At 35.0% G+C, this 63,288-nt stretch overlaps 2 protein-coding genes across 2 annotated transcripts; one reads left to right on the forward strand and one right to left on the reverse strand.

Moving 5' to 3' along the window:
* Positions 1-1,654: 1,654 nt before the first annotated feature.
* On the forward strand, positions 1,655-27,365 carry LOC128552714 (uncharacterized; the record flags this gene model as incomplete). The annotated part of the gene is given in 7 exon segments (XM_053533761.1): positions 1,655-1,852; positions 2,046-2,144; positions 7,091-7,289; positions 9,426-9,515; positions 10,219-10,287; positions 24,468-24,575; positions 25,555-27,365. Coding segments are annotated over 7 exon segments (1,036 nt in total), but the record flags the coding sequence as incomplete, so codon positions are not given.
* A 20,623-nt stretch (positions 27,366-47,988) lies between these two features.
* Positions 47,989-51,419, reverse strand: LOC128552713 (uncharacterized; the record flags this gene model as incomplete). Its single annotated transcript, XM_053533760.1, has 1 exon — positions 47,989-51,419. A coding segment is annotated over one exon (2,471 nt), but the record flags the coding sequence as incomplete, so codon positions are not given.
* Between the last annotated feature and the right edge of the window lie 11,869 nt (positions 51,420-63,288).

Consider the following 63,288-nt stretch of genomic DNA (forward strand, 5'->3'; position numbering starts at 1 on the left):
GATCTTAAAGGCGTTTAACTGTCCGGAAGTGGGGCCCCTTCAGGCAGTCCTTTTCCAAAATTCAATGTTTATATCAGTACACTGACACTTGTTTCGTAGAGTAATATACATGTTTTACATGCTGTCCAATTTTCATCTGAAACAACTCTTTCTATTATTTGGTGTTGTTTGATTTTTTTCTCAAAACGTAAGGCAAAGCGTTAAGACCTGCAGGCGCACAACAGAGCGAACTTGTGAAAAGGGTAATAACATTGGCATACAGTACAGTATAATTAAATAATGTATGTGTTTGAAAATGCTGTTAGAAAATATGTAATATACAACAATGCATAACCTTAAACAATAATCATGAAATAGATAATTATGTGACTTGAATATTTACTGCTATGAAAATGTAACATTTTAGTTCGACATTTCAAAGAAAAAGTAGAGCTTTTGCACTCGCCCGGCGTCGGCGTTGGATAGATTTAATTAAGTCAAATATCTGTGTTACTTTCAAATCTGTTGACTTGAAACTTTAAATGTTTATTAACTATCAGAGTTTACACCAGGATAAGCAATCTCCATAATCTGATTTGAGTTTTGATAGAGTTATGCTCCTTTTTAACTTAGAACTTTTTGGTTAAAGTTTTATGTAACGTCCAATATATCTGTTACTTTTAAAGCTATTGACTATTAAGCCCCTTTTACTGGCAATGCTCTAATTCAGAGTCAAGTACAGAGAAAACTCGAGCGTGCTGTCTTACGGACAGCTCTTGTTCTTACTTTAATTTTTAATGGGTTAAATTTGTTGAAACAAAGTCTCAATTAAGGTCAGAAATGGAGAGTTATGTGCATTTACATTATTCTAATCTGGGATTGGAAAATTTGAAGATATAAATTGGTCTGAACACAACACATAATGTAAATTCTTTACCCCACCCACTTTCGTATACAAATGCTGATCATTCGGACAGGAAACACAGAAACAACAGAAAGTTACATGCATCAATACGTATTTAACCTTACCAAAATAATGGAGATTGATGTTATCAAATAAATTAGTATGTTTTTTTTATCCAATTTTCAATGAAATAAATCCGATTTTTGTAGCAACTCAGTTTGGTAAATCATCTGAAGAAAATGAAGTAACTGAATAAGGGGAAGTAATTTTAATGCAACTAAATATAATTATAATGATACATTGTACGCAGTAAAGTCCATTTTAGAAGAATCTGGGACTGGAATTATAACCATTTGTACACTGTTACGTCCGTAAAAAATAGAGCACTAACAAATTATGGCTTAATTTTTTTCAATGGGGCGAGCGCGAGCAAAACGATTAACGTGTTAATACATCTTTCCAAAAACAGTTATTATTTGTGACTGGCTGTGCTTCTAAAGACTCTACCCTTACCTTTGGTGTTAAACCAAAATATATTTTATCAGAAGCCAAATGGTCTACTGACCTACAAACCCTTTGTACAAACTCAGTGTGCGTGAATAAATGGATTGAAATGCTTACAATCTGTCGTCTCGTACTACGCTGATTTTTGATATATATTACAAAGCTATTTAATATGAAACGCGATTAAATGTGTTTAATGTTTTTCTCATGCATAGACATTATCATAACATTCTCCCAATTTAAAGCATTTTATTTTTTCATTTTCAGTTTTAAGAAGCGTTTCACAGAAACTGATTCAGTCTTACAGTGTCTGTCACAAATGTACACAGCTTTAACAAAGGAAGACTATGAAGATGACTGGAAAGAGACTAAAACTGTGTCTCAAAAAGACAAAGGAAAATCGCCAACGCCTATCTCACATGTTAAATTTGTGATTGAGGACGTGTGTAGAAAAATCAGCCGAAGGTATAAAACATTTTTAACTTCCTACTGCAACATAACGACGTATTTTTTCGTTTTAACTAAAATTGTAATATCTATTTGAATAACTGAGATTTCTTCCCATAACACATACTAACTGAAGCTTTGTCACGGAATAGCTTGTAATGTTTTTAAGAATACAAGTTTCAGCTATTTACGTAAATGATCTTATTTTAAGTTCAGCGGACGCTGTTGGGGAGCGGTGCCGAAAACATATTGATCAACTTAAAGAAACAAATAAACAGCTGGAAGAAGAGAAAATGACACTTCTGACAAGGTATTTCTTTTAAAGACTAACCAAGTTAGATTAATCGAGCTGAAACATTCTCTTTGACTCTATAGTGTTCTATTATTTTCGCCGCCCAGCGGATGGAGATATATTACTTCAGTTTTGTCCGCCTGTCTGAAGGGTGTTAAGTCTGTGTATCAAAACTTTTGTCTGCGCAAGGCGGATTTACACTAAACTTCATAAAGGTTATCATTGCTAGGTCCAGTTCTGCAACACCGGTGTGTTCTGGTTCATTTAGTTAGAGTTATGACCCTTATTTGGTCGAAATCTATGCCATTATGGCGACTTCGCTTCTATTACAGAAGCCTTTCAAAAGTTATCGGTGCAATACCTTGTTGTACATATTGTTGGCATTTTCTGGTTCAGTGATTTTCAATAATTTAACGCCCCTTGGGTAGTCGTGTTTAATCTCGCCCGCGCAACTGCTGTCTTACCACCAGGACGAATTACACCAAACTTCATAAATAACATCATTTGCATGTCATGGGCATATTCCGTTTCAGTGATTTTCAGCGGAGTTATGGACTTTTGTTTATTTTTATGATGTTTTGGCAACTTCTCTTGCACCATTCAACATATTTCCACCAAACGTTATAGTTGTAAGTGCTCCGCATAGTTGTGCATATCATTGACATGTTCCGGTTCAGAGATTTTCAGGGGTGTTATGGCTCTTGATTTGCCGAATTAAACAGTGCTTAAACAGCTTGTCTGTTACCATTAGGCTGCATTTGATCAAACTTCACAGGAGTGATAATTATCAAGCCGTTCGAATGTTATGGTTTTCAGTTTAACATATTCTTTTTATTGTTGTTTTACTACCGGCAAAGTTCCAGTTGATTGGGTTAATATATCATAAACCCGATCACTAAATCTCCTACAACTGACCCAAGATGCGCACTCTACGTAGGGCAAAACGACGTGACCGCACAATATAAATTACGTTAAAGTTGTATTGCATTTCAATTTATCGGATCAATAATTAGTTTGTTTTATAGTAAATATCCACCACAAGACAATGGAAAACATATGTAGATCTTTGCAAACCCACAGCTGATATACTTTAACAAAGGAAGTTTAAAATAAAATGTTCAATTAACAAAGTTCAGCCTTTGATTTTGTATCCAATTATACCCAAATGGGATTAATTCATTCCGTATTCAAAAAATAATAATCATCTTAAAATTGTTATTTTTTATTTCTATCGATTCTTTGAATTTGAAATTTGTTATTTGGCAATATCGGATGGTGAATGTAGCGGTCAGATTTAATAGAGAGGGGGGCGGGTAGTGGGGAAAGGTGTTCTACTTACATTCTTTATCTGTTGTTAAACGATGTTCCTATTCTTTGCGGAATTCAAGTTTATCATATTTTTGATTAATTTACGGGTAATGAATGCGCACGATACATTTTCGATATGAAAAAGATCCAGCATGTAAACATAAGAGATAAAAAAATAGAAATTCATATTAGGTATTTCCGTCAGTATGTAGTTACAGTCCTTGATATGATTCAGATCTTACGAATTTAGATTTTTTATAACTACACTTTCATCGTTATAAAAAGAAATGTCCATTAAAGTTCCAAAGTATATTCTTATAGATTTTAAAACACTAGATATCACGTGAAATGTTTATTTTTGATTCACAAAACAGCCCCGCCACGTGATATATTAATCCGAGTGCGTTCTTATTATGGCATTGATGACCGAAGGGGTTAAAGTATGTCACATCAGAGCCATCTTATATGCTTCAGTAACTTTTATGATCCACTCTGATTAGGGGACACCCTCGAAATAAAGTTAGGATCTTGATTACCTAGGTGACCTATGTTTTATCATGTCATTAGCATAATAGTTACGTAATATTTTCCGGTATATTACTTTAAAAAACAACTTCTGTGACATGGAGCGGCGACCCCTAAGTATATAGATGTCATTCAAGTCGGAGAAAAATATATACAACAACTATATTAAGTTGTGGAAAAAGTAGATAAAATGAAAAAAAAATATGACATTTTTAAATGTAATGAATAAGTTTTATACTTGTATGATGTGTGGAAATGTTTGTTCTTTTCTGACGAAAATAAGAATAAAGCAGGCTTTTCAGCTAAGATATAATTAATAACATACATGTCTTTAAAACAATTCGTAATATAATGATAATTTATGTAGGTTTTCTTTTGCCACACGTAAAGAGCGCATGCACGTTAAAATCATAACATCCGTGAAATAGCATAGCAACCAATAGTTTGTGTTAAAAGGTCTATACTGCTATTAGGGTTTTAATTGAAACGCTACAAGAATGATTGGTATGGAACCTTGTTGCAAACATGTTACGTGTTTTATATTGGAATAGGTTATTGTCCATAAAGTTTACAAAGAGTCCGTGTTGACATTCTTGTCTGTGCTATTTGTCATTAAGCTCTGACTAGAATTTATCAAAAGGTCACAGAAAGAAATGCTACTAGATCTAATACAAAATGCGCCCATTATCTATTACGGAGTTATGAACATTTGAGTTTAAGTGAGTGAGAGTTTTCTACTTGAAGTCTTAAGTAGAGTCATTTCCAGCATTCTTGTTCAGGCTATTTCTCAATAAGCACTGGCTGGAATTCATAGAAACTTCGCAAGTAATTTCACTACCAAAATGAGATGCGCATAATTTCGACATTTCCTAGTACAAATATTAATGGCATATTTATGACCCTTTAATGTTAACGTTTGAATGAGATATGTCATGTTTATTCCTATACTATAATGTGAGTTTTGATTGAAACAAAATTGTTTCGAATGAAATCTTGTTGCACATATATAACAGGTTTTACAATGAAATATTTTTTGCACTTTGATTTAAGACATAAAGTCAACATAATGATTTTGTTTTGATTTCATCTCAAAATCGCAAATCGGATTACAACTTTATTTCAGTATTCATTAAACGTACAAAATATATCAAAATGTATAATAAAAAAGATATTGTGGCCGCATTAAAATGTTCAGTTTCGAAAAATCACTTTTTGAGTTTGTTTGCATAATTGACAAATTAGAACGGGCTAAACCTGAAATTATTCCCAGCTGGATATACGTTTACGTTATTCCCAGTAAGTTCTCCGTACGTCTTTGAATTGGTGGTCTCAGGTTTATAATGTGGAATTTTAAGCAAAAAACATGTAGGTCAATGTCAAGGTTTCAGACCGCTTTAATTCAAATTCAAATTTATTGGCATAATCAGCAAACAAGTTGCCTTTGGCCATTTACAACACAAAAAAACTATGGCAAAGACAAAAATAAATACAAGTACAATGTAGTAATGAATATTAAATATATCTATATATACACACACATTATCGTACAACATACATTTAAGAAACAGTTAAAATTTCCAAGGCATTTTTCCTAATTGACATACATTCTTTAATATATTTAGATACTTTTACTTGCAAACGTTTACTTTTTGTCGACATAAACGTGAAAAATTTCTGTACACAAGGCCAAAAAATATTGTTAAAATATGTTCTTCTTACTGTTCTATATGTGTCACAACATAGCATAAAATGATATTCTAATTCAAATGTATCTTGACTACATAGCTTACACAGTCTGTTTTCTCTTTCAATACCTCTATATCTACCAAATTCAATCTCTAAGTTGTGAGAAGACAATCTTAAACTAGAAAAATGTTTTCTCAGATCATCGTTTGTGATATTAGAAAGATAATCTTCGAATACAAAATCTGTTTTATATTTACAATAGTAATCCAATTTTGGCATGGTGTTAATAGCTCCTCTCCATTCTTGAATGTACTGATCACGAATTCTACGTTGTATAATCGGGTAATAATTTACATTTACATCATAATCACGCCTTACATTACCAAAACCAAGATGATCAATGACTGAATTAATTCTAGTTGCCCAACAATTTGCTTGTACATTTTGACAGAGATCATTATACATTTTAAACATAGGTGAATCATTATTTTTATGCCCCCGAAGGAAGGCATATAGTTTTTGAACCGTCTGTCGGTCTGTCCGCAATTTTCGTGTCCGGTCCATATCTTTGTCATCCATGGATGGATTTTCAAATAAGTTGGCATGAATGTGTACCACAGTAAGACGACATGTCGCGCGCAAGACCCAGGTCCGTAGCTCAAAGGTCAAGGTCACACTTAGACGTTAAAGGTCATTTTTCATGATAGTGCATTGATGGGCGTGTCCGGTCCATATCTTTGTCATCCATGGATGGATTTTCAAGTAACTACGCATAAATGTGTGGCACAGTAAGACGACGTGTCGCGCGCAAGACCCAGGTCTGTAGCTCAAAGGTCAAGGTCACACTTAGACGTTAAAGATCATATTTCATGATAGTGCATTGATGGGCGTGTCCGGTCCATATATATGTCATTCATGCATGGATTTTAAAATTATTGGGCATGAATGAGTACCACAGTAAGACGACGTGTCGCGCGCAAGACCAAGGTCCGTAGCTCAAAAGTCGGCCATAACTATTCATTCAAAGTGCCATCGGGGGCATGTGTCATCCTATGGAGACAGCTCTTGTTCATAATTTTTAACCAACATTTTATTGATCTTTCTCTACAGATGATTGATAATGGGAATCTTCCCAGCTCTCCAAGTACTGCACTATTTGGAGTTTGATATTTGACTCCAAGGATATATTTGCAAAATCTTATATGTAGTTTATCAACATATTTGTAACTAGTATTATTATAGATTCCCCACACTTCAGCACCATACAGTTATATTGGTACCACCATTTTGTCAAACAATGAGGGTTTGGTTTTAATATCAAAATCTACTTTATCGAACAATGATAAAAGATTATGACAATTTCTAAGCGCTTGATCATGTAGAGATTTTACAGCTCCTGACATATTACAGGTGTATGTAAATTTTACATATTCGCATATTTTCAGACTGTCTAAATTTGCTGGAGCAAACCTTACAGACAACAATCCGAATATTGCAGACCTCAGTGATCCGAACAGGCCAACCAAATTGGCCGAGGAATACTCAGAGCTGTACGACAATGAATGGACAAATGCTTATGAATGTCTACAAAAGTCAAAAAAGTCTGAAGAAGACATACAAACTATTCTTACTAATATCATAAAGGTACTGCGTAAATTTTATAGAATATAGGGATGCACTGTATGATTAGAATATGAATTATTGCATAAAAACCGCATTAAACAAGGCAAAAATATGCATTAATGCTGTTCAATCACGATAAACAAAACAATAGATAGTGACAGGTCTGCGTTCTGGCCACAGAATGGAGAAAAACGTCAATGCGCCAAATATGCAGTGGTTACACATGTTAATCAAATTTCCTTGTGTACGGTACGATACCTATTTTGGCCAACAGGCCTAACGTTATCAAATGTTCCGAGGCGGGGAACCAGCTTCTGCTAGGCCATTGACGACTCCAGACGTTTCCAGAGACGATGGTAATGTGTAAATTAATAATATGATTTTATAAGTGTGCATTTGCATTGTAAAATTATGAACTCAAATTGCGTAAAGTTAATACAGCGCAAAAAGTTGAATAGCACAATGATTCCGGAATGTCGAACTCTGCGAATTAAATTTATTCATCAAGCATAAATCTATAATTGGTTAAACTAAAATGTTGATAAGAATACTTCAAGTTGCATTCAAAGCATTCCAAGACCTTAATGATTAATGAGTCTCAAACAACGATGAACCAGACCTTGATGAGACTCGACTGGACTCAACATAGTGAAAAATTGTGAAAAGCCACACAAAATCAAAGTACCGATGAAAGGTGGTTTATGTTAGCACGTATATAAAAAGAATCTATTCCTAAAATGGCACAAGCGCTAACAGCGCTTTGATAGTTAGAAAACCAATACATAGTAGGATGATACTGAGGTTTAGTGATATATACAGTTATGCATTCAAACACCCTGTAAAGTAATAGGCAATAGTATAGTATAGTTGAACTATTTTTTTGCTAGACATGTGCACTTGCAAGTTTGTGATTAAGTCCACGGCTACCTCAAAAGTGGTTATAGAATAGGCCAAATGTTACCGTCTGTAACATTAATGACAGGTGGTAAATTATTCAGCATTTAACTATATTGTACAGCGGATAGATACGAAATAGGTGTGAGACAGTCTGTTCTTGGTTAAATTCTGCGCGGTTACATGGAGAAGGTGATTTTGTTAAATCACCTAAAAATCAAGTGAAAACTGAGCAGTGAACAGATTTTGAGGCAGTTATGGTTTCTCAAACTTTGTGTAAAAAGTTATACAATATTAGTTTTTATACGCCCGATGGGACGTATTATGTTATGACGCCGGTGTCCGTCTGTCCGGCCGTCCGTTCGTGCGTCTGCTTGTCCGTCCGTTGGCAATTTCGTTGCCGCTCTGTAACTCTTGAACCCCTTGAAGGACTTCGAAGAAATTTGACACAAATGTTCACCACATCGAGACGATGTGCAAAGCGCACACACTGGATGGCTCACTTCAATATCAATGTCATACTTAGAGGTCAAAGGTCGTATGACTTTGTTTCGTGTCCGCTCTGTACCTCTTGAACTGCTTGAAGGATTTTAAAGAAAATTGGCAGAAAGTTGGGGAGTGTGGATGAATTTTGCAGTTGTATGGGTTCGAATATGAAACACCTCCCTTATATTCTGGGTTTAAGAATGTTTATTAGTAGTTCAGTAACAGTTTGGTAGTTTTCAAATTAAAACTTAAATAAACGAAAAGCATGGAGATATTTTTTGATCATTATTAACAACTTTTAGATTGATCGACTTAGCTATTTTTTTAGCTGTAAATACGAATTACCAGAATTGGCTCTTTAAATATTTTTATTTTTTCTATTTTTTTTTTTGCTACGTTTTCCACATCATCATGATCTTGCACACATGCTAAATAAATAATTAATTTCTTATTTAACTTTTCGAATAACAGCAAAAAAGAAAAAAAATACTTTTTTTTAAAACGTTACTATTATCTAAAATTCACAAGACATATGATCCTACCGCGTCAAACTCTCAGTAAAATCAAGCCTTTGCGATTGTACTTCCGAAACTGAATTTTATTGTAGGGTCTATGGTACTAACTAATGCGGTTGATTTATGTAAGATGTTAATATGATAGTACAGACACATTCCGGTACAAAAGTGACGCGTTCTAGCTTTTGTATTTCTTAAAAGTTTATTTTAGATGTATGGTTCATCATGTTATGTAACATCAGCGTATTTTTTCTTTTCACAGGAGGCATATTCTGTATGTGGGTATATTGGAAAAAGACAAGATACTGTTATTAGATCAGAACTTCTCTCTCCTGGCGACAGTTATAGCAATGTTAGTACCGTCCTTAACTAATACTTCTTACTTACTGGAATAAAGTTTCGCACTCATATGGAAGTATGAAATCTGTATAGAGAACCTGGTTAGAAAAGTACTTTGATCTTTGTTCTTTGACAGTTTTTGAATTAAACTTTGTTTTAAATATCGTATACACTTTGTGTAAACAGATATAAAGGAAATCAATTTATTTTGTCTCCCACCACACAGTGGTGAGACATATTGTTTTACTCCTATCTGTGTGTGTGTGTGTGTCTGTCACAAATACTGCCCGCACTCTAAGTCGAACATTCTCATCCGATCGTCACCAAACTTGAACAAAATGTGTTTGTCAATAAGTTCTCGGCCATGTTACATAACTAGCCAAATCGGCCCAGACTTCGGAATTATGGCCCTTGAAATTTGTTTTTGATAACGCTAGCACTGAAACTCTGATAAGCCAGTTGAGGTCTTGGTGCATGATTGACTCGTATGCTACTATTCAGATGATTAGGCAGTTGTGGGAGACATGCGCTTGAAACTATTGTTTGTTGTATATGTCACATTTGCATTTGAGTGAATAATTTATATTTAACATAAGACGATGCATGCCATCACTCGCTGTCAAAGTGATATTCGAGGTAAGAAGGAACTGTTTGCACCGCTTTGTGCCCATCTTCTTCATTGTTTTAATAACTTTGACATTTCTCTGTACTTTTAGGAAACACTTGATAAAGGATCACAGACGAGAAAAAAATCCGCCCGTCAATCCGCTCCTGAAAAGTCGAAGGTAATTATCAGAAACGACATCACCTTAATCGATTAGATTAAAATATATATGTTTATCGTTATTGTTCACATTGTTCACAGTTTTTGTAGCAATCCAATCGATGAACAAATCAGGTTTGCATAAAAATATTTGTTTTAAGATAACAAAATCCCCGTTTAGTCTTGAAAATATATTTTATTGCACATAAAACATTCTTATAATAAGATTTTTTGAATGCCGGATACTGTTCTGTATTGCAAACGAAACTAGACTCGTTCGTAATAGTCCCAAGATTTTGACGTTTTAGGATAGACTGATTATTGAATGACTTACATGTATAAAATGTATCCTATTTGTATGTTACCAAATTCAACATAATGTTACAAATGTAACGAAAATTATAGACTGTTTCTATCAATAAATGTTTTGAATGTTTAATATAAACGAAGGACATGTTATCATATGTCATAACCTAACTTCGATCAAACGTGTTTCGTTGATTCAATATTGTATTAATTGAGTCTTCGTGTCATCGTATGGTTACATCAATGTATATACGTGTATATTAACATTAGACAAAGACAGAATATTTTCATAAAAGATAAAAGACTATTTTATATGCAGTAAAAGGAAGTTTCAATTATTTATGGAGTCAAATATCTGTTACATTCATATTTGACTAAAATGTGTGCAAAATATCAGATTTTTTTGAAAGACATATTTTGTAGTTCTAAAGGGCATAAAAACTAAAAACTAAAAACATAAAAACCATGACGCATTATTGATATCTTATTTCAATAAATCATTTTAAACATCTTTTTGTCGAAATGGCGGTGAATATAGGAATTGGTTGCGTCCATCCATCTCTGTATTTGCCCTGACTATCTCATCTATAAAAGGATTTAAGTACATGGCACAACTATTCCCAGTTACGATGTGTCGCTTGCATTACCCCATTCTCATCCATCAGATGTTCGTCAAAATCCCGAGACGAACGTTCATCCGGAGAACCACGGTAGACCTCTGGTATGCGAGAATGGCATTACCCTTTCACAGCTGTTAAGCCAAATCTAATGATTCCTGTACAAACGAAAATATATCATTGATATGATACCTCGCATATGGCGAGGTATATTTTACTTTACCTACAGCTTCTGTGTATTACACATAATTTCAAACTAGACATTTTAGTCAATCACAGTGACAGTACATTCATTACATAACGGCCCACCGGCCCATAACCAGATTATTTTACAAGTATACAATAAACACATGGAATGATGTTTATGATGATGATGATGATGACAAAATATTAAATAAGGTGAGCCTATATATCAGCATTCTGCTAGGTCTCCAAAATTACCCTACGTTCTTGAAATGCATAGAAAGCATACATAGCTAAATTTGTTACGTCACGAGTTTCAGCACATTAACATATTAAAGTTATGTACATTTATAATTTCAAAATATTTTTCAGTAGGGACATATTTTTTATATATGGCAGCTTTGGGCAATTAAAATAAAGTTTCACTTCGTCTCTATACCAAAATTTCATAATTTAGAAGTTCTGTCTTCTTTCAGAGTATGTGGTATCTCTCTATTCCTAAGTTTAGCAAAATAATGTCTAAATTTTCTTATATTAACGTAATTCAATTGTGATTTATGAATGAAATAAAACTAATACTGACGATACGAATACAATTTTGAGTTGTCTGTAATTGCCCCTAACAATTCTTGAAAGTATGGAACCTTTAAACGTTGTGCGACTTTTATCATAAATACATTTTCTTATTTATACGTTATCAAACCAAAAATACCTGTAAATAACTTTGGTCAACTCCACTGGTTTTCAGGTGTAAGAAAATTATTATGCGATAATGTTTTTGGTATATTTAAAGCTTCTTTTGGTCGCGTTTATATAATGGGTATTAAAACAGCTGCATTAACAGCATTTTGACTTACACACTTAAAACGTTTACAAGCATAATAATGAATTAGTTCCGTTAAGTTTTAGCCATTGTATATCCCAAATTTTCGATCCGTACAGTAAAATAAATGAAATGAAATGAAAGTAAAATAAAAAGACATTTCTAGGTAATTGACCGCACTCGTATAATCTCGATAATAGCGACACAAGGACTCGTTTAGCCTTTAAAGCTTGATCACTTGCCATTCTAGCACGCGAGAGTTGTCGAGTAAACGTTACAACATTACAGAAACTGTTAACCGTTTCAACTTCCCCAGCATACATGTAATTCCAGTTTTCATATTTTGATAATATAGACACTAACATTTTCAAAGATAGAAATACATTAAATAAAGTATAGAAATTGATTTCCAAGTCCTTTAAATAACAAAAAAAAGCTGATTTAGCAAATTTATTATAGTTCTGTTTATATAAACTTTAAACTTTATTTTTCAACTTAGGTTTGCATCAAGTAAACAACATAAGCATCATTTCCATAGTTATACAGTGAATAATGGCGGCATATCAAATTAACATATTCACGGTGTATATGCATATCAGATCCCTCTCTGTGGAAAATGAGAAAACGGGACACTCTTTGTGGTAAACAATGAACTCCAACGTTAGTGAGCTCGGAAAATCGAAATTTTCGTCCTAAACACATTTTTGCGCATAAAAAACATATGAGCTACGGAATGATGTAGCTATATACCATTGTTTTTTATCGTTACATTTAATTTATCAGTTGACACAAGTCCAAACGAAGATAGAATGTAGCCGGAGGTACTGGCTTGGATAAACATCGTGCGATGTTTATGAAACTTAAATACGACTTTCCTTGAATATAGCAAGTAGCTAATACCTTAGATGTGAAGCCGTTGATCCCATCGTATTTGTAAATACACAATATGTGGTTATTTTCATCATATTTCCTTAAAAACGCCCTACTTCCGATTTCGTTAATGCACCGGATCCCTCTCAGTCGGCTCAATTTTGCCTCACAGGATCCTGTTTGCTAGAAAACAATTCTTCCAATTTGAAAAAGTTCGGATTAACAGTAATAGCATTTCAAATACTTTTTTCTTTCATTAACATTTTTTTGGCATATAAAAAGATAATGAAATTCATCTCCTACATCGTTATTACAAAAAGTACATTTTCTTTCATAAGATGGTAATCCCTGCCATCTTCCCATTTCCACGGGTAATCTGTGGTTTCTAGTAAAAAAAAACACGCATAATCGATAGGCTACGTCTAGATGACAAAAGATTGATGTAAGCACTTTTATGAAAATTAGTTTTAGCAGCTTTGTAAATATTAGTGCCTGATGTATTTTGTAAATTAGAATTCCATTTCTGTATAAAGTTGTCTCTAAATTTTTGACAAATTCACCCTATCAACCATCTGTCATTTAAAAACAACTCTGACTGTACCATACACCCGAAAATCCGGATGAACATAATAAATACTTAACATTGTCGATCCACTGGGACCTTACAGTACCTGAAATATTCATTTCATATATCATTCTGTAAACTTTACAAGACAAATTTTCAGTATTTTCATTAGAATATTTAATAAGTTTTATTCAAAACGAAATAACTCTTCTATAGATATCAATACATACTGGAAAGATACCAAGTTCACCACATATCACATATGACGGTGTTGACTTCTTAAGTTTAAAAATATATTTGTAAAATTTCAACTGAACTTTTTCAATACAATCAACATTTCCAAAACCCAAAATTTCACAACCATACAGTAATACTGGTTTACCATTTTATTAAAGAGATCTATTTGCAGTTCATATGACAAATTAAGGGGTTTAATTAAAAAAAAAACAAAAAAACAATGCTTTATTTCCTTGGTCCGCTATATATTTCTTTGTTGTAAAAAAGGACCCACCCTTGGTAAAACAAATGCCAAGGTAGTTGTAATCCATGACGATTTCTACCAGACTGTTTCCATTATAAAAATTCAACTTTCGTCTGGTTCTACCTTTACCAAAAATGAGTATTTTTGTTTTATCAACATAAATTTTCAATTTTCACTGGTCACAATATGATTTAAATACATTTAAGGCATTTTGTAAATCGTTTTCAGATTCCACAAATATCACAGTATCATCTGCAAATAAAAGAATCAATAATATCAAGTATATATATAAATTTTCGGCATTTAAATGTTTTGCTAAATCCCTTGACATTTCTGTCACATAGAAAATTTTCTAAGTCATTTAAGAATATACTAAATAAAAATGGCGATCAATTCTCGCCTTATCTCACACCAACATTACAATTGAAAAAGTTTGTACAGCCTTCACTAGTTACCACCATCGACTTAATACTACTATATAAGTTATATTTGACATTAAGACATTAATCTTCTCCCGTTGCAATTTATACCACAAGCCATTTCTCCAAACAGAGTCAAATGCCTGTTTGAAATCTACAGAACAACAATACAATTTCTTTTTACTAGACTGTACAATATCTTAAGTATAAATACTAGTAAATTATCACAAATTGAGTGAGATTTTCTAAAACTTGCCTGTGAAGATTTATTAGTCGTACATTTTCAGCATATAAATTTAATCTATTATTCAAGATGCATGTAAATAGTTTTTCAAAACAACTCAAAAGTGATATAGACCTATAATATTCAGGTAGGCAAGGGTCTACTTTATTTTTATATATTGGTTTAACTATACCAATAGTCCAAGATTCTGGAATTACTCCAGTATCATATACAACATTAAACAATTAACAATATAATGAAAGCATAATATTAGAAGATGCTTTGATCTGTTCATTTACAATATTGTCAATACCCGATGCTTTAAATGAGATGTGAAACCAAAATTTGTAGTCCTGTTTGGCGCCATATAACCTATACTGTGTTGGTGCGCCGTAAAACCCAAATAAACAAGTGAATGAAGTATTGCCATGCAATACAAAGTCCCCTACTGGAAGGCACCTAGTTTTCTCTAGTGCAGTATAACATAATGAACTGATATCTGTCAATGATGTATAAACAGTATTGTACTATATATACAATATGTTATAACAACACACTTGGATTAAAATGTGCATATATAAAAACCCACAGTTGTTTTCATATCGAATTTGTTTGGCAGATTATAAAAAAGTTATCATATATGTTATTTATAGTAACAACAAAGGGAAATTAATCCTAAAAAAATCTTTATAATATAAGTCCACAAGAAACTCTTTACCAGGTAGAGATAGGTCAAAATACACCTAAAAATTGGATGTAACATGCATGTTGTTCCACAGAAATGTTGTCTCCTTTTTTCTCTACGGCCAGTAATAAAAAAGTTACAATATAATCTATTTCTTGTAAAACAAAGGGACGTAATTCTAAAATCAAGGGTGTCTCATGGTAAACATTTGGTCCAAGTTACAACAAAATCCCTCCATGCATGAAGAAGAAATGCTCCGGACAAAGTCATTTTTGAATTTGACCTTTGACCTCTAAATATGACCTTGACCTTAGATCTAGGGACCTGGTTCTTGCGCATGACAATCCGTCTTATGTTGATGAACATTTGTGCCAAGTTACATCAAAATCCCTCCATGCATGAAGAAGAAATGCTCAAGACAAAGTCATTCTTTTGTTTGACATTTGGTCTCTAAGTGTGACCTTGACATAAGACCTTGGGCCCGGATTTTGCGCATGACATGTTGTCTCATCCAGGGGAATATTTGTGCCAACTGATATTTAAATCCTGTTTTGCATGACAAAGTGATACACCGGACAGGAAAAAAATCCTATTGACCTTTGATCTCCAAGTGTGACCTTGACCTCTGAACTAGGGTTCTGGGTGTTGCGCATGACACGTCGTCTCATCATGGGGAACATTTATGCCAAGTAACATTGTAATCCCTTGATGGATGACAGAGTTCTGGATCGGACAGGAAAAAAAACTTATTGACATTTGAGCTCCAATTGTGACCTTGACCTTTGAGCTACGGGTCCGGGTTTTGCGCTTGACACATTGTCTCATCATGAGGAACATTTGTGCCAAGTAATATTAAAATCCTTTCATAGATGGCAGAGTTATGGACCGGACAGGAAAAGAACTCTGTTGACCTTTGACCCCCAATTGTGACCTTGACCTTTGAGCTAGGGGTCCGGGATTTGCGCATGACATGTCGTCTCATCATGGGTAATACTTATGCCAAGTGATATTAAAATCCCCTAATGAATGGCAGAGTTATGGATCGGACACGAAACAGACCCTGTTCATGCTATGTTAACATTTGACTGCTAAGTGTGACCTTGACCTTTGAGCTAGGGGTCTGAAAGTTGTGCTTGACACATCGTCTTATTATGAGGTACATTGGTGCCAAGTAATATTAAAATCCCTTCATGGATGGGAGAGTTATGGACCGGATAGGAAAAAGCCCTGTTGACCTTTGACCTCCAATTGTGACCTTGATCTTTGAGCTACGGGTCCGGGTTTTGCGCAAGACACGTTATCTCATCATGGGGAACATTTGTGCCAAGTAATATTAAAATCCCTTCATGGATGACAGAGTTATGGACCGGACACGGAATTGCGGACGGAAGGACGGACTTCCGGACGGACGGAAAAGCGCATTCCTATAGTCCCCGAAACTGGTTTTCAACCAGTAGGGGACTAATAAATAAATAAATTGCTATATTTAAGAGATTTAATAACTTTTAATATTTCAGCTCCAGTAATTGCCGAATTAAGGTATTAGGCCCCTAATAGTAATGTTTAAAAAATGGCATTTGCTTGGTATTCTTACAGCTGACCGTGCTTCGCACTTTGTTGCAAATTTTCAAAAACTTTTACCGTGCTGTTTTTTTATAAATTTTGTGTTATTTATGGTATTTCCTCAAGCTCAAGAAGAGACAAATTTCAAAGTGGCGACCTTTATCCAAAACGTTTGCAGAAAATTCATTATACCATTATTTTTTATGAAAGAATCATCAAACTATTGATAAATAATTATAAAACTAAAAAATAAAAGTGTTAGTATCATTTTTTCTAGGGTGCCTCAAGTAAACGGATTTAATGAGACAAAATCTATCTCCAACATTGAAAAAATAAGGTCGAATCCTGCGGGTCTGTTTTGAATTTTGCTCACTTGATTCAAAAATAACTGTGGGGCAGAAGTAAAACCTATCTACATTTCTTCCACAATATGTAATCTAAAGAATGCAGGCAAAATAGAGAACTTTTCCCACACGTAACTCAGCATATTTAAAGATGTCTAACTCCCTTCTATTTCAGAGGTAGATTCACTTTGAACAGCAAGAAATCGCTTATCAAATGAATATTTTCCACTTCTGTACAATAAATCAATGACAAGTCTTGAAAGAAGTAAAAACTTACTAGAAAAAAAGAAAAATAAGGGGAAAAAATGTTGGTCCCAGTGGGGCTTGAACCTACGCCTCCCTGAAAATTGCGGTCAAAGTAGGTTTATGGTAGAAATTGAATACTCTTCAAAAAGGAGATACTCTATTATGGGCCTAATACCTTAATATCTTCTGTTAAAATGTCATTGTGTTCAGTAATAAACAGACCATCAGTTTCGTCTCCAGAGTCCTCTGTATTCAGATTACTATAAAACTCAAAAAAGTCATTAAGTCTTGCACTTGTTTCTGCTACCTGACCTTTAGGGTTTATAATTTTCCAATAAAGTTTCGAATTGCTAGATTTTAATGCCTTTAGATTTTCCATTCTTTCATGGGTATAACGATGTTGAGCGTAATGCATCGTGACAAGGTGAGCTGTTGTGATCGCGCAGCGTCCGTCGTCCGTGCGTCCGTAAACTTTTGCTTGTGACCACTCTAGAGGTCACATTTTTCATGGGATCTTTATGAAAGTTAATCAGAATGTTCATCTTGATGATATCTAGGTCAAGTTCGAAACTGGGTCACGTATGATCCAAAACTAGGTCAGTAGTTCTAAAAATAGAAAAACCTTGTGACCTCTCTACAGACCATACTTTTCAATGGATCTTCATGAAAATTAGTCAGAATGTTCACCTTGATGATATCTAGGTCAAATTCGAAACTGGGTTACGTGCCTTCAAAAACTAGGTCAGTAGGTCAAATAATAAAAAAAGCTTATGACGTCTCTAGAGGCCATATTTTTCATGGGATCTGTATGAAAGTTAGTCTGAATGTTCATCTTGATGATGTCCAGGTCAAGTTCGAAACCAGGTAAACTGCGGTCAAAAACTAGGTCAGTAGGTCTAAAACCTTGTGACCTCTCTATGGGATCTGTATGAAAGTAAGTCTGAACGCTCATCTTGATGATATCTAGGTCAGTTTCGAAACTGGGCCATGTGCCGTCAAAAACAAGGTCAGTAGGTCAAATAATTAAAAAAACCTTTTGACCTCTCTAGAGGCCATATTTTTCATGGGATATGTATGACAGTTGGTCTGAATATTCATCTGGATGATATCTAGGTCAAGTTTGAAACTGGGTCAACTGCGTTCAGAAATAGGTCAGTAGGTCTTAAAATAGAAAAACCTTTTGACCTCTCTAGAGGCCATATTTTTCAATGGATCTTCATGAAAATTGGTCAGAATGTTCACCTTGATGATATCTAGGTAAAATTTGAAACTGGGTCATGTGCGGTCAAAAACTAGGTCAGTAGGTATAAAAATAGAAAAACCTTGTGACCTCTCTAGAGGCCATACTTTTCATGAGATCTTCATGAAAATTGGTGAGAATGTTCATCTTGATGATATCTAGGTCAAGTTCAAAACTGGGTCACGTGCCTTTAAAAACTAGGTCATTAGGTCAAATAATAGAAAAACCTTGTGACCTCTCTAGAGGCCATATTTTTCAATGGATTTTTATGAAAATTGGTCAGAATTTTTATCTTGATGATATCTTGGTCAAGTTTAAAACTGGGTCACATGAGCTCAAAAACTAGGTCACTATGTCAAATAATAGAAAAAACTATGTCATACTCAGTTCAAAACTGGGTCATGTGGGGACAGGTGAGCGATTCAGGACCATCATGGTCCTCTTGTTTAGCTCAGCTGAACAATACTCAGGTGAGTTTTTCTGATCGCTAGATGTCCGGCGCCCGTCTGCTGTCTGTCGTCTGTCTGTCGTCCGTCAACATTTAGCTTGTGTATGCGATAGAGGCTGTATTTTTCAACTGATCTTCATGAAATTTGGTCAGAATGATTACCTTGAAGAAATCTAGGCCAAGTTCGAAAATAGGTTATCTGGGGTCAAAAACTAGGTCACTAGGTTAAATCAAGGAAAAACCTTGTGTATGCGATAGAGGCTGTATTTTCCAATTGATCTTCATGAATTTTTGTCAGAATGATAATCTTGATAAAATCTAGGCCGAATTTGAAAATTGGTCATCTGGGGTCAAAAACTAGATCACTATGTCAAATCAAGGAAAAACCTTGTGTATGCGATAGAGGCTGTATTTTTCAATTGATCTTCATGAATATTGGTCAGAATGATTGCCTTGATGAAGTCTAGGACGAGTTCGAAAATGGATCATCTGAGGTCAAAAATAGGTCACTAGGTCAAATTAAGGAAAAACCTTGTGTATGCGATAGAGGCTGTATTTTTCAATTGATCTTCATGAATATTGGTCAGAATGATAACGTTGATGAAATCTAGGCCGATTTCGAAAAAGGGTAATCTGGGTTCAAAAACTAGGTCACTAGGTCAAATCTAGGAACAACCTTGTGTATGCGATAGAAGCTGTATTTTTCAGTTGATCTTCATGAAATTTGGTCAGAATGATGGCCTTGGTAAAATCTAAGTCAGATTTGAATATGGGTTATCTGGCATCAAAAACTAGGTCACTAGGTCATATCAAATAAAATACTTGTTTAAAGTCAAGAGACCACATTTTTGGTCCAATTCTAATGAAAATTGCCCAGAATATTTGTTTCCATGAAATCCCTTGGTCAAACATGTTTAAACTGTTATGGTGTGTTTCACAGGTGAGCGACCTAGGGCCATGTTGGCCCTCTTGTTATATTTCTTACTGACTGTTTTAAGAAGCTTTCTATAAAATTCCGTTTTAAACATATCATACGCTTTTCTAGTTTTGTGTTAAACATTTCTAGCATTTCTACATGAAGCATCAAACCAAGGGTTAGTATCAATTATATTTTTTTATTTTATTTGGCTTTTTTTCCTGACATTCAATGTTCCAAATGACTGTCTAGAACTATTATCAAAGACTTTCCCTATTTCTGTAACAATATCATTTAAGTCATCTGTAGAAATAATACCATTATATGTCAAATTTTCTATTCGAGTTTCTATTTCAGCAATTTAAGATATCTAAATTTTCAATAAATATCTCAGATTTATCAAAGTCCCATAGTTTTGTAACAGGTTCCATACTTATATCTTTAGCATTTTTATCTATATTTGTAACATGACTATCTACGTCGTCTTTGCATTTTAATGATACTGCTACTGCGTAATGGACATCAGAAAATAAATCACAGAAATCAAAAACCTCCAATTCCTGAATATGCTTAAAGACATGAGAAGTTGATAAAAAAATAAGCAACGACACTCGCATTTCTACATGTAGTTTTGGGATTGGTGTAATCTGGCTCTGCTCTGCCGTTTAAAATAAATTTACAAAAATCTAACATTTGATACCTATACCCATTTAATGAGCTGACTTTCTATTTAAAGGGATATGAAATAATTCAATTTTTTTAAATAACTGTCTCTTCAAAGATTAGACAAAAAACTGTCAACTGTTACGAAATCTTGTCTATCGCTATATCTAGAGTTGTAATCTCCAAACAACAATATATTTTCATCATTTAAACAATATCTGAACAATTCATTTTGTATCTCAGTGTATGGATCTTCATTAGCATATCTTGATCCGTATGGCGGAATATATATAACTCCGCATTTGATGTTTGATTCACCAAAACATAGATGGGAAATTTTAAAGAACAATACCAGATTGCTAGATCTTACATGATCTACAACTACAAAAGGTGCATTTTTCACAAATAAGGCGATTCCGCCAGAGTTATACCTTGACAGCTTCTTTCTGCTGTGTAAAAACACAGAAAATCCGGGTACAGAAATATTGTCAGTATCGTCAATGTCTCGAAAATCTGGGCAACATAATTTTGTATTTAAACCACAAACATTCAGGGATAATACCTTTAGTAAAGTAGGTTTATTTTGTTATTAACGTCTATTGTGGATAACAAAAGCCGTTCCCCGCTCCGTCCTAACTATTGACATCGCTGGCATAAGAATCCCGTGCGCTGTCTGACATCTGATCGATTTCATTGTTAGTAGATAGCTGATTTATTGAATGACCTGACTCACTGCTGACGGAATAGAAACCGCGTCATTTTCTGGGTCGTTTTCTCGCTGCTTTTTAAACATCAATAACAGAAGTTTTAATATTTAAATCAAAGTTATAATCCACAAAGAACGACAACTCTTGACTTAGGCCTGTACTTACAAGCAGAGATTACTATTAGTTTCTTTCCCATGCAATTACGTAATTGAGTGGAAAATGAACACAATATCATACCTTTGTTTGCTTAACAAAAACATTTAGGATATATTGATATGTGTTTGATTTACTCTTTAAAACCTGCTTCATATGTTTTTGTCAGCTTACTAATGGTAAAAACTAACTTTTAACAAGCCGATAATAAATGAAATAACAGTAAGTATTTTATAACGAATATAATAGTTTTGCTTGCATCAAAATGTCACAGTAGAACAGGTTTTATAATACAGGACAGGTAGGATTATTAAAGATAGAATTTAAGGGGAGCGTTGGTCTAGTGGATATGGTGTCGGCCGCTCAATCCAGGGATCGTGGGTTCGAGCCCTACTGGGGTCACGACCATGACTTCTCATATGACACCAGTACTGGTTTTTTCCAGGAAGCGGACTCGAGAGTGGTTCAAATAAGCTTGAACCTTTCATCACAATCGAGCTAAAACAAATAAGTATAAACTAAAGATAGAATAAAATTGATCTCTATTTCCTATGTCTATATAATATCCCTCCTTCTTTAATAAAATCAGTAAAAAGATCCTTCGGAAGCAAAGAATGCAACCGAGCAGAAAAATTGCAAACTTGGTTTGATTGAGTCTGTTCATGAGAGATAATGAACTATGCAACACCTCTCACGACCCCTAGCACCGGCTTAAGCGGAACTCTTATTACATATCAATTGAATGGACTCCATGATCATAAAAGACCAGAAAATATAACAACACTGAATCCAAGTACGGGGAGATATTTTACAGCCGCCACGCCATTATTTTTAATTTTTGTTTGTTTATTTTAACACCCTTTTCGTAAGAAAATTTATGTAATACATTTAACAATCTTTGTAGGCATATGACTGTATCTGCCGTAATTGCAAGATCGTCTGCAAACAATAGCGATGATATTTCAGTTATATTGGGAAATATTTGAATGCCTTTTACACAGCTTTCTTCGTATTTGACTTGTTCATCAATAAATATTAGAAATAAAATTGGTGATGCCAAACAACCCTATTTTTAAGCCTTCCGGGCAGTTACCATTTTCAGTCAGACACTCATTCGTTCTAACACAAGCTTTCCTTTCGATAATTTTCTCAATTTGTTTCTTTTTATAACCTTGTAATAGGAACAGTTAGATTATTAAGCCTTTGTTAGTTGTTTTCACACCAATACGAATCATGTCTTATTTGTGTTACTATTAATATTATTATTTCCTTCAAATACTTTAACTATGTGATTATTATGTCATGTAATGCGACCCGTAATTGGTAATAAAACAATATTCTATTCTATTCTAGCTAAGCACTTCATAAAGTCTTTAGAACGAACTAACATAAACTTTGCCGCCTGTTTTTGATAGTTGATGTTAATTAATGATTGCTTCTAGAATAAGTGCATAATAAACAGTTGATTAATGATTGCTCCTAGAATAAGTACATAATAAATGGTTGAGTAGCCCTCGCAAAATCCCGTTTGCGCTTTATAAAAATCTTAAGAAATATTAACAAGGAATGTCAGCCTTCTTGGTAATATATCAGTCTCTATTTTACCACATATGTCTAGAAGTGATATACCTCTATAATTTTTAGGTAAACCGATATTACCATTTTCTTAAACAGGGCTTTACTCCACTCTACTGGGAACGTTCCAGTATCATACAGTCTATTGATAGTTTATTAATTAACGGAAATAAGATATCGATTCTATGTAACAAAAAACTGGATCAGTGTAATCTTCACCGCTGCTAGTACTAGTTATAAGACCGGTAGCTGCCCTAAGTCTTTCGTCGTCCATTATTTCAGAATGAATTAAAAATATATTCTTCGAATTCATTTTTCGAATTTCCGCATGTATAATTGGGTCATTTAAATCATCTTCAGCGTTCAAATTAAAAATGTTTTCAAAATATTCCTTTCGCTTATCCGGTGATATCGAATTCGAGTTCGGCATTGTTTTTGAACAGATGCATATAAGTTTTCTTCAAATTGATTAGAAACTTCTGGCAGTCAAATGGCTTATTAATTATTTAACTAAAACACTCTATGCGTTTGGAATCACAGTATTTTCTAAACTCGTTTCTGGCCGAAAAATAAGCGTTCAAATTTTACTCACTTTTGGAGCGCCTAAACTCGAAAAAATTTAAAGTTAAATATTATATATTTTCAATATCAAATAAGCATGTTAGACTTTACCGACGATAAGTTATGTTGATCTTGCTTCCTGTATACTTTCGTAACTTATTAACGCCCGTATTCATGATAGAAATATTTAACTTTACTTCCTTGATTTCTGACGATAAGCCGGTGCTGACTGCTGCCAGAACTCTATTTTCACTTTCCTATGTTACAGTACCTTTTTACAATATCACCCGGCAGTATGTAAAAGGACTTAAGAAAGAACCAAAGGTTACTATACCACTATTTAAGTTTTCAGATGAGGGGATTGACTCACAATATTATGTTCATTACAAAGAGAACAGATTTCTTCTGTATGTAGGATTGTCTTGTAGATGTAAAGTACTATATTGGTAATAGAAAGACAATACATAATAATAACACAGGAAGCAAACATTCTATAGTGAATATCATTTTCTCTGCTAGAAGTATAAGGAGTGTAACTTTCATTATTGTTGCTCATTTTTGCAGACCAAGGTTTCAAGTTCTGAACTCTTATCACATTTAAAACTCTTTTGCAGGATACAAAGGACAAAAGTAAAGGTGAAAGTCTGTCAGCAGTTCAGTCCAAAACAATATCGGAACTTAGGAAGCAAACCGTAACATCTTCGGCTTCCAATGTCATTTCGGTTAGTTGTGGAATAAATTATTTTACAAAATCTCAGTTAAAAGCGTCCATTTTGTCTGTCTACATGTAAGTACATATTTGTGTGCAAAGGTAGGTGGGAGTCTTGGTACGAGGACCTTTTCTGTCCACGGCATTACATAGGTTTAAGTGAGAAAGAAACTATCACAAGTCGCAGTGTATCAGAAAAAAAGATGTCTAGCCTCCATTTTTACCAAAACAATCTTGCTTACTGTCTGCTTATCAGTCTCCTTCGTCAGATCTTATAATCTTCCAGGGGAATTCTGAGACATAATGCAAACTGACAAGTCTGGTCGGAAATATGTGTCCTTTCTTTTTTATTACATAGCTATAAGCATCTGATTGACCAATCAAATTGTATTCAATTGATATTGTAAGCCACCTCAGCTACAGGGTACGTGTTTCAAGATGGTCGGGTATGACACCAAGCCAGATTAAGAAATAACAAAATAGTTATGTATATATGCCAGGATTAATAAAACTGTATTCGTGCATTTGTGCAAAATGTATTGTATGCAGTAGGTATGATTTCAGCATTTACCAGCTCAATACTCATATCAAAATGAACAATTGCGTGAATGATATCGTTGAGTCATTAAATAATGAAGCTGATTGATGAATCTGTCTTGTCTAATTCATGTTGAAATGGTGTTTATTCATATTTCTACGCAGAACAATTACTACACGGGGATAGCCCACGCCAATAGTGGTTCCTGCTTTGCCTTGTCAGCTGTTGACAGATATAAGGCGACGGCGTTCGAAGTTTTCCCTTTGGCACTTTCTAAATTGCTGACAGTCAATCAAGCAAAATACGCATACTTTAGAAATTTCCTACGCCTATGGTTTTGACATAAGAGAAATGTAAATAACAACAACACCAACACGCTGAACAGTGAAAATGCTTCATATTTGTAAACCTCTATTCATGTATAACTTTTACCTTTTTAACATTTTTATTTCAGTATTTTAAAACACATCCGCAGTTTAAAGAATGGTTTGCGACGTCATCACTTGATAGCTACTCTGTTCGCTGCATCAAAATCTGCTGGTTAATGAATATACAGAACCCACCAGTGTACATGGAAAAAGAGGTCAAACCTGGGAGTGAGTTTGATACGTCAAAGTACAAATCATATACAAAAGCTGGAAAGAAATTGGCTTTTGTTGTATGGCCGGCACTATTTCTCCATGAAGGAGGGGCAATACTGACAAAAGGGGTTGCCCAAGGAAAGTAAAGACATGATATAAGCTTACGAAGTCTCTCAAAGCTATCAGTATTGGCTGAAGTGAATTCCAAGTTTACGCTTCCCATAATCATTAATTTATATGATCATCGTCATTTCATGTTATGTTTAAGAAAGTCTTATTAGTCCTATATACTAGTATGTTCCCGTCTTCGCCTTTTTACATGTGACATGAATATGCATAGCAAAACTTGTTTGGTTAAAATACACTGTCAAGTTTCATTAACACGTTCGATATTTTACGAAAAGGTAGAGGTATTGGACTCGCACTTGCGTCGGCGTCCACGTCGCCGCCGATGTCCGATTTGATTAAGCTTTTGTTTGTATGCTCGAATCTCAGTAACCACTTGTAAACTGACTAATACTGCAAAGGTTCAATAACTCTATTTTGCTTTTAAGATCACCTGAGCACGAAGTGATCGGGGTGAGTTGTTGTAATCGCTCAACGTCCGGCGTTCGTACGTCCACACTTTCCTTTAAACATCATCTCCTCTAGACACCATTTGGTGGAAGTTGATAAAACTTGGCCTGGATGTTCCTTGGGTAGTCTTTTTCCAAAGTTTTTCAGATGGTTGCACATAGTGGTTGGTAGTGCTAAAATAGAAAAATCATTAAACGACATCTCCTCCTAAACAGCTGGTCCGATTTTGAAATAATTTCATACAGATGGTCCTTATGAAAAACTCTTCCAAGATTGTTCAAATTATTCTGATTCGTCAAAGAACAGGACTGCCTGAGGGCATGGTCACTTTTCCCTATATTTATGTAATGGAAGCTTTTAAAATATTTTTCCTTGCACAAATAATCTTCCAAAGCTGTTGAAGAAAGCGGTGTATTTCAGGTTAGCGACATAGGGCCATCATGGCCCTCCTGTTACAAAATTATGCCCCTATGTCAATTTACAATAAGCTTGCATCTCAGTACTCAATAATGGGAATGTATTGAAACTTCACAAACTTGTTCACTGTGATGATCTAACGTGTTATTCACAATTTTGATAACTCTGTTGTTTTACATTTACAAATTATGCCTCTATTTCGACTTCCATATTCATTCAGTTAACAAAGCTGTCGAATACTCGAGCATTGTTGTTATCCTCCGACAACTTGTTGATACTCTTTTTTGTATACTGTGGTCTCGTGTCTTTTATGTGGTTGAATACTTTATATTTAAAATGATGTTTAATTCAGTTTCATTTATAAACACTCATGCAGTTTCTTAAGACATGTCAGCGAGTCAGTTACAATAGTTTTGTTTTTCAACTGGCATTCAGACAGTTACTATTCATATATTAAGCATGTTGTCAGGCAGTAACAGGATCTACCTGCATGACAAATAATGGAATCTTTATTTTAATTTGTTTCAAATAAGTAATATTTATTATATAACATTTAATACTTTTGGTACAGATGTACAGATATACATCATATATATATATATGACTACAATAATCACGGTGGCGATACCCTGGGTATGCAGGGGTGCAAAATGGCGGCGGAATCTCTCGATTCAGGTAATATTTTTCATTGTTACTGTCTTAATACTTAATCAATTTTAACGAAATAAAGACGAGTGCCCGCTCATAAGAATACTACACCCTCGGCTATAAAGCTTGGGCTTCTGAGTTTCGTAGTTTTTGTGAAAAGTGCAACGGCGCATTCTGACGGGAAAAATGCAATTGCTATGTAGGGGGGCATTTTTATCAAAATGACTAAACCAACTATCCCCGTGTGTTTCGAAAAACGGCTTGTAGGGCGGAACCGGGCTTTACATGTTCCAAAGCTGTTGTAGAAATTCAGCAAGTGAAATCGCCAGTTTTCGGCATTTCCGGGCGATTGAAAGGAAATGCTATGTGGGGGAGGTGTTTTCATTATGTTATGTGGGGGTGCTTTTGACATGTGGGGGTGACTTAAGGAGATGTCACGGCTGAGATAGTTTAGCATTATTACAATACACAGTCGGTATTGAAATTGTGTTTCCAATACATGTGCTCATTAGATAAATCCTCAATATCTATGTGAAAACAAGGGATGTGTTTTGTATGATTGCAACACTGTGAGTTGCTCTAATTACTGACAAATGACTGAAACAATAGGAATTCGTACGAGAGACGGATAAACAAAACGACAGTGACGTAACAATATATTTTTTATGAGTTGTAAGCTACAATAAAGAATACCCATTTTATGAAAATCAAACTGGAAGTTAGAAATAACAGAAAAAAATTAATTAGGTCATGAGTCATCATATACCTGTCAAAATTTGTCATTAAATTTCACGAGCTGTTAAAATTACTTTTATCTCTCTATTCTGCAAATGCATTGTTTTTGATAGTATCTTGGACGGATATTGTAGTGTGTAACTTACTTTACATTCCACATTAATATTTGTGCTTGAAATTGCTTTGTTTAGCTCACCGACGTCACATATGAATGTCTATTGTTTTAGTTTACTGTCTGTTATAAAGGTATCAAATCTCAATATTAAGATATAAGAATTGTTCCTTTCTGGTAGACAATGGAAACTATTTGGTTGAATCATAATATAACAGTTTTTGGAAAGAACTGAATATTCTTTGGTTTTTTGTTATTAAACCGGAAATTCAAAAAGTGACATCACCTTAACTGGCTGCTAGGCTGCTAGAGGCACGCAGTGATATGATCATTTGATATATGAAGTATATATATAATATGGATAGAAATTATCCCAGTGGAAAAAATCTTTTCAAGAATTGTTCATTTTGAAGGTGGGTGTGAAGTAAACATATGAATGCCTTCTACGGACACATTTGGCTACATATCTCTGGAACATATTATCAACTCCGTCTTCTCAGATTCGTACTTGTATTTTGATAATATTCCCTGTGTTTTTATCCCCGTATCCGTTAAATCGGGGGCAATATCTTTGTTGGCCTCTCTCACACACACACAAAACGTAAACATATCATAGAAATATTTAATTTCCTAACTGATGCCTTTGAAACTCACATACTTTACTCTTTGTCATACTACCTTTACATTGATATATAGACGTGTTACCATGACCTTCATGATAACTTTTTCACGGTAAGACACTTGGCAATTTTCCTATTTATCAAATTAATGCTAATTAATGATAACTGCTTTACAACTTAGAACCACAGAATATTTTAAGTTTCAACTGTCATGACTACATTTCAGTACAATACAACTTCTAATGCCACCTTTAATAATTTTTTTTTTCCAATTTCTTTAAAAGAGTTTTTATGAATGTTACCATACGCCGCTTTTTTGTCGCATGGATTGTTCAGTTTACATTACAGCCAAGTTGACAAAGGCTATGGGGAATTTAATTATTTCTGATTTTTAAACGCAAAGATCAAAGTAAAATGAAGGACATTGTCATACTTAAATACGTCAAAGTGAACATCTTGTCACAAGAATTGGTATTTATGAATATGAGTCAAATGTGTGAAGTAATAAAAAATATTACAGCAAACTAACTGCTTTTAGCGTTTAAACAGTAGATGTCAAATATCAGATGGACATCAAAATGACTATGTTCCGACTTCTAAAAGTAAAGATGAAAAGTCAAATAAAGGTAAAGGTTATAACACACTAAATAGTTGTTGTTCTTTATCCTATATAAAATTGACCTATTTCCAATGACCGCAGCACACATCAGGACCCATTTTAAATGTCTGTAACTTACATTTTCTTGAAGAATATTATCAGTGCTAACTAAAAATCAAAAGAAAGAAAAGTGGGGGTCATGTTTGATGCAAGAAAAATAATTTCAGTCAAACACACAAACTGCAAAATCAGCTAAAAAATGAGACCCCAAATTATACTAATTGTGTATGATCTACGTTTCCATGAAAAATTTTGTCATGTTGTTATTTCATTATGAAAATGCTACCTACATGTCAAGCATAGATCTGTCATGTGATTTTAGCAAAAAAAATTGCAAAGAAAATAAGGAAAATAGCTCTACAGAGCAAAAACAAAAAAACAAAAAAAAAACTGAGGACTATTTGTATCCGCCATTATTACGCGCCATTTTTCTGTTTAGTGTCTGTATGCCTAAAGGTCAAACATAAAATAATATAATTGAACGTCTTGTCAACAAGGTTGTTATTTGTTTATTAGCCAAATCGATCAAGTACTAATTTAGAACAAGTTATGACCAAATTTAATTTAATAGATCTAGGCCCCATACGACACCTACAGCTTTATATCTAAGTGTCGTATGGAAATGCACTCTCCAAAGGCCATAGCAGTATCGTGATCAAGTTTCTAGTGACAACGATGTATGAGAAGGAACATGCAAGGACGAACGGACGGACATCATCACAATATATATTGACATATAATATGCCTTTAACAATTAAAAGTATTTTCGCTGGCTTTATTTGTCCGTGTTATTGCGTGTCTCTAGCAGCCAGTTAAATCACCCCCACATGTAAAAAGCACCCCCACATAACATAATGAAAACACCTCCCCCACATAGCATTTCCTTTCAATTGCCCGGAATCGCCGAAAACTAGCGATTTTACTTGTTGAAGTTCTACAACAGCTTTGGAACATGTCAAGCCCGGTTCCGCCCTACAAGCCGTTTTTCGAAACACACGGGGATAGTTGGTTTAGTCATTTTCATAAAAATGCCCCACTACATAGCAGTTGCATTTTTTCCCGTCAGAATGCGCCGTTGCACTTTTCACAAAAGCTACGAAACTCAGAAGCCCAAGCTTTATAGCCGAGGGTGTAGTATTCTTATGAGCGGGCACTCGTCTTTATTTCGTTAAAATTGATTAAGTATCAAGACAGTAATAATGAAAAATGTTACCTGAATCGAGATATTCCGCCGCCATTTTGCACCCCTGCATACCCAGGGTATCGCCACCGTGATAATGAAATAAGAAAAATAACTATTCCCCGCTTCCATAGCCAACACGGAAACTCAGAAAATGTTTGAAACTGCCAGCATTAAGAACATATTCAACTTCCTTTATAAAACGATATCTGTATTGAGATACTTCAAACAATTGTTTCATACAAAATAGAATGAAATATTGTGAATATAGAAAACGTCTCTATCATATATTTTGTGCTACCAAACGGAACCATCTCCTTTTTGTCAAGGAAAAACTGAAACAAAACAATCTATTTTCTATGGTAAACTATCTTATAAAAATATCAGAAACTGATATTTTTCAACCTAAGTGGCATATTTACATCTTCACAAAAACACATCCGTTACTTAAAAAATAACAAATATGTCCATATATTTTATCAGTTAATAAAATATGGACAAGAGTTCGGATGCGTAATAACGAGCGTGTAACATGAGTGATTTAATATTCGCATCCGAACGATGCATAGAATGGATTCTAAGTTAATAAAATATGGACAGGAGTTCGGATGCGTAATAATTAAATAACGAGTGTGTAGTATGGGTGATTTAATATTCGCTTCCGAACAACTGCCCATATTTTATTAATTGATAAATCTATTGAAACATATTTATTATTTCGATTCTAGCCACGCAAGTTCTTCGCATTTTACAGCTCTACATTTTAGCTCGATACGTCATCCGGCTGGTCGTATGCTGTTATAACCACCTCCCCACGATTGGAAAGCGTTGCAAAACGGAATTTTCCGATATTCAGTAAATCTTAATTAAACTGCTGTGAAAATGTTGTTTTAAATGATGTAAAAGAAAAGAAATTATGTAGGGTACCCTAGTCTATGCAGTTTCTAAAAATAGTATACGTCACCTATGATGACACTGCAGTATACACACCAGAACTTTGCGGCATATAAACTACGTAAACACTGGAGTCAGGAATATTGGAACACGGAGTATGCGTTATTTACTGTTATAGTAGAATTTAGTTGACATATGTGATGCCTGCAACACATAAACGGTAAAATACGTACACGAACAGATATATATGCACTGATGTTGAAACTTATCTGGCTGAAATATATTCTTACGGTAAAAAAAGATAAACAAATAAATTTATCAGTTATATAGAAAGTGTTTGTTTCAGAAAATTTGATGTACTTTTTATTACTACTACAAATATTGTTGTTGAATATGTATATTTGTACAAGTTTATGTATGTTTTATCTATTTCTATCTGAAAACACAGCATGTGCACTTCTAAATTAAATAACTATTCATAAAATTAAATTGTGGCTTTTCAACGTGCACCAGTGATATGTATACAAGATACATAACTTTATAGCACAATGTGTATTTGTTGTACTACACTATCATATATATGCTTCTCTCTTTAATTTAATATAAAAGTAGCATCTGCAGTACTGTAATCTGTTTTAAACCCAAATGTTATGTTTGAAGAATAGACAATTGATTTCCGCGCTACTCGACATAGTTTCAAGTTAGCCCGGCGAGCACGCTCTGAAAAAAATTAGTAGCCCGACAAAATTTTCTGGTAGCTACGAGCTCCGAAACCCTGGATCATGGCGCGTGAGGCACTATGGGCCATTATAGGACCGTCAAAGACGGTCGTAATTACCATTTTCAACGGCTTTTTGTTACTATTTATAGTATGATATATAACAATAAGAGAATCCTTCACAGCTTGGAAGTGCGAATGGAAATATTTGGCTCGAAGGTAACTGTCTAGGCGGTAACAGGGCTCTGACGTGCAACCGCGAAACAGTTACCCGAGAAACGTATTAGAAATGTTTATTTATTGTGACTTTAAGGTGTGCTAGTTTTTGTTGTTTTTTTTTTTTTTTTGTTTTTTTTTTGAATTTATAAGCTAAATGGGTGGAAACGAAAAGGACAATAAGAGAAAAAATAGTGACGAATCTATGAACGATGAGCAAAAATCAGGTCGGTATACACAAACACCCGAGAGAACAATCGTTGTTGGTAGCATTTTGAAAGAGACAAATGTTTTGTCACAATGTTTTAGGTGCAGTGGTAGTACTGTTCGTTTCAAATGACCATGTGGTACGTACTAGGCACAATTTACCATGTGTAGTTTATCTGAAATAGACAGTGGCAATAAATCCGTTTTTTAGTGACATACTAATGACATTTTCTTTGGGATGGAGGTTATACTTAAAGCATATAAATCCTTACTACTTGGAAGGCTTTTCAGTTTATACTATGCACGAAATTCATAATAATTATATGGATTGCTTCTCTGGTTCATTAAAAAACTGAATACTGGAATGAATTCTTAGTACATTCTATTTACAGTATTAAATTTAACGGTCAATTTATGTCTGGCCAATCTGTAACACGTGTTAGATGCAGTGGGATATAATGGCTTTTTGTTTAAATTAGTTTCACTTAGGCATTATTGAACATGCCAAGATTTGTTTTAGTTATTTATTATGGTTAAGGACTTTTATATGAAAATTGATGAAAGGAGATTTTCTTTAAACAAAACATTGATATTATTCTACATAATTAATTTTTTTGTGTATTGGAGAGACTATTTTAACATTGATTTCAAAATTGGGTATGATAGACTAAATTTTTATAGTTTGAATGCATCTGCCAATTTAATTTGGGATATTTTGTTATTTCATTTTAGTAAATGATATTTCTAGTTAGCATTTTCTTATGTATACATTTTATAGATACTTAGTTGACAAGCTATACATTTTGAAAAGAAATTCATTCAACTTGGATTTCTTGTATGATTTCTTAAATGTTTCTAGACTTCCTATACCTTTACTTACATTCTATGTTAGTGTCAAAATATATTCAACAAATTTTGTTTTAGGTTTTTTCCTAAAATAGGGTTCATCTTTATAATGGGAAGGGGAGTAATAAATATATATCGCATAACAACACCCTTTGTGAAACCCATATAAACAAGAGCTCGTAGAACGCGAAATGCCCCCCTCCCCCCAACACACACCTCCCCCCTTGATGCATTCAGTAACTGCACATAAAACAGAAATTATTTGGTCACTGTGTACTGGACGTTTGACGTACTGACCTCAGATCAATAATTACGGGTCATTAACCAGTAAGGAGTCACCTCAGTATCAAATGTGATCTTAGACCAGAGCATTCTCTAGTTATTTGGCGAAAACGTTCTACTGTTCTGTGTCAATGTGACCTTGATCTTTAACCTACTGACCTCAAAATCAGTAGGGGTCATCTGCTGGTCATGATCAACCTCGCTATTAAGTTCGTGATCCTACGCCCAAGTGTTCTCAAGTTATCGTCCGGAACTGTTTAACAGTTCCGGATCACTGTAACCTTGACCTCAAAATCAAAAGGAGTCATCTTCTGGTCATGATCAACCTCCCTATCAAGTTTTATGATCCTAGGCCCAAGAGTTTTCAGGTTGTCGTCCGGAAACGATTTAACTGATCTGGGTTACTGTGACCTTGACCTTTGACCTACTGAGTTAAAAATCATAAGGGGTCATGTTTCGTGATCCTACACCGAAGAGTTCTCAAGTTACCGTCCGAAAATTGTTGCACTATTCCAGATCACTCTGACCTTGACCTTTGACCTACTGATCGCAAAATCAACAGGGGACATCTGCAGGTCATGATCAACCTCCCTTTAAAGTGTTGTGATCCTAGGCCCAAGAGTTCTCAAGTTATCGTCCGAAAACCATTAAACAAATCCAGGTCACTGTGACCTTGGTCTTTGACCTACTGATCTCAAAATCAGTAAAATCATGACCAACCTCCCTATCAGTTTTCTTGATCCTAGACCTAAGGGTTTATTCAGTTATCTTCCGGAAACGGTTAAACTGTTCTTAGTCACTGTGACATTGAACTTTGACGTACTGACCGCAAAGTGAATAGGTTGCTGGTCATGTCCAACCTCCCTGTCATCTTTCTTGACCCTAGGCTCAAGTTTTCTTGTGTTATCATCCGGAAACCGTTTAGCTGTTCCGGGTCACTGTGACCTTGACCTTTGACCTACTGACCTTAAAATAAATAGGTGTCATCTGCTGGTCATGATCAACCATCCTATCAACTTTCATCATACTTTGTTTATCATCCGGAAACTGTTTAAATAATTCGAGTCACTGTGACCTTGACCTTTGATCTTCTGACCTCGACGTCAATAGGGGTCATTTGCTGGTCATGATTAGTGTTCTTCAATAAGCATCTGGAAACCGTTTAACTGTTCGGGGTCACTATGACCTTGACCTTTGACCTACTGACCTTAAAATCAGTTTGGGTCATCCACTGGTCATGATCAACCTCCCTATTAACTTTCATGATCCTAGGCTTAAGCATTATTGAGTTATTATCCGGAAACCGATTGGTCTACGGCCCAACCGACATATCGACGGACCGACGGATATCTGCAAATCAATATACCCCTCCTTCTTTGAAGGAGGGCATAACAAATATATAATGAAAAGATACACCTTTACCTCAAATCAAGTTATCATCTGTCAGTTTTTAATACCTTGGTCTTTATCCATTGTATTCAAAATAATTTACATAAATTTCTTCCAGTATCCATTCCTCTGAAATTAGCTTTCCATTGCTTCATGGAAACTTTTTCAGTCTATACCTGAATTCCATCGAAAGTGGGAATATAGTATACAAATTTTCCATACACATTTTGGAAAACTAAATAGTTGCATTCTTTAAACTCGAGTGTTCGCGTGGCAATGTGCATTTATGGTCTGAAGCCTTGTTGTTTTGTCCATTTTTCAGAGGGAAAAACATTTCTGTTGGGATTCACGCCATTCAACATTGTTATGTTGGATATAAGTAACCCTTAGGATTGATTGATTGATTCTAGAAGCTTCAGTTGCAGTAAGTTCCTAAATGACTGCTTGACTTGGCAACAAAATGGACATTTATATGATCAGGTAACTTTGGAACAGTTTCCCTAACTTTTAGGAAAAGATTCCAATGTACATGCACAGAAACAGCTTCCATACACTTTAGGAACAAGCCCAGAGGCAACTGGGAATATATTTCTTATCAACTTGGAACTGTTTTTTGACATGCCATTCAGGGTAATTCCATTATCCTGAATGAGATGAAGCAGAGTCATTCTATCTGGATCCAGGACATCTCCAATCATTTTGGAATAAGTCCTGATTGTGATCCAGCAGATTCCATCTGGTATCGAAGAGGATCACAAAAATACAAGCTCATTTTGGAATAAATCCTGCATGACATCCAATAGGCTCCATCTGATATGGAAGAAGATCTCAAAATAACAAGTGTCAGGACAAATCAAATCATTTTGGAATAAATCCAGAATAAGATCCAATAGATTCCACTATCAAGAAATTAGCATGACCAGAATTATCGAGTTTTCATGTTAAAATGATGATATTTCATAGTGACTTGTCCAAATTTCTGGGAGGTCTTTTTTGCAGTTCCATATGAATGGAAAACTGGACATCTCCAGTCACGGGAAAGTCTGAAAATAAAATGTCTTTATTGTCTTTTCTTTATGCAGAATGATTTATTTGCAATCACAAGTTTTAGTTTTCTTTATTATTGGCTGCTTACTGTATGATTTAAATATTTGATATTATATATATTTAACTTGTAAACTCCCAATGTTACAAGCAACTGACAACCAAGTACAGTTCTTACATCAGTTAATATTTTTAGGGAACAAAAGTACTACTGGTAATGCAATCTAAACCACACAAAATCCAGCTGTTATGCTGCTGTTCGTATTCCATTCATTATGGAAATGACAGTGGAATATATGATTAATACCCCTACCCTAGCTTCTTTTCCTTAATAAAATATTTTAGTGGGGAATGGAGCAGTAACATTAAGTAAGCTTTATATAGTGAACCCCTTATGAACTGAAGCGTGCAAGTAGGACCTTTTAATTAAGTCTGCTAAATTCTTTGGCCATCTGTCAAGACTGAAAATAATAGGTTGTACATATTTGGTGTAAATATACATAAAACATTCATTCATTCATTTATTCGTTAACCCCAAAGCTAAGATAAACATGTATAAAATAACTCCAGACGCACTGTATGCTTTATATTCAAGGGATATATTAAGATCATACATTATTATGCCCCCCCCTTCGAAGAAGGAGGGGTATATTGTTTTGCAGATGTCGGTCGGTCGGTCTGTCGGTCGGTCTGTCGGTCGGTCGGTCGGAAGGTAGACCAATCCGTTTCCGGATGATAACTCAAGAACGCTTGGGCCTAGGATCATGAAAGTTGATAAGGAGGTTGGTCATCACCAGCAGATGACCCCTATTGATTTTGAGGTCTGTATATCAAAGGTCAAGGTCACAGTGACCCTGAATAGTAAAACGGTTTCCGGATGATAACTCAAGAACATTTAGGCCTAGGATCATGAAAGTTGATAGGGAGGTTGGTCATGACCAGCAGATGACCCCTATTGATTTTGAGGTCAGTGTATTAAAGGTCAAGGTCACAGTGACCCTGAACAGTAAAACGGTTTCCGGATGATAACTCAAGAAGGCTTAGGCCTAGGGTCACGAAAGTTGATAGGGAGGTTGGTCATGACCAGCAAATGACCCCTATTGATTTTGAGGTCAGTATGTCAAAGGTCAAGGTCACAGTGACCAGGAACAGTAAAATGATTTCCAGGCAATAACTCTCGAACGCTTGGGCCTAGTGTCAGGAAAATTGATAGTTAGGTTGGCCATGACCAGCAGATGACCCCTATTGATTTTGAGATCATTAGGTCAAAGGTCAAGGTCACATTGGCCAAGAACAGTTAAAACGGTTTCCGATCTTCTTGTCCAATACCATAGGGCCTAGGGCTTTGATATTTGGTATGTAGCAAAATCTAGTGGTCCTCTACCAAGATTTTGAACCATGACATGAGTTGACCTTGATCTTGACCTAGTGACCTACTTTCACATTTCTGTAGCTACAGCCTTCAAATTTGGACCACATGCATAGGTTTGTGTACCGAAAAAAACTTTGACCTTGTTATTGACCTAGTGACCTACTTCCACATTTTTGAAGGTACAGGCTTCAAATTTGGACCACATGCATAGTTTTTTGTTCCAAAATAAAATTTGACCTTTATTTTGACCTAGTGACCTAAATGGGTCAGTGGATGGCGCAAAGATCACTCTGTAATCTCTTGTTAGGTTAATAGGTTAAAGGTCAAGATCAGATTAAACCAGAATGGAAGAACTTTTGTTTACAGTGAGCATATAATTTCTGTTCCTTGTGCAATTACTGAATGCATCAAGGGGGGCATTTCGTGTTCGACGAGCTCTTGTTTATTTATTGACACTTGTATCATTTTGTAAAGAGTCTTTTTCACATATACATGTACATCATTTTATCGTTTCATATGTTTAAAGTTATCTGTTGTTATTCTATATCTATTTTATCTATCGATTCACGAACGTTCATTTGCAACACGTGACCGTACAATATATTACGGTATTTGGACGCACGTGCGTACAAAAATCCGTATTTTCTGTATTTGGACGCACGTGCGTACAAAAAATCCTGTATTTTCTGTATTTGGACGGTTCAACAGTCCCATGTTAAACATACGATAAAGCCCGAAACGCGTGAAAATGTTCTGAATGTAAATCGGATGAAGTAGGCGCTCTATGTACAGAGTTTGATTATCATCTTGAAATCAGGATATTCCAAAATAGAAATTTTACAGATCTAGATCTATACAGATATGATTGGAAGAAAATCTTATTGATTGGAAAAATCTATTATTTTGTTACAGGTTGAGAAAATTTTGAATGGCAGTGGCTAGGGGTCTGGTAACCGGACCTCTAGACACCCCGTACAGGAAAACTGCAGATTTAGCCTTGTCCGCTCTCTAAATCCAACAGTTCTCATCCGATCTTCACAAAATTTGCTGGCAATATTTGTGGGCATAATATTTCGGCGTATTATATGACATTCGTTGCAGCGGGCGGGCGGTCGGCACCCAAAACATGCCCGCTCTCTAATTCAGTTTTCATCGGATCTTCATCAAACTTGCTGACAATGTTTGTGGGCATAATTATGATAATATCTCAGCAAGTATTATAACCACCTAAATAGTCAAATGGCTGTTGTAGGGATGTTGCACCATATGATTTATTTAAATTATTTAATATTGATACGCAGAAAAGCAACATTAAATGAATAACGTATATAACGTATGAAGTGAAATAAATATAGAATAAAAAGGTTATTTAGGGCCTAACATTGTTCTGTATAATATATATTTGCACTCATACCAAGCTGGGAAAATACAAAAAAAGCAGGAATACAATATTCAGTGAAACATTTTTAATTTAAACTAAGATAAAATAGATATAAAATAAAAAGGTTATTTAACATTGTACTGTACAATACGAGATATATTTCGACTCTAGCGGCTCGTCCAATTTGGTTTTCTCAGCTGGGTACTCGTCCAGATATATATCCGTATTGTATAGAACAATGTTAAATAAACTAATATTATACTTTACAACTTTAGTTGTTTCATATAAAATCATACTTCATACACTTTATTATAATCCTTAAAGTAGATATTGGCTTCCCTTGAAAAAAAGTGAACTAACTCTTAATCCATTAAACTTGTTATAGTAAAAATATTAAGTCTGATGAAGAATTTCATAGGAAATATGTAACTTAGCCATCTTGCAAAACTACTGTATTCACCACTCACCAGAATACATACAAGGGTAGACATATGAGAACTTTTAATTGTTAGCTATATTCCTCTGTCATACAAAACTGACAAAATAAAATTAAGCTTAAAGGGAAGGGCTATGCTATGTTTATGTTAATGTTGTCTGCAAGGATTTCTTAAATCTCAAAAATTAGTTATGAGCACTTAAATATTTGATCAAAATGATGGCCATTTAGTTGCTATGGCAGCAAAAACAAATGACAGATTTATTTGATTTCTAGATGCATATTTGTGAACTGTATTTACTTATTTCTGCAAATTAATTTCTCTACTTTTGCCAGCTATAATGAATAAAATCACCATGTTTTAATCTTACTCTCGAGAATCATATATAATTCATCTGTTTAAATGGTTATTTGCTAAATATGCAGAGTTTGGCTATGTATATATGAAGTCATAATCCAACTACAATGGTGGCCTCCGAGATCAGCCATTCTCTTAAATTTCAAACTGTCATCTCTTTTTGAATAGTGGTTCGATTTCAAAACTTCTTTCAAAGTAATGAAATACTTGAGGATGGCTTTCGTAAACCGCTAACTTATTGTCATGCATTACATGTTCTTCAATTGTGAATAGTTACAAATAGCTTTAAGATTCCAACAGATTTGGAACAATGGCTAAAATTTGCTTCAAGATTCCAACAGAATTGGAACAATGGCTACAATTAGCTAAGATTCTATCATACATTTGTACTTGGAACAATGACTAAAAATATTAAGATTCCAATCTGCCTAGAGCAATTCGGTCATACATGTATATTACCTATGCAAACAGAGTTCCATCGAGAAGACATATGTTGGTACAAAACATTTATTAAACAGCTGTTTGACAAGGCCTTTTGATATGGAGAGGAGCAAATAAAATTGGGGAGAGTATTGTGTCCGTACCCTACACAAGCGTGACGTCACTTCCCGAACAGCTGATTATTGTAAACAGTCACTCTCCAGGCAGCAGTCGAACAGTTCAGACGTCTTCCCCAGACATTCGCATTCATCACCTATTTTCAGGTATGAGTATGAATTGTATGTTTGAACTTTTGTACCTAAAGCAAACCATCCAGATGCTTTATAATGATATTGTATGTATATGTGCAGTTTCAGTCAATCAGAAACAACTTGCTTTTCTGTAACATTGAAGAGGCCCCGTCCGGGGATAGCGAGGATAGTGAGAATGTAGTTCGGGATTTTCTAGTGAATAAAATGAAACTAGACCTTGTATCTGAAATCTAATTCGAAAGAGTACATAGAATGGGATAACGGAGGCTTTACAGACCAGGAAGTATAGTTGCCAAATTCAGTATGTTTAAGGAGAGAGAGAGAGAGAGATGATGAAAAATCGGGTATTGCTTTGAAGGGCACCATTTACTTCCTATATTAACAGTTTCCTAAGGAGGTCGTGGCTAAGTGCAAATCACTTGTACCAAAGATGAAGGAGGCCAGAAGCAAGGGCCAAAGGGCGTGAATATCTTACGATACCCTATATATCGATGGGAAGGCACAGAGGGAAACGAGATAGGAGCGCGAGAAGGGTGAGTTCAGGGTATATTTCATATAACTTCTGTCGTGCTCTGTGCTTCCGAGAAATTTACCCTTACCTATTATCTTTTCTATAAAACATTTAAACACAGAAATGCCAAAAGATGCAGTAGTGGTGTCGCTTGATATTATAGAGAATCTTTAAAAGACAGAATTGAGATCATTCGTAATCATCAGGATACAATAACATGGTTGAATTTGTAGAAATCAGTTTTTAAACTTAAGGAAGATGCTTATATTTGTGGTGTTTATCTTTGATGCGAGGATTTGCAAGCTTATACTGCTTGGAATGTTGACCTTTTTGACCTAATACAAAATGATATTTATGAATTCAAAGATAAGGGTAGTTTTTATCTCATAGGGTGTCTGGAATTCTGGAATTGGAACTATTACGGTTATTGACTATCTTTTAATAAGGGAACGTAACTTTTCCCAAATCAGAGACTTCTCGGTTCATGAATTAATGAATGGAATGACCATTGTCCTCTTTCGTTCAAGTTAAGATGTGACGAGGTATTCAATGATCAATGTCGAAAACATAATGACAGTTATATCTCGCGTATATCGTCACCTGAAATGAAGGTTGTCTTTAGATCGAAACTCTTTACAAAATTACCAGAATTAAACGATTTAACATGTCATGTTGATTTTAGTGATTGCGCCTCTGTAGACTCGCTGTTGTTGGGATTTAACAATATTGTAGAGGAGGCCGTTATTTTGTAAACTGTAAATACGTTTAAGAAGCCTGAATTTACAAATAATTGCATTATTGATAATAATAAAGATGGTTTAATTATGGTTTATTCAAGCCAGACAGAGTTACCTTGATGCATTGAAAACTTTTAACAGAAACAAATCAAATATAGATAAAGAACAATTGTGTTTGTCTAAAAGTGTACATAAAATCTTGTTCAGAAAAAGGTATTTTATATAGAATGTTTTATAAAATAGACTCTATTTTGACAGGCGTCACTGTTCATAGTCAGGATTTTCATGCTTTTTCGGTGACAATTGAAGGTTAAAAGGTAGGACTGGAGTAGGTCTTTAAACCCAAAACAAACAAATGTGCGAAGATAAAATATCGATACATTCAATAAAATAAAATATCCCCTGGTACTTTATTGGGTTTTAAAGTTTTAACTGCTCCTCAAATTTCTTCAACAGTAATAGCTTTATTTAAAAAAAAACGTCTGCATTGTCGAAATTATCGGAATTATTATTACCCGAAAAATCATCAGATTTAAAATTGGTACTCTGAAAAATATCATTTCCCAATTTAGAAAAATACTTAAAGAAAGATTCAACTGAGATGTCATGTTTTACTTTATTATTGCTTTTGGAAAGCTGACTTTGAAAAGCGCAACTTTTCAATCTCCTGAACTTGCTTTAATTTGACACGCCGCCTCTATTTCTGAACAAGTTTTTATGTACACTTTTAGTTCTTTTAGACTTTCAGATTTTTATCTATATTTGATTTGTTTCTGTTAAAAGTTTTCAATGCATCAAGGTAACTCTGTCTGGCTTGAATAAATTATAATTAAACCATCTTTATTATTTGCTCAAACATGTTATAATAATGTTTTATTTTTCTAACGGTAGATACTTGAAAGATAACATTAGAAAATATTACATAATGATGGCAAATCAATTCGCCTCTATGAATGAAATGTCCGTATGAATGGAACTTTTTCGTTACTCAACACTGTTGACCGCTTCGTTATAGATTATGACCCCGGTCTACAAGCAGCTAATTAAACAAACGCTCGTTCCGAGAAACAATCGTCGATATGAGTAATACTGCGCATTATTCGACGACCTGACATAACATGGAAAATAAGAAAAATGAAATATCAATTAAAATGAACTTAAAGTGATATGAGTTATGTCAGGTTTTTTATTTAGGGCTTAAGTTTTAAGTATCTATTCTTTCAGACCATTCGCTATAGGTACTATGGGACGTAATCGCTGCGTGGAATTGCCACAGTAACGTGAGAAGAAACAAATGACTGTATTATACCTTTTTAGGCTATTTTTATATTTAATTTGTTTTAGATGTTCTGACGAATACTGAAAGATATAATGTAAAAAGTGCTCTGTCACCAATTTGCTTAAAGGGTGGGGGCGTAGATGTAAGCGAGGTATGTTTAAACACACGTTTTCAACTGTTTTCAGGTTATATTAAGATAGTGGACCCGTATTTGTAATGTTTGACAATTGCATTAACTTGATACTGTCCTGAAGTTAACATATTTTCGCACTGTGATTCATCTTTAAACGACTTTTACCGTGTCGTTGTTTTTTTTTGTTTTTTGTTTTTTTTTTTTGTTAATTTTGTATAAATTATGTCTTTTTTTCCTCCAGCTGAAACAGAGACAAATTTCAATAGTGATAGCCATTGCGCAAAACGATCGCGGAGAATTCATTTTACCAAATATTTTTTTCTAAATGAAACCTCAAAGTATTGCGTAACAACTACAAAACACAAAATAAAATTGCGATAACAGTTTTTCTGGGGAGCCTCGAGTAAAAGGATTTAATCGGACAGAAATTAAGCTCCAACTGTTAAAAATGATGGCCTTGCTCTCTACATACATAAAGAACCATAGGGCAGAAGTAAAACCTACCTACCTACATTTCTTCCAAACTTTGTAAACTAAAGAATAAATTCAAAATCAAGAACTTTTACAAATGTAACTAAGTATTTTCAAAGATGTCTAAACATTCATCCTTCAGGTTAAATTCATTTTAAACAGCAAGAAATGGCTAATCAAATAAAACATGTTCGACAGATCAATAATAATAAGTCTTATAAGTCTTGAAGAAAAAAACAAAAACAGTTTATCTTACTTGAAAAAAGAAATATAATGAACAATGTTTGGTCCTAGTGGGGCTTGAACCTACGCCCTCCTGAAAAATTATTTTAAGTAATCTCATGGTAGGAATTTAATACTCTTCAAACAAGAGCTGTCAGTTGACAGCGCGCTCGACTATTCTCAGCGCTTGATAGTATAATATAAGCTATGAGTAAAACTTTATCATTACAATAAGCATATTCTAAGTCGAAAAGGGGCCATAATTCAGCCAAAATGCTTGATAGAGTTGTCTGCTCCTGTTTACAGACTGGGGTCATGATGGTAAACAAGTATGCAAAATATGAAAGCAATACCTAAATGGACTTTGAAAATATTTGGGATGGTACGCAAACTTTAACATTACAATAAGCATATTCTATGTCGAAAAGGGGCCATAATTCAGTCAAAATGCTTGATAGAGTTGTATGCTCCTGTTTACAAACTGGGGTCATGCTGGTAAACAAGTATGCAAAATAAGAAAGCAATATCTCAATGGACTTTGAAAATATTTGGGGTGGTACGCAAACTTTAACATTACAATAAGCATATTCTAAGTCGAAAAGGGGCCATAATTCAGTCAAAATGCTTGATAGAGTTGTCTGCTCTTGTTTACAGACTGGAGTCATGATGGTAAACAGGTATGCAAAATATGAAAGCAATATCTCAATGGACTTTGAAAATATTTGGGGTGGTACGCAAATTTTAACATTTGTGTGACGCTAACGCTCACGCTCACGCTATCGCCGACGCCGGGGCGAGTAGGATAGCTCCCCTATTCTTCGAATAGTCGAGCTAAAAAGGAGTACATTATTACGGGTACGTCAATTTTCCTAACCATCGTATTAGGGAAGGAACGTGATTAAACAATAATCATTAACAGTCCGGTTTATAGCGGGGTTCGAGCCCAAAATTTCCCTCATACTGACAAGAAAATCGCCGCATCTGATCAGTGTTCATACATTCATACATGATGTGTGTGCGTGTGTGTATGTGTGTGTGGTTGGGATTGCATATCGAAATATAGATGCGGTGTTTGTTACCTTTATATTTTATCTGATATAATGTCCCTCAATGTTTATTATCGCTTCTTTAGAAACATATATAAACGGTTATGGCACGCCAATTGTCCAATAATAACGTAAACCCAGATTCACGGTCGAAAAATTAGGATTAACAATAGATAAACTAGGGTTTTCGAATGTAAAACCAGGTTTTTCTAATACTTACCCATATTTTCGAGCGAAAACATGCCCATGAACCCATGTTTCAACTAGGTTTTTCAATTGAACGTTGAATTTCGGCCGTTATTCTAAGTTCACGAGCGTTGACCTATGTTTACGGGAGTAAACCAGGGTTCACGAGTGTAAACCATAGTTTACGAGCGTGAACATATGTTAACGATCGAGAACTTACGTTTACGACCGTGAACATGGGTTAACGACCGTTAACATAGGTTCACGCTCGTGAACATAGGATAATGACCAAAAATCATAGTTTTGTTCGAGAAACCATGTTTTTCGAACGTAAACCTAGGTTCAAGTTGGTAAACTATGGTTCGCGCTCGTAAACCCAAGTTCATGGCCGTAAACGTAGGTTCACGTCCGTAATCAATGGTTCTCGGCAATCAAATTATCCAATAATTACATTCTTGGTCGAAAAACGAGGATTATCGAATACTAACATAAATTTTCGAGCGAACACACAGGATAACGGGCGTAAACTATAGTTTACTCTCTTGAACCCATGTTTACGTCCTATAAACTAGGTTTCTCGATTGAACTTTAACTTTGATGCTCAAGTTAATCAAGATGGTTCATCACAACAATACTCTATGCTCGCTTTAGTTTTATATGGAAAACCCATAATATCTAAGATTTTGCAAACATCTTTCCCGCACAATTTTCATTCAGTGTTTTGTGGTAGCCAGCCTTTCTGTACTTTCAGTACTTTGATTATCTTTTGTTTTGACACGGAAATCGTGATAGCGTTTATAGAAGTTGCTTCTTGTAATTCTATTCACAGAAAGTCAAAAAAAATTAACTGCCTAAAATAGCATGTATATTGTGCCACAATATATGTCTATAAAAGTTATTAAAGGGAAAAATATTAACACAACATAATGTATCACTAACCTCGTACATCATCGAAATTTTTGGCATATTACGAAAAGATCGCCTGGAAATATTTGACTTATAACAGGGTTATCGTTATCACAAACTACGGAAGGCTTTCACTAAATTTTACTACAGATCGTCCGAACTGTTAAGGAAATATAATACTAATCTTAAAACACTTTTAAAACTTGGTCTTACACACCCGGAGATGTAGTTAATAAAATTTGAAAAATTAAACATAGTCCTTTTAATCAGATATTTGTAAAATGTGTTAAAAGGTTGATCAATGCGAAAATCGGGAAGCACAGTGCATGTTTGTTGATTGGCCCCTCAACAGTTTACCGCTACGCTTTCCTATTTGATGCTGCGACGACTAATAAAGTGTAAGACTCCCCTTGATGCTTTTCTCCTAAATGTTACAATAAAAAAAAATAACAAAACAAAAACAAACAAAAAACGGACGGAGGGAGTGGAATTTTGTCTTGCAGTTTTCGTAGTCGTGCCCTTAAAAGTTAAGCTCTTAGTGCTCTGACTTCAGACAAGCTGTTGACTAGAATGGAGTAATGATACCTTAGATTGACCCTACTTTTATGTTTTACTTGATATGATCTGGTATTTTGTCAGTAATGTTAGAGCCTTTCTCAGCGGGGAGTGATTTTATTTACAGGGTAAGTGCGAGGTAGGCATGCCCTAAACGCGTTTAAACCCCAAGTTTCCCTTATATAGGTTACTGACCCTCCCAGGGCGGTGCTTGTTTTCTGTCTGTCTTATATTTTGTGTTGTGTATGTTGTCTTGTTTGATGAAAGCGTTTCTTTACTCTTTCTCCTCACTACCCTTGCTTTTGCAATAAAATCTGTAGAAAGCAAATCCTCTCCTTTTACTAAGAATAAGTTATCGTTCCCACTTTAATTCTGGCTACATGCCGTCCTTAGGCGGTGCCCGATTGTTGTTTTTTTCTCCTGCTTATGTGTGTGCATGTGTGTGCTTGTGCGTCTGTGTGTCTTGGGCGGTGTCCCACAATAGTGTTGTATCTTGCTTGTCTGTTTGTTTATCTATGTATGTTATTCATGCGTGTGTGTGTTTGTCTTTTGTGCGTATATGTCTACGCTGCTGTAGTTTACGTTGTAGGTAACTGTTTAAGGAACGTAGCATTCCCTTTTGAAAACTCATCTTTGTTCCACTTTCAACCTCCCCTTCTCACTTTTTCTACCCCTTCCCCTTCCTCCCACTTATATTCTGCATAAAATAAAAATATATTTGTTAGATTTTTGAAGCAACCCGTCTATAATATTCTTCCGTTACAACTTCTTTTTATTGTCGGCCTACTTTGCAAATGCGTGACTTTATAGCTGTGTTTTTGAGGTGCTCATTGTTTCCGGGAAATCTACCATTAACTTTTATTTTTCATAATGAACAAAACATTCCGACATTATAGTAAACAATCACGATTCAACTGACTGAACGCAAAGCATTACACAGTTCGGTTTATGTAAGAAATCATTTATCAACCTACTCATGTACTCAAAATTGGCATGATGACTTTAAATTATCTTTAAAGACCCTTTTTTTTCAATGGAAACCTTGTTATTCTTTCCAAAGAATTCTGAGGACATCTGGTAATAACGTTGTCAGAAAAATATTTTTACAACTGTTACGACTGAATGAGCGTTTGACGTTTAAAACGTAACAGTGGAAACATGTTCTATTTCTCAAAAGCAATGAAAATCACGCTTTTCACAATGTCCGTGCTTGTTTAGTAACCAATACCGACAAATGATCACTAAAACTGTACCTGTCGTATTATAATGTGTGTTTGTAGCCTTTCCTTTGCAGTTGCACACATACACACCTTCAACGACATCTGCGCCATTTTTCTCAACACTTTAATTTCCCGTATCGAGTTCCTCAGTCGTGCATGAAACAATTTCAGCAATATAAAACAGATATTCTTTCTTTTTGTTACGCATCCATTGTCAAATTTTCTATTTGAGTGGTAAAGATAAACAGAATCATTTTTCTTTCACTGAGTTCTGCCTAACGTAAATAATCTGATATGTTTACTATCGGATTCTGCTAGAAAGAAAAACTCAACACAATATAGAAGTGACATGACAGACTACGCTCTGTATTTCATAAACAGTTCATGATAAATCATTATTTTAGTAAATTCTATCACACAAGAATAGCTCCACAAAAAATAGCCCCTTGAAGATTGGGGACATTCACGGTTTCTAACATAATACACTTGAAATTACTGATATTCTAATTAATTAAAGTGTCCGGAACTATTCCATGCTTTCAGGACTGTCAAAGTTTTACGTTATACAATCACTGTGAAGAGTTTCTGAGCAAAGCACACCTCTTTTTCGCTTTTAAACATAAAAAGGCAACAAAATATCCCCAGTCTGCAAAAGAAAAAGTAAAATTAAAATATGAACTGATAAGCCAAACTACAAAGGGTGTATGGCCGGATTGATATGTCTTATACGTAGTCTGTCAAAACCTCGAATGACTACAAAGAACCGTTAGGCCCTATATAATAACTATGTTACTTAAAATTGTACACAGAAAACAGAAGAATTGAATACGAACGAATATAAATACATGTATACCGTGTGATATATGAAAATATCTTTGAATTTAGATAATCATATACTTGATTTATTCAAGGTCTGATGCGTATATTTAGAACATTTGACAACTGTATGGATCAAATTTCTTCCTGTTAATCTGTTGATGTCATCTTATATAGCTCACGCTGTTGCTTGGTAATGATAGAAAATGACTGATAAAAGAGACAGCCCTCCGTATTTTGCAATGCAGTTCTTGTACAATCATCCGTTCTGTATCTTCAAATGTGGGCGTCAAGACTGATTCGCAAAAAAACAAGGAAAATGTTTTTCATCAAACGTTGATGAAACAACAGCTCATTCAAACAGAATCCCATGTTTTATTATTACACACATATGTCTTTTTAGTCTATAATAATCCGTCATTGATATTTCTTATTTCGTCCCAGTTGATTTCAACATGTTTGCAGTCTTGCATGACATGAATCAGAGTATCCATTCTTGCATTAGACGCTTTCATTTTCTTCCATATCATTAACATTGAGAAGATCTTCATCACTGTGGTTTGGTTATCAAACGAAATGTGGTCAATTTGTACCTTTGCAAGACCTAGTGCAAGTCCAAGAAGCTCCCAGTCTCTACCAACTGCCTTTGCAACCCTACTCAGCTGCTTTTCTGTCACCTCCTGTGTATTGATTTTCAAGTATGCATTTCTATGTAGATACCACTGGCATTTTGCTTTCTCGGCAAATATCTCATGGGTAAACAGATCAGGACAAGGCACTGACTTTCTGTTATCAAGTTCTGTAAAATCATTTGTATCTTTACTCCCTCCAAGACCATGACTTTCATGATTACACCTGTATACACGTGTGTACGCTAGCTTCTTAAAGGCTGGCTGACCTCGTAATTTTCTAAATTCGTTTCCTACAACTAATTCTGAAAAGCGCCGAAAATAGTCTGTAATTTCTGAATCAACCGTTGATGAGGGACATAGATTTAGTACAGTCAATTCTATATTTGCATTTCTGCTTTCAATGATTGCCGCGTGACTGATATCAAGTCGAAAGACTCCTAAATCCTCAAAAAGTAGAGACTCATTTTCGATCTTATGTAAACGGACAACAGACCATTTCCCTAAGGATGCAGCTAATAACCGATTGTGTACGGTATGTACAACGGCAGAATCTTGGAACATCATTACAAAGCGAACGGACGTTTGGTTTCTATTTTCTAAAAGCTTTTTTCTGTCTTCTGGTGAAATATGGGTCTTCAGCAAACTTGGGACTACATACCAACCAAGGCCGTTTGTCCGCTGGTTTGTTTCATCAAAGTCCATCACCTCTGAAATGATATGATGTTTCTGCAAGCACTGCAGCAAAACATCTTTATGACCCATGAAATCATTTTCCTTATCACTTTTCCAGACTTCATCTATCAAATCTGTTTGAAGTGTGGCATCCCTGATCAATTTTTGCCAGAGCGAACGGATTTCAGGATGATTTCTGCAAAATCTTTCAGAAGTAATGATACATTTGAACGCATCGATGAGGTACTGTGTGTCCAGTACTACAAAGTCAGATATTGGTTTTTCATCGAAGTATACGAGTGTACCTTTAGCATGGTAGTATTGCAGAAAAAGTTTTATTTGCTTTTCATCTTTCAGTGATATTTCGTTTGTTTTATCAATATCCATGATTGTTTCTATGGAAACTATTTTCCTGTTCCTAATATTCCTTAATGCCTTCTCTAATGCAAGCCATTTAGCAGGAATTTCATATTCCTTTGCTCTGTCCTTCCCAATGCCTGACAGTAAAAGCCGCAGGTTCTTGATTTCCTGATCATCCTGATCAGTATTGTCAACAGAAAAGTCCTCTGGCTGTATATGCAAAATCACTTGCGTATCATCGAAGAGACGCCGAACGTTTTCGAAATACTGTTCTGCAAGCCTTGCTTTGTTTTCATCGTCTCCGGGTAATTTGTCTTTGTGCGTTCCCACAAGTATAACCGGAGGATCTTTGCTATCATCTGAACCAACAAAGGAATGTATTGAATTCATCCAAAATCGTATGAAATATTCCATATTTTTATCTCCTGTTTCTGCTGGAAATTCTTCGTCCCTTACAACATCATCTAAACATACTGACAAATCAAACACAAGGAGATATATAGCTCTACGGCTATGAAACAGCGTGTGAGTAGCATAAAATATATACTGTCCACCAAAGTCCCAAAAATCATATGTTAATGGTGTCTCTTCCGGTCCGACTGATTTAAGGTCTGCCTCCAGTTTGCATATTTCCTCATCTGATAAAACCGATTCTTTTTTAATCGATTGTTTGCTATCTAAGGTTTGAAGAATTTCAGGAGAAATCTTTTTTCGAGGTTCACATAACAAGTTAGTGTCTCCCTTTTTTCTGCCAAACAGCAACTTGTTAGGTTTCTGTTTCGTTATAGCTGGCAGCTGTTTGGCTGGTTTATTGATCTGTATATCTGGTTTCAATTCAGAACCCGTCTTTTTGGACAGCAATTCCGCCTTTGAGCTGGAAGAACTGTCTAACTCCTTTGTACTACATTTATGTTCCCGCGCTAGTTTAGCTAATCTTGATATGATGTCGGTATTGTCACTAAGATCGCTCTGTGTGTAGGAAATATTGCCATCAGTATTTCTTTTACACATGTATTGTTGGACGTCGATTCCATTTGTACTTTCAACATCTTGAACATTTTGTCCAACTAAACGTCGAACTAAGGATGTTTTTCCTTGCGCAAAGTTACCGACAACATTTATTCTTATTGAATAATCCTTTTCTGTTCCTTCTTGTAATGCCTGTCGATAAAGCGTTACCGTGTATGGGTCATATTCAATACTTTCCGGAACTGAAAATCAAAAGAAGTAAAATGAGTAAATACTGAACTTAAATGATACTTTTTAATAGAGCAGAGGTTTAATGACGACATGGTTTAAGCAGCTCACGTGTATTTATAAATGTTTTAAAATGTTATAAAAGTGTTATAAATGTTATGAAATAGTTCGGCATTTTGATACGATATTTTCCAGTGTGACTGTTTTGGGTCATAACAGGTTCATAAAAAGAATACAAAACATGGTAACTACCGTACAACGTTTGATTTGGGCTTTAGTACCTTTCAGAAGTATGTAAGTTATAGAACAGATAACCTAACAATTGTTCATAGATTCTACACCAGTACTAATCATTTCTCCGTTATTAACTACGTATTTCTCCACATGAGGCAGAGGTGGAGTACTAATAATTTCAGACGAAATTATATATATCAATTGTCTCGCGGAACAAACGCCACGCCAAGGGATCAAAGTAATGACCCTACAATCCATAGATATGCGTTCTCCCTGATCTAAGCGGTCGGGCAAGTAAACATACTAGCCACATATTAAGGTATTATATATTTCAAAAAATATTATAATATTGTAGTTTATGATTTCCATTGGACATCTCTTAGCATAACTACAACGATGGATAAAAGTAATGTTAACTTCTAAAACATCTCCGAAAAAGGTCTATATATAATAGACATTCCAGAGTTGAGAATCATGCATTTAAACAATCAATATTAGCTATAATCAATGTCAGTAATTATGGTTTAAATTTTAAAGACCTAAAACGACAGATAGATGAACACATAAATGAATTAGGAGGAACATATTTCATAAATGTTTAGAATCAAAGTAGAAGTTATAAAGTTAAAATTGTGAAAATATATCAGATGCGATTCATCTCTTTTCCGGGCCATTTCACTCTTTAGTGTTATAGTCTTTCGAAAATCATAAACACAATATTGAAACCATTATAGCATTTAAACATACAGAATTAATACAATAACCACAGGACCAAATTGGCCTAAGTCGCTCACCTGAAGAAGATCTTAACATTCTGGCCATGCTTCTAACTAGGTTTGGTGAAAATCTTTTTAGCCGTTCATTAAAAAAAAAATACTTCAAGATTTTTTTCAATGCTTTGTTGTGACGCACCAAAAATGCATAACCAAGTGCCCCCAACTAAACACATTTGGTTAAGGACTTTTTTATAATGCTCAAAACAAGGCTTCATGAAGACATATCAAGCAGTTCGTGAAAATATGTTATTTAAAAGTATTTTTATTTTTCACTCTAAAAGCCGTTAAAAGGGGCTGCGCTGAATTCTTTATGTAAGGAAGCCATCCAGCTGGTTTACGGAAGGTCGGTGGTTCTACCCAGGTGCCCGTTTGTGCTGCTTTAATGTACGGGGCACCTGTGGCCTTCTTCCATGATTGTGTCGTGCGACGTTGAACTCTACAAAAATCTAAAAGGGCAAAGTGTCCCCAGCTGAACAAAGTTAGTAAAGGATCTTATAAAGATGCTACAAATCAAGTTTGAGAAAGATCCACCAAGCAGTTGATGAGAAAAAGTCATTTAAAAACATTTCCATTTTAAGCTCTAGCAGTCCTCAAAAGGTGCAAAGCATCCCAATTGAATAATGTTGGAAAGGATATTATAATGATGCTACAGGCCAAGTTTGATGGAGATCATTTGAGCATTTAATGAGAAGCAGTCATTAAATGTATATTTGCTTTTTGCCATAGTGACGCTAAAAGTAGGCAATGGAATTAAAAATACAAACGTCAGTTAGGCACAACCTATTTTAGATATATGTTTAGCTAACCTAAGCAAAATACACAGCAGGAAAAAAATAATTAAAATATCATTTTCTGAAAAAGAGTTATTTGAACTAAAAATGATCCCGGGTAGTTTTTTGACAAAATGTGGACAGCTCCGCTAAGACATTATTGCAGGCTTATGTGACTGTTGACATACATGTTGTACCTCATAACCATGCCCTTTTTATCTCTAGCCATAAAAACATGCATATTACTACAAGGATAAGCAGCCTGAAAAGAAAACTACCCCCAGGTGTACAAATTTGGGAGATGCCCTTATCATGATACTTCATATCAAGTTTGATGAAGATCCATCAAGCGGTTCATGAGAAGAAGTCTTTTAAATGGATTTCTATTTCCAGTGGCCCCTGAAAGGAGCCAAGTGCCCCATTTGAACATACCTGAAAGGGGATCATATAATGATGCTTCAGACCAAGTTTGATGAAGATCACTCACGCGGTTAATGAGAAGAAGGCGTTTAAAGGATTTTCTTATTTAGACTCTAGCGGCCCACAAAGAGGCCAAGTGACCCCACATGAAGAAATTTGGGAGAGGCATTTATAATGATGCTAGAGACCAAGTCTGATGAAGATCCATCAAGCAGCTTATGAGAAGTTCTTAAATGTTTTTCTATTTCACCTCTGGCGGCCCTTAAAAGGGATCATTGGAATAAACATGAAGGAGGTCCATGCTAGAATACACCTGACGAATGTTGGTGTAATTCTGACCTTAAGTTTCAAAAGACGAGATGTTTAAGTAAAATTGCTGTCGGACCATCCACTTATACAAATAGCTCACCCTAAACAAAGTTAAGATGAGCTGAAAAGCAAGCCTCTTAGTGTAGCCGATGGATGCTGCCCTACAGGGCATTTTCAAGTGCTCATACACACAGTGCGATATAGTTGCTTGTAAAAATATACCTGATTGGAATCAACTATGATCGAACTTGTAACAGAGACAGTTTTTAAGATTTGCGCTTTCTTCATTTTTGTGATACATACTTGCATATATTACAAGATTCATTATCTTTAACATTTACCAAAGAGGTCTTAAACATGCTTATTAGAGGAATCAGTATATCACAGTTCACGACAAAAATATTTTTCACGCAGTTGCCATGGCAAATAGAACTCTGCATGGATGCTCTCGGTTCGAAAGTCCAAAAGAATACACACAATACTTTTCCGTTTCGAATTAGGTTGAAATTGGCTTGGTGGTTTAGAACGAAATGCTTTAAAAGTTTAGAACACAACCAAACACACAATTTCCATAAATAGTAGCAACACTGAGTAAAACTATGGGCGACTTTTTACGGTCTCCGTACAACACTTTTAAAGCTTAAGGATGTAGGTTACCTTGTTACAAGGGTAAATTCAAATTAGTTGAACCGCAGCAATTTTTTGTATTACGTGTAATATGATGTTTTAACTGCTACAATCTCAATTTCGTTTATCTCTGCCCCTTCAAGTTCAATTTTTATCCAGGTTTGAAGAAGACGACCCTCCAAAGGTATTTTATATTGAAAGAAGAAGGAAAATACGGATATTTAACACTTTTCAGTGTATTTTAGTTTCACTGATATCCGTAGAAGTCTGCATAATTGATAATTTTACTAGTATGCGCGCTAGCTTTCTAATATAAGCTTAAAATGTATATGTCGCGGGGCTCGTGTTTCCATGGTAACGCATTTTCTCTCATTTTTAAACAAAATTGTATAAAAACGGGGTTTTCCACGGCTTCAGTGCCATTCTGTTAATGACCAACATGGAATATTTGGGTAATATTATTAGCAAAATACCAAGCACTTCACATGGTACCCGATTTTTCTTAAAGTTTAAAGTAATCATGGCAACAGAGATGTTTAAAATAGCTTATATCTTGCTTTTTGTCATAATTTCTTATAAAAAAATATTGAATAAAATTATCTTTCTTGTTAATGTAGCTTTAAAACATATTCTTTCAAACGTAAGTTATATTTTCGTGTTATTTGTATTTATTCAAACACATTTCACAGCTTAAAATACTTACAGCAGTACCCTTCGTCTTGCATTTTTCATGGAAAAATCGTTCAGCATGCTGCTATTATTCTCATGGATATTGTTGAAATGAAAATAAAAAGCCGAAGCTGTGTTCCTTAAATAGATCAGTGTCAACGCTTTTGAATTTTACATTTAGATATATAGGTCACGGGCTTCGTTTCCATGGTAACATCAATTCAATTCAAGAAACCACAAATTTCTACTGAAATTTGAACAATTTTAGAGCTTAGTTTTACTATATAAGTAACAAATTATCAACGAAAACTGAAAAATAGGTATTACAAATCAACTGCAAGTTTTTTTATTTGAAAATGGCCGTAACAAGTAACCTTTCACCCAACTATATTCCAAATAACATTGGTTACAATCATCCATTTTCTTACATTCCGCATAAACATTTCAATATAACTACATAAAAGAAGCAAAATATTGATGGTTATTCAGAGCAAAAGACTCATAAAAATATTTCAGCAAATAAGAGCTGTTTGAAAATAGTTCAAATAAAGAAAATGCACAGACTTACGTACTTTCAAAATAAAAGCTATTAATTTTGCGCGGTAACTGACACGTATAGTCATGACGTCAGTGACGTCATTTTAAGGCAACATTGTTTTGAAGCGTTTCTGCGGCAATTTTTCATTATTTCTGCATTATTAAACCATAAAGCATCAGTTCGGAGACAGGTTCATGATTTGTTTTCAGAACAATGGATATACAAATACATTTAGTTTGTCGTAAACGTCGTCGTAAATCGTCACGTTAGCTTCCGGTTGGACATGCGCACATACAAATATTAAGGTAACCTACCTCCTTAAAGCACAAGTAAGCAAAGTAATATCAGACTGGGTTTGAGATGTCTAATTGCTACTAAATGGTATTATTATGAGTGTGCAAAAATAGTATAAGTTACAAATGATATTTAGACACACGATTTTAATACGACTGCCTCGATAACTTTTCTTTTAATGTTTTCGAGCTCTGAACTGCCCCATAAAGTCATGCATCAATATGTCAACTTTTATCAATTTCCTTTCAGTAAAGTACATGCAAATAACTCACACAGGAAATAATACAATAGACACAAATGGGCTCAAGTCGCTCTCTTGAGAAGGATTATGCTCTTTTGACTTTGCTTCTGGCCAAGTTAACTGAATTTCATTAAAAAGTATTATAAAGCGCTTTTTTTCCTGTGACGGCCAAAAAGTCGAAACCTCTGGAGCAAAGTTAAAAGACGATACTAATTTAGGCTTGGCAGCCATGCCTTCAGTCAAGCAGAAACATTTAAATCAAGAGTGTACGGTTTATTCAATGGTACTGCACACAAAGTTAAGGGAAGATCTTTCAAGCGGTTCATGAGAAGAAAGTGTTTTTAGTATTGGCGGCCCATAAAAAGCCGAACCATCTGAGCACAATAGACAAAAGTTTATACGCAGGGATACCAGTGAAGAGTAATATTATAAGACGGTGTTGTTTGAACGTTCCTTCTATGTTTAGCTGTGGCAGCCCCTAAAAGGGGTCAAGCTGACCATATTAACAAATATGAGAGAGGATCATTCTAGGATGCCATAGAAACACTTTGGGAAACATCCATCAAATGGCTCATGAGAAGAAGTTATTTCAAGACTTTTCTAATTTTAGCTCTTAAGGTTTATAAATGATGACAAGAGAAACCATTTTAACAAACATGAGAGAGATCTAAACACGAATACTACAGACCAAGTTTGGTTAAGATGCATCAAGTGGTTCACGAGAAAAGATCGTTCAAAGGATTTTTTTAGCTTTGGTGGCCCCTGGAAAGGGTTACTTGGAACCATGTTAACAACCTTGTGACAGGACCATGCAACTCTGCTACAGTTCCAGTCAGCTGAAGATCCGTCATTTTCAACAATATTAAAAAGGGCCTTAAGTAGGATTTGACGAGTTTCGAAAATTCTCTATATACCCTTGTTTAGTTGCGGCATCTGTGGGAGTTTTGGTTTTTCTCCGCGTGCAGATAAAAAGCTGACATGTCGTGCTTAACCCTAAATATTTTCAAACTGTAAGAAGGGACTAAAACTGACTTCCCATTAGAAAAAAACAGATAATGGTTTAGGTTTTTTTTCATAATTATTTCTCCAATTTCCCTTAAAACGGACCAAGGTTAACCACTTTGAACAAATTATAGATAGGACCATTCAAGAATACTACAGACCAAGTTTGGTCTAATTCTGACCATTAGTTTCAGAGGAGAAAATGTTTAAGTAAACACTGTTGATGTAGGGATGACTGACGCAGGACCATCCATCTATACTAATAGCTCATCATGAACAAAGCTAAAATGTAGCATAAATCGATATTTATTCAGGACATAATTATTGTTCGTGCCTCATCAAATTACTGGTATTTTGGATATATTATTTACCACAACACATCTAATTCAATTTCAATAGCTATTCAAAACTGAGTTACGGGTTTGACATTCTTCTTTTTCTGTAGCTGCCTATTATGTCAAGTTTCAACGAATTTAGAGTTATTATCCGTGTTCACATATTTAATCAAAAGTGAAATAAATCAATAAATAATATTTAAAAAGAAGTTATAGTGTTGGGAAATGTTCATCACTGATGTCTCAATAAATCTCATTATGAATTTCAAAGTCACTGTTTAGACCAAAATTTGGTACTCGAGAGGCAAACTATTAATTACAATGCTTGATAAATTAATACAAAATGTAAGTAGCACTTAGTCTTATTTTCATATTGTCTATCAGAATTTTAAGTTTCATTTAATTAAGTTAGTGCCAGTAAAATAAATTACAATACGGAAGACATAATCATTCCATTGCTTTATATAACTAGTTTAATCTTACACAGATCCAACTTAAATATATATATCAAAATAGAGAAAAGTGGAAGCTTCACAGGTCGCCCAACACGACAAAAACGAAAATGATGCAGGCTCGGTTTGATCGAGCCTGTTCATGGACGGTAGTGGAAATGCATGATACCGTTCACGCCCTCTAGCCCCGGGTTGAGCAGAACTCAACATTTACACATGCTAAAAGTACAAAAATCAATTTATAGACATCCGCAGATGTATTCAAACGGCGGTGAACATGGAACCTTCAATGATACACGTGTTGAGGCGTGTAATTCCATGAAGAGCGGCGTTTGCTCCCCAGATAAAGTAAAGGGTTTGCCCCAAACGAGAAAACAATGGGCAGAACTAAACAAACTGGAATATAGAAAGGGGATCTGAGGTTATGGAGCAAGTTATAAATTCACATACAAAGTTTAGTTAAGGTGTGAGTTGTAATGAGGCAGGTACAGTATAAGAAGTGCTAAAAGGTAATAATATCATATATCTGTTAAGCAAATACTTCAACCTCTATTTTGTCATTTATTAATCCCTCGCCAAGAGTGGTGGGGGTTATAGGACTGGTCTCCGTCCGTCCTTCCGTCCGAGCGTAACATTTTGTGCCCGCTCTGTATCTCATAAACCCCTTGAAGGACTTCCATGAAACAAATGATCACCTCATCAAAACGATGTGCAGAACTCATGAATCAGTCATGTCAGCTCAAGGTCAATGTCACAACTCAAGATCAAAGGTTTCAGCCTTCCATTTTGTGTCCGAAACTTGGGTCAAATGATCACCTCATCAAGCAAGACAATGTGCAGAACTCATGAATCAACCATGTCAGCTCAAGGTAAAGGTCACAACTCGAGGTCCAAGGTATCTCCTTTAAATCCCTTTATGGATTTTAGTATGACTTGGTTTTAATAGTCCCTTTACAAAGACGATGTGCAGAAGTCAAACCTCACCCATGCCCGCTCAAGGTCAAGGTCACAACTCAAATGTTTGATGCTTCCCCGAGTATCATCAACCTTTTCACTATCCATAACGGCGGCGGGGGATATAGCTGTCTTTCAAACTGCCTTGTTTGTTATTGGTCACCAGTCCATAGTAAGATTATGTTGATAATGTACAATAAAAACAGACTAGTACTATGGTAAACATAAACATGCTGATGATCTAAGTATGACATTTTACATTTGGTGTCTTCAAAGTTTATCTACACACACAATCATGTTTCATTCTATTTATACTTTGAACATTCTACTGATTATCCAAAATTGCAATTTGATCTTAGAATGCATACTTTGTAAACATAGTACAGCTTTTTTCAGAGTTGCAGCTAATTAGAATTTTTAATCTATAAGACTTTGTATTCTCAAAATATAAGTCTTCCCCCATCTTGATGAAGATATCCCTCGAGCAACATCTTACGGTGTCTATATTTCACAACTTATCCCTTTTGCAAGAGCTTGCTCAAAGACAGATGATTTTAATGACAGAAATCTTCATATCACAAAGTAATTGTTACAACAGGGTTACCGTTATCATAAGCTACGGAAAGCTTTTAGTAAATTTACTACAGATCGTCGGAACTGTTAGAAAAATATAATACGAACCTAAAAACACTTCTAAAACTTGGACTTACACACCCGGAATACTATGGAGATGTTGTTTATAAAATTTGGAAAATTAAACATAGCCCTTATTTTAATCAAATATATGTAAAATGGGTTAAAATGTTCATCAAAAGAGGATACGATGCGAAAATCGTGAAGCACAGTGCATGTTTAGTGATTGCCCCCTCTAGAGTTAATTGCTACGCTTTCCTATTTGATGGTGCGATGTAAGACTCCATGATGCTTTTCTCCTAAATCCTATATACAACGGACGGAGGAAGTTGATTTTTGTCTTACAGTTTTCTTAGTCGTGCCCTTAAAAGTTAGGCTCTTGTTGCTCTGACTTCAGACAAGTTGTTGAGTACTTTGGTGTAATTATACCTTAGATTTACCTTAATTTTATGTTTTGCTTTATTTATCTGTTATTTTTGCACTAATGTTAGAGCCTTTCTCAGTGTGGATTTTATTTACATTGTGTTGTCTAACTTGTTGAAGAAAGGGTAAGTGCGAGGTTGGCATGCCCTAAACGCGTTTAAACCCCCAGTTTCCTTTTTTATAGGATACTGACTGTTCCAAGGCGGTACCCCTATTTTCAACTGGTTGTTTTGTCTGTCTTGTATTGTCTGTTGCGTATATTTTCTTGTTTGTTGTAAGCGTTTTTTCCTCCTCCTTATTTCCCCTATTGTCCCTCATTTCCCTTGCATTTACTCTACTTTTGCATCCCCCGCCCCCCTTTACTTTTAGTAAGTTTTCGTGGCTCCCCTTTGTTTTGGCAGCCGGAATCCTAAGACGGTACACGATAGTTTCTTTTTCTACTTGTGTGGGTGCGTTTGTATGCCTGTGAGTCTATAACTGTGCCCTACTGTCTCCTTATGTGTTGCTTGTTCGTTTTTCTATATCATTCAGTTAGTTGTGGTTGTATGTTTGTCTTTCGTACACGAGTGTCTGCGCTATCGTGGTGACCGTTGTAGTGTGACTGTTATTAAGGAACTTGGCATTCCCTTTGTGTATTCGTCCTTGTTCAACTTTCCCCTTCGGGTTCCTTCAAACCCCCACGCTACCCCGCCCCCCCCCCCCCCCCCCCCACCCAGGCGGCCCAAAAACACAGCCCGAGAGCCACGCATTTGCCAACTGCAAAAAGAAGCTGTAATGGAAAAATATAGAAGACGGGTTGCTTCAAACATCCAACAAGTACATATTAATACATGCTAAATATTGATGGAGGGGAAGGAAAAAGTAAAGGGCGAAATGGGGTCGGGGGGTGGGGGGTGGAAGGAACCCGAAGGGGAAAGTTGAACAAGTACGAATATACAAAGGGAATGCCATGTTCTTTAGAAACAGTCGCACTACAACTTAAACCACAATAGCGCAGACACTCATGTACCAAAGATAAACATACAACTAAGATCAACTGAATAAAAAATAAAAACGAACAAGCAACACATAAAAAACAGTAGGGTACCGTTATAGACTCACAAGCATACAAACGCACCCACACAAGTAGGAAAAAACAATCAAGTAACGTCTTAGGATTCGGCTGCCAAAACAAAGGGGAGCCACGAAAACTTACTAAAAGTAAAGGGGGAGGGGATGCAAAAAGTAGCGTAAATGCAAGGGAAAGGAGCGGGCAATAAGGGGAGTGAGGCGGAGGAAAAACGCTTACAACGAACAAGAACATATACGCAACAGACAATACAAGACAGACAAAACAACCAGTTGAAAATAGGGGCACCGCCTTGGAACGGTCAGTAACCTATATAAAGGAAACTGGGGGTTTAAACGCGTTTAGGGCATGTCAATCTCGCACTTACTCTATTTTCAACAAGTTAAACAACACAATGTAAATAAAATCCCCGCTGAGAAAGCTCTAACATTAGTGCAAAAATAACAGATAAATAAAGCAAAACATAAAATTAAGGTAAATTTAAGGTATATTTACACCAATGTACTCAACAACTTGTCTGAAGTCAGAGCAACAAGAGCCTAACTTTTAAGGGCACGACTAAGAAAACTGTAAGACAAACTATTTCTTTGTTAAGAAGTATCCCGCTGAATTTGAATTAACCAGTCCGTCTTTTCCCTATATATATTAATTAAATGTATTTCTTTCATTGAAGTCCTTCATCTGTTTTGGTAACCGAAAGAAATAAAATGTAAAAACACACAGATAACCGTGCTTGTCTGTACTCAATCCGAGTATGCTGCGGTGTAATGTTCCGTCTTTCTACAGATTATGGGGTCTTGCGTATTATATTAAATGTTTATCTTGAAAATATTTACATGTATTTCATTAACTACCTAGAGGGCTTAACTGTTTATGCATAATAGGTTCAGTTCATTTATTTCACTTTACAATTGTTTTGTAACATGTCCGTCCATATGTCTATCTGCCTCTATAATTGCATACATGTATGTCTATATACCTGTATTATATCCGTCAAAATGAATCAGTGTCAATAACAACTAACGAATATTTTTGATAGAGGAGGTTTTACACATCTAAGGTTGATTTCCAACATTTGTATATAAATTTATCTACTGTTTACAATCCGCTTAAGCCTGTGATATGGAACTAAGTCTGCTATATTGATCTGCTTGTTTGCGCTCTTTGCTTCAACAGGATCTTCATATAGATGTACCATTGCTTTAAAACTTTAAAGAAATCTTAGTTATCATTAAAGTAGCATTTCCATGTAACAATTTTGTAAATTTTCAAAAAAGAATACTCTGACGGCATTCAGACTTTTAGAATGATGCATGACCTAATCTTTGTGATGCATGGTTCTATGGCTATGTTTTGGGTGTTCTGTGCTTCCAGGAAGTCTACCCTTACCTTTTACCTTTTATCTTGATAATATAAAGCCGAAATTTACGAAAACCCTTTAAGGATTTTAGTAAATTTATTTAAACATGACAGTAATAGTTTTGGAACCTCAAATTCACAAGATGAGCAATTCTTTAGCTGTTATGTGTAATAAAAGAGATACTTAATTGCTCTAAATCAATGAACGGAATATATCAGGGCGGGTGATCACATGACCTTTGTTTATGATCACAATGTGTCCAACTCAATGGCTGCCACCATGTACTAGAAGGTATTTTGTGTTTTTCTAATATTTGCTATCATATTTGAATATATTTTACCGACCATATTCCAGTCAACAACGTTCCGGTTCCAACGATTCTGCAATGTGACTATTGCCTTTTTTCCATTTATCCTGCAGAAATTTTCGAAACAGTGAATTTTTTCTTGAACTAGTTTTGTCACATTAAGTGCACTGCGATCATGCATTTTGCTTCACACGCGACTTGTAAATGTTTAGCATGCTTTCTACAATGTTCCAGATATACATGTCTGAATGATCACATTATGTCATGGTCACAATGTGTCCCAAAAATTCAGTGAATGGTGTATATAGCAAGAAATGTCAGTCATATACGTAATAATTACATCTATTTAATTGTTGCATTGTTGCAATTCATTAAACCCTGTGGTGATGATATAACCCTATGCACATCCACAACTGCCGTGCTCAAATTTAGTAACTCGTTCAGTCTGTAAAAATGTAGAAATGTAGAGG

Source organism: Mercenaria mercenaria, unplaced genomic scaffold, assembly GCF_021730395.1.
Source record: "Mercenaria mercenaria strain notata unplaced genomic scaffold, MADL_Memer_1 contig_3077, whole genome shotgun sequence".
NCBI lineage: Eukaryota > Metazoa > Mollusca > Bivalvia > Venerida > Veneridae > Mercenaria > Mercenaria mercenaria.